Genomic DNA, 72,089 nt, shown 5'->3' with positions numbered 1-72,089 from the left:
TCACAATTCAGGCTAAATATAAACATATGTTTTTTCTCCACTTCAAAATTAGTATTATTCATAAGTTCGTTGGAAGGTCACTCAATTTGTGATGATTTGCACTGGCTTATAATTAAACATTATTGGTTTTGTTTAATTAGTGGCTCAACATTAGTGTATCAGTGTCTACGCTGTCGTTGTTGAGGACGTGGATCAAAAGAAGTTTGATATGAAGAAAAGAAAATGCTATCAATGTTAGGTGAAACCTCGATGATATAATCATATCACTGAACGGTTTACGTTAGATCTTCGTACGTGAGTTTTACAGCGGTAGATAATGCTCTATTACAAAATAAGTTAAAAGCCAAAAACTTTGTTTGCAATCGAAATTAAACACCCTTATCAGCATTCTTCCAAGCTTATGTTTTAAAGATGACAAAGAAATCAAATAACAAATTGGGATGAATATTCAAGGTTTCGCTGATAATTTTTCTCATAAAGATGTGTGTTTTTTATGGTTTAACCACACACATTGATCGCTTAATAAATCATACCACACAGATAGATTACCTGTGTCACTTAGACAGTTTTTCAAACAGTCAATTACAATATTAATTTGTGTGGTGATTTTGGACAGAAGGGAATCAAGCAGAGTTCATCATGGTAACTCTGATATAAGATCACAGACATGGGAGGTGTATATGTAACTAAACGTGACGTCACATAACATACACTAGAGAATAGAACTATACTTTTGCAGTTCATTACTGCACAAAATGAAACTGGAATGTCAATCATAGAAGCAAAGTAGATAACATGAAGTAATGATTATTAGCTCAATATCAATATGAACCACCCAAGTTGATGGACAGACTTTTGTCTCGTTTGACGAAAGTCACTTATGTGCCTCGTCATAAACAAATTATTATTTTTATCAAATTAATAGGTTGATGAGCTACCATACCGTAGGTTACTGACCATGGCACCTAATCAGAGGAATTGACTTATGCAGACATCTAAATGGTCATTTCTGCCCTAAAGCAGTTGTCGCAAATTTAACCATCGGAAGCGTGTCTATTATTGTTGCATTAAAATTTTATGGCTTAACCACATTAAAAAAATAATTTTGCATGATAAATCTAATTTTAAAACATGTAATTATATTGTAGGAATTAAGGCAACTGTTGGCATGATTCAAAATTCAATTCATAAAAAAATATAACAATCACAACAAAACCCATACCAACATCAACAACAATAAAATACACCAATAATAATAAATATTTATCACATAATAAGGATTTTCACAGACAAAAGTTAACGTAATGATAAAAAGTCAGCTTAAAGTTTGTAAAAGTTGTAACCCTAAATTTACTGAGAATATTTTAAGCTTTGGCATTAATTGTATTTTCTTTATAATATTCAACAAAAATGATCTCAATATTTTGATTCACACATATTTCAAAGTGGTATTATTTATTTTAAATAACGTGTGTTTTTTTAGTTTTTTTTTTTTTTTAAATCAAACGCATTGTTCGAAAGGCACATTATTCGCTTGTTTGGATATGAATATAGATGCCTGTACCAAGTCAGGAATATGACAGTTCTTGTTCATTCGTTTTTGATGTGTTTTGTCATGTGATTATGGACTTTCCGATTAGATTTTCCTCTGAGTTCAGTATTTTTGTGATTTTACATTTTGGTACATGCTTGTGTTTGTGAGATAGATATAATCAAGATCTGTGAAATTGTAACTCATTCTATATATTTGAATGATTAAAATTTTAATTGAAACTTATAAAAAAATAAATTCGAGGGACATTTATTTATCTTATAATAACTAAAAAGTAATTGATTTTTAAGTAAATTTTTATTGTAAAAAGAAGTATACTAAAATGCAGAATTTTCGAATATATCTTTTAATTTCTTATATGAAGATTGTCTGTTCATTTTAGAATTAAAAATTTACAATTTGAAGCAACACATTTTCTACATTAAACTTTCTGAATGTATTACTTATTAAAAAGAGCAGTTTAAATGCTTTCGGGCTCATAACTCTTTTTTGAAATAAAAATCTTTATATAAAATAATGGTACATCGCAGTTTCAAATAAAAATGTCTCAGAAAGATATACGAATATGATATCAAGGTACAAACCAACATGATACAAATTTTATTTCATTTTATTTTTTGGTTATGCTTAATGGAATGTTTTCCATACATCTGCTGTGCTTATTTCATGTTTAAATTATTTTATGTTTAATCTAAATGTAAGCCACTTTTCATAGTAAGTTTACAATCATATTTATTCTTCAGGAAAGTAAATGCTTAACAAGAGATTCAGTATCTTCAAAAAAGTTCCTATATAACAAATCTTCTTTTATTAAAAGTTTTGCTTATAGACTATTTAACAGTTAAAAGACGTTTAACATACATTCAGTTAAAATTCCTTGATTATACATCGGATTATCATATTATTGTTTCCATTTTATGAAGGAAAGTTTTTGGTCTCAGTTTGCAACAAGAAAAATGAGAATTATGCCAAATTTTAACTTAATATTCCAATACATGGTAAAGCTATAAATGAAGGCTTTTACGGCGTAAGGAAGACATTTCACCCTTTAAAGATGTTTTGCAATAATTTAATACCAATATTACAATTAAGTTATATTGATTAACTGTTTTAAAAATAATTGCATATTGAGATTATTATAAAGATACATCATATATAATCTACATTGATAATAACCGTACTAAATGTTAACAGTATGGGTACCACCTCAAAAACAATAATTTTATATCACCATTATGTTTCAAATGTACTAATGTGGATAGCAAATTTCAGTAACCTATATCCTTTGTTCATACAATCCAACACTAATATTCAAATTGTAATAACATATGGAGTCGGAGGTTTGATATGGAGTGTTCATGTCCCAGTTGATTTGATATGCCTGTATTTGCAGTGGCGTCTCAGATTTTATTGAAAACTATATGCTTATAACAAAATCTTTTTGAAACATAGATAAAGATAGCACACATCTTAATGTGTTTTATCACAATAACAAGGACATGTTGTAAAGCATTACTTCAATTACAGGAATTGAGTGAGTTATGTTTTACACCCAGTACATTTAGGTGACATTATTCATAAAGCTAACAAGTATAATAGTTGTCCTTGAACTCCTTTTTTGAATAATTTATTTTGGACTTATACTGATGTTATGAAATGATGCCGTCTATATTGTACCGATTAGTTCGTTTATTTGCATTTCAAACACGCCTAAAATCATCTTCCGTTTTTTTCCTTTCTGTGGGGATATTCTGAATAAAAATTTGCCTAGGTCTTTTTACATATATAAACACATAATAGATCCCAGGATTAAATTTTATAAATTCGCCAAACGCGCGTTTCGTCTACAAAAGGCTCGTCGAATCAAAAAAAGTTAAAAGGCCAAATAATTGTGTTATTTTGTAGTTATCACATTTTAACATGTTGCTGTATAATAGGTAAATGTGATACTATAAATAAGGCTAACATGTATGATATGTGTCCTTCAAATCAGTTTTTTTTTTTGTTTTACTAATAATTTTTTAATGTCATACCGATGTTTTGAAACTATACCTATTTTTGGAAGATAACATTGATTTGCTGATTTACAGTTCTAAAACAATGTTCCCTTTTTTCTGTGGTGAAATTCAGAATAAAAGTTTTCTATTTTACAAAAATGTGTTATTTTGCACTCAACATATGTTGATGTGTTGCTGTAAAATACTAACGAATATAGCGGTAATTGACCATGCGTTTTGAATTGGGCAACAGAGAAAATACGTTTAGCTTGACGCAGTCAATTTAGTGTGCTTTTAGTTTGTACCTGTAACATTTGTTCTATGCTCTTTTCAGAACTGATGTTCATGGTATTATTTTCTTTATACCATTTAATATTTGTCTGTTGGTCTTTTTCATTTTTACCTACTGTGTTGTCAGTTTCTTTTCACCTTTTTAGTTTGAATGTTCCTTTGATATCTTTCACCTCTTTGTTTTTATGATGTAAAAATTATAATTATTAAGACATGTTTGAAGACAGGTTAGTTTATAACTACTTTTATTACAACACATTGAACATTAATGCAAGAAGTGTTATCAGTTGGACTTTGTAAACACACTGTTCCAAATTTCAATTTAATGATGGTTGCATCAATGCATTTCGCTAGATCGGGGTCTACAATGGCTATTTTCAAGAAAATTTACAGATCTATCATTACGAATCATGATCATATATAGTTTACGAAATTGAGTATTGAGCTCACTTTTAAATAAAACGAACCATAAAAAAATCATAATCGGCGTATAGCATGCCCAAAAATAAAATAATGGACCTTTTTTTTTTAATTCTGTGATGAATAATTATATGTCCTTATAGATGCAGTTGACGTTTAAAGGACCCAAATAATGACTGAAGTGATCTCGTTTGAATTACCTCGGGTTTCAACCTTAAATAGATCGGCATATTTGTATCCCCTCGAATATACAAGTGACCAACAAAATATTTTTTGTTTGTTTTTTGTTTTAAATATTTACAAAAAAATTCTTTCAAAGTACAATGTTTTGTAGATTGATTTATACAAATAAAATGATAATAATGATTAATTATCATTATAGTACTATACATAGAAGGAGATAGATTGTATCAAAATAAAATTAAACAAAACGCAACATTGTATAAACTTATTTTTGTTTTGCTGCATGGATAACTTATAATTCCATAGAAAATATTCAAACTGTTGAGTATCGGAATAGAATGATAATTGAAATTGAGAAAATAATGATAAACACATGTTTGGTCACAAGCATACCCGTTGAAGATTACGCATCATTTCAAGATCAACGGAAATCAGATATCTTTCATTTTTATCTCATTTTGATGTATCTTTGGTGGGTTTTAACTGCCGTTATGACGAATGTGGTGTAACTTCAATCGATACAAGCCTTAGGGAACGGCAAAAAATCCCTTTGTGTGCTGGCGGATTGAATAAAAAAGGGGAAAAAATACCGAACTCAAATGGACACTAGAAAAGGAAACGTTCATTAAAACTGACAAAATCAAAAACTGAACTCTATCAAACAACGCATCGAATGTAGAAAAACGCCATTTGCCAGACTTTGAACAGGCATTTTCCGAAGGTGTGTTAGACCTGATGTTATTGCTAGCTAATCCTCCTACTTGTTTGACAGTTGTTTATAGTTCTGTTGTATTGACAACACTGAGTGAGCAGCCAAAACAGCCATAAAAGTGTAATGTGACAATAATTAGGATACAACAGCCATCACTATGTAAATATATATATATCACAGATATACAACACAATTACTAACTAAATATTCCAACTAACCAACGCCGAACAAAATTGTTTTAGTTCATATCAGTAGTTAACAGTTAATAGTTCACAGTTTTAACTATACATTTTTTGAAAAACTACAAATTAAGAAAAATATACATAAAGAGTAGTTTGCATGACTTAAATATTATATTCGGTCGGAACATGTCCAGTTCATACAACAGAGCTAAAAAGATGCACTTTCGGTTCTAAAGCAGTTGCATTCAGTGTTCATATTTAAAGCATATCTAAGCGTCGCTTATGAGTCTTATGTAGATGAAACGAGCATCTGGCATATCAAATTATCAGCTTGCTACATTTGATAACTATTATATCTAATAATTCATATTCTATTCAATTTACCTGATAAATAACTACGTAGAATTTTCAAAACGGAGTGAAGATTGACGCATGTGACATCGTTTAAACCCGCTGCATTTGTATGCACCTGGCTTAGTCAAAGGCCTGTTGTTCAGTGGTAATGATTTGTTGGTGTGGTTTATAAGTGTTTTTCGTTCCTCATTTTTTATATAGATTAAACAGTTGGGTTTCCTGTTTGGATTCTTTTTCACTAGAATAATTGGTGTCCTTTGTAGTTTGCTGTGTTTTTTTAAATGTGGAACTCTGGTCAGAAGAGCTCGAAATATTTTTAAAAAGGTCAAGTAAATAACGAAATCGAAGAGCATTGAGGACCCACATATCGAAAATTAGTGATAATGTTTTAAACATAAATATAGAAAAGAAAAATAATACACTTAGAGTCTTGATCAGAAGTTTCATTACAGACTACACTTACTATGCTCTGAAAATAAGGTCATCCCTTGACTTCGTTCATCTGGTCGTAAAACCAATACTACAGAGGTTGTCAATTTTGCAGTTTGAAGAATGCTAATAGTTATCAAAGGTACCAGGATTATACTTTAATACGCCAGACGCGCGTTTCGTCTACATAAGACTCATCAGTGACGCTCAATTCAAATATTTATAAAGCCAAACAAGTACAAAGTTGAAGAGCATTGAAGATCCTAAATTCCAAAAAGTTGTGCCAAATACGGCTAAGGTAATCTATGCCTGGGATAAGAAAATCCTTTGTTTTTCGAAAATTCAAAGTTTTGTATACAGAAAATTTATAAAAATGACTACATTATTGATATTCATGTCAACACAGAAGTGTTGACTACAGGGCTGGTGATACCCTCGGGGACGAAACGTCCATCAGCAGTGGCATCGACCCAGTGGTGTAAATAGTTATCACAGGTACCAGGATTATAATTTAGTACGCCAGACGCGCTAAGCTCACTGTTTGTTTATAAACCATTCAGCAAATTTATAAGGGGTCCAAAGGTGGTATCTTTTTAAGCATATATTCAAACACATTTCATGCAATTTCGTTTGCAAATCTATAAAAAGAAAAAAGTGGCATTCTCAGTTCAGTCTTAGATTACAATATTTCTCGCCTACTCTTCGATGTTGACATGACTATAAATAATGTGGCCATTTAACAAATTTCCTGTTTACAAAACTTTGAATTTTTCGAAAAACTAAGGATTTTCTTATCCCAGGCATAGATTACCTTAGCCGTATTTGACACAACTTTTTGGAATTTTGGATCCTCAATGCTCTTCAACCTTTTACTTGTTTGGCTTAATAAGTATTTGATATGAGCGTCACTGATGAGTCTAATGTAGACGAAACGCGCGTCTGGCGTACTAAATTATAATCCTGACCCTTTGATAACTAATTATAAATAATTTTGGAAAAGAACCCACACGGTTTGAAAATAGAATGAAGCATATTTTTTAATATTAAATAAGGAATAAGATAACGTTTTGATATAGCTAGTATTTTTGAGCAAATAGCACGTATTTTATTTGAAAAAAGTGAGGTTTAATGAACATTTATTTGTGAGAGGTTAAAATTCATTTCATAAGTATTTAGTTTCCTATATTTGTGAAGAATGAGAAAAAAGTAAATTCATTTTCTCAAGATTATCCGCAACTTTCAAATAACAACTTTGATTCTTTTGTTTTAATTCTTCATTCGTTTTATGACAATAATTCAATTTAATTATGACTTAAATCTTTATTCAATAGCCAGTTTAGAATAATGCGTTAAAATTTTAGTAAAACTTTTACTTATTCTCTTGATAATGCCCGTACGTTTTGTTCAAATGCATATACATATATGATAGAAAAGTTTTGTTCCAATACTCCATTGTCTAAAGAAAAACAAAAAAATAATCCTTGTATTTAACATCCTGACTTATTGTCAAACTTGCAAAAATAACACTTAAAAAATCCGCGTGTTTTTTTTTCATTTTGAATGACAACTCCAATAGGCGTTGCTTGCAACAATAATAGACAATAAAAATCTTGTCAGTAATTACAGATTAATTTAGACCTCCAATGCAGACTTAGGCGAAGCAATGCGATTTATCATTTGAACACACATGTACATTCTAATAATGTTAAATTTAATATGTGATCGAATTTCCGCGAACTGATGATTAAAGATCATATCTGTCAATCTTCCGGCTTCCGTTAGAAGAAATAATTACGCCGTCATCTGTGCGTTTTTTTACTCTTGGCGTTGTAACGTATTTTTGTATAATTGACATTGAAACAGAAGAACCGTTGTTTCGTTATTAAAACTGAAAATTGTCGGTTTTCTGGAAACAAGATCCGGAGCAATTTAAAAACCACAAGAAAGCAGAGGAAACTTTATACCATTGACAATAATTAAATTTTTGAGATATATGACGTGTATTGCTAAATCATGAGAGGTATTAATATAAAGACATGGCATATCGATATTGTGTAATTGTCAGTTTTTAATAGAAAGCCAAATTTGAAACGAGCACGAAACAAATTGATTTGTTGTGATTTATTATCTCTGTAAAGATCTATATGGTATTGTAACTATAATATTCTTAAAGAAAAGTACATAGATATATTTTATAATGTAACTAGACTATTCTTACAGTAAAGCACATAGAAAATGCAACATAGCATATACAATTGGTTTTTTTTGTTAATTTTAAGTTTTATTTAAACATATTTTTTCGCATCCCATTGCCGGTAAACAAAAGAAACTAATATAAATGATCGCTGAATATAAATATCAAATCAGCTATAAATTTCTATCTATGAACATGAAAGTTATAAGATAATATGAAAAAATATTGTATAATTGCATGATGTTTAAAATCTAAGGATTTGTAAGCATCGTCATTTTGGAAGCATAAAAAATTATAACACGATCTAAATTAAATTCAATCATATCTATAGACCAGAATGAGTAAAAGACAATTAGGAAGTGTTTTTTCATAACTGCAATGTTTTCTAAAATAAGAATATACATTCATTCAATTAATTGCTTTGTTTTAATTGTTTATTGTGCTTTTAATATATGTTGTCACTGATTTTTTATTCATCGATCATTTTCGAAGTAATATTATGATCATTTTTATTTAATAAGCCGATGAAAGAAAACAAAAGGTAAACAAAACAAAACATGTAATAAATAAAACACAATGTGATTCAAACAATATAATTCCTTATTTTAATTCAACTTCTCAAAATAAATAAGTTGAACTTTTATAAACAATCATATGTATTTAAAAAGCACATTTGGTAAATTATTGGTACTTGACGGGTAGTATTACCGAACTATTACAAGTTTGTGATTTTATCTATTTTTGTCAATTTTGCCTACAATACGTATGCACATAACAGAACGGGTATTACTTTAAACACGCATCGGTCATTCACAAACTACAGAAATCGTTGACGGTTATAACCGCTACATTAAATGCAACAATAATAAAAGATATATATTTTGCGTGACGGTATTTATTTCTTGTATATTTTAGTTGGACAATCGGATGCATTTCCTGTTTGGTACTCAATACCGGAAGTTAATCAAAGCTTGTTTGTATGTCGCGGCGCCATCTTAAACCTCTACGCTTTACAGTTGTAACTTGTAGAAAGCGTATTCATCATCATTCTTCTGTCTTAGACTTCCTTTATAGTTATGAATTTATACAATCAATGCCATATAATTACAGACTGCACCTGGTACCTTATACGTGTTGCAGTAATAACAAATGATAGTTATCACAAAACCATTTCCGATTTCAATGTATCATTCCGACTTAATCAAACATGGCGTCCATAAATTTGTTATTTTTTTTCTGGAGCAGACTATTTGCAGTTTATTTGTAACCGATACTGCTACATTTTTCATTAGGTCTTTAATTTAAGAAATGCTTTTATTCTGGAAAAAATAGATTGAAGTCTTGTATGTTAAATTTAGAAGAAAATGAAAAAAATAAAACCACTTTATATAAATTAGATGCATCTGACGCGCTTTTCTTAATTCATCAGCATTAGGAAACGCAAACAAAAAAGTAAGGCCAAGACTGAATTGTGAGGTATATAACCAAAAGGAACATGAAAAGAATAGCCAAAATCAATCTAAGGTCAACTTCCCCTAAGTCATCTGATAAATCTTTTCAGCACATAAGCCCTGATTACCGGGCTGATAAAAATTGCCATTTCACGATGAACGAACAATTAAAAATATCTTGCACGTTTATCTTTTTTCCGATTTCACGAAACACGGTGAATAACGAACCTTTTTCACGACTGCACGTGAAATAAAAATGGCTAAACACGTTGCACGAATATAACCCTTTATCACCCTCAACAGTAGATAATGCAAACAACATTTTTAAGATTTAGTGCGTATACCCAAAGAAGAAATATACAATATCCTCAGTTAACAGTTTATTATTTCGAATTATGTAACCTCAAATATTTTTAGACTCGATATTTTCAACTCATGTGTAAAAATAACTGCTCCATTTTGGCATCACCAATTTGCTTTGTGATGTCAAAATCAATGGCATATATTCAATGATTTCATGTATAGAAAGGTAGATAAGAATAGCGAATAGCGAATCCTTTCTATCTCACATGTGTCAATTACATTAAGAAAAATAACGTTTTGACTTACCCTTCATCAATTTTTATAAGCGTATGAGATAAGACCAAAAGTATTCACAACAAAAACAACTTCAATGTTAATTTAGAAAGGGGAAGTCCATAAAACCTGACAAACCCGACGTTCAACTATACCAACTATACCAACTACTGTAACGAATGAAAAACTACTGTTAATTGATAACTTGGTATGGAAATTTTCCCTCAGCAAATGGTGTGTTAACCTGTTTTATATCTAGCTAAACTTCTCACTTGTATTACAGTTGTTTCTTGCTTCGTCATATTCGCAAACCTTGGTGAGCAACCAAACAGATAGTATTGGTAAAATAGTTATCAAAGGTACCAGGATTATAATTTAATACGCCAGACGCGCGTTTCGTCTACATAAGACTCATCAGTGACGCTCATATCAAAACAATTGAAAATCCAAACAAGTACAAAGTTGAAGAGCATTGAGGACTCAAAATTCCAAAAAAGTTGTGCCAAATACGGCTAAGGTAATCTACTCCTGGGAAAAGAACATCCTTAGTTTTTCAAAAATTCAAAGTTTTGTAAACAGGAAATTTATAAAATGACCATATTATTTATATTGATGTCAACACCGGAGTGCTGACTACTGGGCTGGTAAACGTGACAATAGTTTGTATCCAAATGTGTAAATACAACTGACTTAAAAATTGAAACAAACATACAAATGAATCTTACAAAGACACTAACAGAGTTTGTGTAGTTGATGGTGTATACAGTACACTTAACAAAATAGCATATGCATATACGTCTCCAATTAATTACAAATTCAATAAATATACATAAAAGGGAATACAAAAAGAAAACAATTAAAAACCGCATGCATCCGAATAGCACCTCTGGACCAACCGTTGCACAGAACGCGTGCATACACACCAAAACGTAAAGTGTACAAATACCATTCCATTTTAAAAGTCATACGACCAACATGAGCATAATAGTACAAAGAAAAATAAAGTGAAAAAAATTTATTAGAATAATACATGATATATAATACATAACATATTACTGTAAATACCATCTTGTTTTATATTTTTACAGTAAGAGGGTAATCTAATAACAGGTGAACACTCACTACAGCAAAATATAGAAGGCAGTTTGACATAAACCCCTGCTGTTTGTTTGTTTGTTGGTGTCCTGTTCCTTTTAGCCCTGGTGTTGTCAGTTTATTTTCGACTATGAGTTTGAATGTCTCTTTTGTATCCTTCGACTCTCGTCAGCAAATTAAATATATGGCAGTCGATTGTCTCGTTGTTCTCAAATGTTGAGTAAATGAAATCAATTTAACAAGTGTATTTAACCACCATCATAGATGATGCTTAAGATTTTATTTGAAAATGTGATATATCATCCAGTTGGTCCTTGTGGTCAGTTGTCGGTGAGAAAGTGTCACCTGTTGTTAAAAGGACAAGGTTTATTTGTCTTTGTCATTTCATGTGGTTGTACATATGTATGACAAAAGTTAAATCAAAACCAAAAAGGAATCAAAAGCATAGCGAAAATCTGGCAAGGAATCGGAGATTTGCATGAGGCAAATATATTCCTCAAATAAAAATAATTTCAAAAATGTTGTTCTAGCAAATTTTAACAAACACAATAACCGTACCCAGAGGTATTAATAGAATTAATGCCAAATAAATTGTATTACACATACCGATGTCACTATGACTTTAAAGCATCCTGAAAATCAAGTGTCAGTAGGGTACATATTTGATATTCTCGTCAGTAACATTCAAGACGTTATAAACACTGGTGGGGAGATTCAAGATTGAAAGACTCTATTTTCACTAAGCATTTTATTTTTGTTATAAAAATATAATAATAATATCCCAGCTAAATTCAAAAGGTGAAGTAGTCGATTGAAACAAACAATATCAAGAATTATCAAGCAATGGAACGAGTGAAAAACAATTTTCTTATTTCTGACTAGGAAAAGGCATTTAGGAAGATTCTAATTTTTGAGGACCTTATGTACCCAAATGTTCACCAATATAGATCTTGCATTCAGACTTTCAGGTTTCTTTTTTTATGTCTGCTAATAATAATGACTCGCTCCAATACTGAGTTTCTTGTCTGTCTTTATGTAGATAATCTTATCATAGATACCAGGATTGAAATTTTGTATTTGTGACAGACGCGCGTTTAGTCTATTAAAGACTCATCAGTGACGCTCGAATAAAAAAAATGAAAATGCCAAATAAAGTACAAAGTTGAAAGCATATAGGACCATAAATTCCTAAAATGTTTGCCAAGTAAAACTAAGGTAATCTATTCCTGTGGTAGATAAAACCTTTATATTCCAAAAATTCAAAGTTTTGTAAACAGTTAATTTATACTATATAAACTCCGCCAACGGTGACATCGACCCAGTGGTTGTAAATAAACTCATCATGGATACCACGATTGAACTTTTTTAGTTGATGTCATAAATAAATGTGTAAATTTGTGTTATTCATTAAGTTAAGGCTTCAACCTTCTTATGTTAAGTCGAAAACATTTAAATAAAATGCCAAATTAGCCTCATTTTGATGTTTTGTCATTAATATTAAGGTATGAACAACAGCCTCACCTAAAGGTATTTTGGTACAGAATGGTTTTTTTTTTACAAAATATGTTAATATGTGTGGAATATATGTTTGGGACCAAAGGCTTTTACTCATGTATATTTTGACAAATTACTATGTGTTAAAATACCATTTAATGTTACCATCATAAGTTTTCAATTCATATCAACTGGTTAATTTATCGATACAACTAACAGAATTTTGAAAACACTTGGATAAAGTTTACTGATTTCAATACCAGGGGTCAAATAAGAATTCTTATCATACCTCCTCCATTTCTTTCAATATTTTGGTTGACCTTTGTTTTTCAACACGATATAAGAATAAGGTTTTCAGATTTTCATGCAGATGAGAATTGACATGTCAATCTATACCTCACCTCGAATCTAGACAAGATGTGAGTAGATTAAACTGAGGCTGAATAAAACCAGCGTTCAACAGCAAAAATTCGAAAAACCTACAAAGACCTGTCATCATCGCTGAACTATTCAAAGAAAAACAAGCCTTGAGATACCAGAAGATAGGGAACCAAATACAAAAGATAATCAACACCAAAAATAATAAGTTATATAGTGAAGCTTTGTAGAGTGTGTATACGAAGATGAAAAATTAACCGAAATTTTAAATGCCTGATATTGAAATATATGTATAATTTTTGCACTCAACTTGTCTGGCGTATTAAATTATAATCCTGGTACCTTTGATAACTACTATTAACTTTCTGACCATATGATAAATTGTATTTTAAACAAATTTTGGTATGCTGTCATGACCTTTAAAGACTTATCCGTTCACTTCACATGTACATAAATTATTTTTGATGATTTAACAATAAATGACAGTCAACTTCTCACACCAATAATTATTTTATTGTTTGCAATTGCGGTTCTTAGTTGTTTCAGACTTGATCTTTCAAAAATATGAAGAAAAAAATACATTTGATGCTAGTTCAAAAAATGTGTTCGCCTAGCTACGCTCTGTGCTATATGGTCTAGCTATAATAGAGAATTACGCCATCTTTCAAAGATTCTTAATCCGTACCTATAAAGAGGACTATAAAAATGTTTGGTGTCATTTGTGATCAGGTAGGATTTTTCAAGACATTCTAGTATTTTTATTCTCTCTTTTAAGGTAAATAAAACAATGATCTCTTAAATATAGAGTTCATTTTTATTTTACTATTTTATCAGAACAGTCGTTGACTTTTATTCAGATAAATTTAATGTTTTCAAAAGTTTCTTTAAACTAGTATATTCATATAATAAATTACCAGTATTAACCATTTTTATGACCATTACCTACATGATATATAATTTTCAGTTTTAAGAAATTAGAAGTATTATATTTCCAAATAAAGTCTAAGTAATAACAATACCCTAACACTACAATACACCAGAAATGAAATCTACATTTATAATCCTGATAAAGCAGTTAGGAATTCCCCAAACGGGAAGATAGGATGTATTTTTGTTATTAAAATGTCATTCTCACGATTCGTGCTGTAACTTGAACACCCCTCAATTGCTATAGATTACAAAATTGACGGTAAAGTAAGATGATACGTAATTGAAATATTTATTATAAGGATTCCGTGTCAGTGTCGACATTGAATTTCCCTGAACAAATTATAGTGTAGCGTTGACGATCAATTACACCAGAGCATTTCATGTGTAACCCAACACCACTTTATAGACACTTGATAAATAAACATTATGAGACATGTCGTATTGATTATCATCTTTTTTAATTAATTGAGTTTTTTAATTCACATCTGAGATGGCTTGAGCCAAAAGGCTGGTTTTAAACGAGTTTATGTCAAGTGTAAAAAGTGTTACAAGAACTTAAAGTAAGAAAGTAGAATATAACATAAAGCATTTTTACGTTAGATTTGTTGTTATCTATTGTCAAATAGCAAAATCTGTCTAACGTATCCCCTTTTAAAGCATGCTTTGTTTATGGATATACATAAATTCGTTTTATAATAATTTCGCACGCACGAAAATTAGAACCAGACAATTTAATATATAGATTACAATGAACGGTCAAATATTTCGAGAAGTACATGTATAACAGTGTTCCATCAAATTGTTACAACTTAGTTTTGATTGGTCAAAAAATGCAGCAATGTGTGTATACTGTAGTAGTATGTTCTGATTCGCTTTCGTACTAAAAGTTTCAAATAACTGATTATTATTCTGGTTGTTAAGCACTAAATGCACTCCTGATGACATTAGGCAAATGTCGTTTATTTGATTTAAACCGTGATATTATCGTAAATGCAAAAAGAGGTTTTTAAATCAGTGTATTTCGAGAGTAAGACATTATTTGAGGATATTGCATGATAAATGCAGGATGGCATTTAATAATCTAAGGGAATAGATGTGCATATCAGAATAAGTCCAATATGCTGCTGGAATGCTTCCGCGGAAAAATATAAAGTTTACAATAGGAAAATTGAGATCATATTTTTTATCATAAGGTTAGTTATACACCAGAACACGCTGTGAAATTAAAGATCTAAGTCAAAATAAGAAGCAGACTTAACTTTATCTCCGGTATTATTATTCAGATTCAATGGGATAAAATAAGAGGCATCCGTAGTTTTGCCGATATTCAAATCTTGCCAATCTATAAGGAAGGTAAAAACTGACGGAATTGCACGAACTCCACAAAGAGCGAGACGTGGATAGAAAAAACGAACAGTCAATTGGGTCAACAGCATTTGTTTTATTTTAGCTCGTTTAGACATCGAATTAATCACTCGGAGGAATCTGAGAAACAAGAAAAATCTTCATGATCTGATTATATTTATATTTTCAAAAATATCAGGATTAAAATTATGTATGCCAGACGATTGGTTTTCAAAAGACTTATTAGTGACGCTAGAATAAAAAAGTTGAAAATGTAAAACAAGCACGAAGTTTGAGAGCATAGAAAACATTTTTTTTTTCTTTCATATGCATCAAAGAGAATCACTTCCTGTCGTAACATTGAGTTTATTATCAAAGATTACTTTGTTATTCCATATTTTATGATTTTTTTTTATCATTTATGAAAACTATAAAAAGGACTCAGAAGGATTAGGACTTTTTAAAATCCCCGTAATATCAGTGTGGTCCCTTTGAGTTGATTGTGGCTATGGTGTTGTTGATGTCATTTCATGACAGAGATGTGAAAAGATATACCTTTAGTGGTTTAGTCTATCATCTTCGACATTTGCAAACAATGTCAATAACTGCACTTTTGTCAGCAAAACAAAATGGCGTGAGTAGAACATAAATAAATGACAACAGTAGTTTAATGATGATCAAATATTAAAAAAAAAAGCATTTGATTGCATAAATTTATATTTATGACTGAAAAATACTGCAGAGTTTCAACTTCTCTTCTTTGTTTAAGAAGGTAACCCTTGTACCAAACTTGCTGCATTTGTGTGCGGTTTTGATTTCTTATTGTGGGCTCCATTGTAAATTAATGTCATGTACTCATTCATTAGAAAGTTTATGCGAAGCCATGGTGAAAAGAATTAATAGGTCAGTATCTCCTATACATTCCAATACATATACGCCAATGGGATATTCAAATCAAACTCAAAAGTCGAAAACCAACTGACAATACCATGGGGAAAAAACAAATAAAATACTAATAAAGAGTATAGAATATAAATATACACTCACACATATATATATATAGAGAAAACTAAACTATAAGTAGCACGACCAAACGAAAACATGATTGACTTCATGTGCTCCGGAAGTGTAAATATATCCTGCTCCACATTTGGTACATGTCGTGCGCTCAATTAAGGTCAAACCCGATGATAAATCTTATTCTGTAGGTCTCATTCCAGGAAAAAAGGACGATGTGTGGTAAGGACAATTGCAACAAATCAGTCGTCATCTATGAAACAGATATGCCATAACAGTCAACCAATTCAGGGTGGCGTTTCTAAAGACTTCGAAGCGAAGATATCAACGCATATTATTTACATATATATTTCTCTGTCCTGGATGTTCTTGCATTTATTTGTACTGTATTCCTGATACGTAATGTTGTCATTTTAAAGGTATTTTTAACATTGTCATATAAGCTGGATGTTTGGCTAGCTATAAAACCAGGTTCAACCCACCATATTTTCTTAAAATGTCCTGTACCAAGTCAGAAATAGGGCAATTGTTATCAAATATTCCGTTTCTATGTATTTTGGTGTCTGTTTCGTCTGGCGTATAAAATTATAATCCTGGTACTTTTGATAACTATTGTTGCAGTTCAGTGTTTCTGTTATTCCATGGTTTTCCTCTTAAAGTTGATGAGTTATCCTCGTTTTTGATTTGTGACCCGTATTTGCTATTGTTTTATCAATTTCTAACTATTGAACAGCGGTATACTTCCGTTGCCTTTGTTTTTGGAACTTAGTTTAAAGGTGTCCTTGAAAGAACGTGTCCATTAAAAACAAATTTGCTGCATAGCTATTTTTCAAAATTGTTATTTGCTGTCAAGTATACGGTGAGCAAAATACAAAGCTTTGTCTTGAGATGTTTTACGGTTAAAGAATAAAAATTGAGAACACTAGAAATAAAAAAAGACCATAGGTGTTTGGATCACCAAACAAAGACTACCACTCCCAAGTGAGAGGTTAAGATAGCTATAAAAGCAGGTTCACTGTACAATTTTCTACATAAGAAAATACCCAACTCAAATAAGTAATATGACAGTTGCTATCCATTCGTTTGATGTGCTTGAGCTTTTGATTTTGCCATTTGATTAGGGACTTTCCGTTTCGAATTTGTCGCGGAGTATAGTATTTTGTGATTTTAATTTCCCAAAGGTTATGATGATATATATTCTGTAAGGTTCCCTTCGGTACTGATGCTCAGAAATTTTCATTAAGTATTTTGCAGTCAAAACTTTTGTTTTCGAGCGTTGAGACTTACTCCATGAGGAGTCTGGTGTTGTTGCTTTTGTTTGTTGTACTGCATGCGTGGTATTTAGGGCGATTCCTGGTATACGATTTTGCATATTGTCCAGCAACACGTGTCGTAGTCATTTGATGTTATTATTAGCACACATATATGATATAATGCTACTGCACATGGGATTTATATTACATATATAGCTTTTCCATTACCTTATCAACAGTATATTGGTTTTTAGCTATTCTGACAATATTATCTATATATTGACAACATTGATTAAGAAAAGTTCAATTGCGTATATTGAAGAGGGTCTGGATGGGGGTTCTTCAATTATGTATTCTTTAATTTTTACATATTACTTTTCTTTGTTTTTAATCCATTTTTATCTAGTCTTAATATTTCCTACAAGAACTATAAATTAAAGAAACAACATTTACGGCTTCCCCCAGTCTCATTATCCATTCGTTTGATGTGTTTGAGCTTTTGGTTTTGCCATATGACTACAGACTTTCCGTTTTGAATTTCTCTTGAGTTCGGTATTTTTGTTATTTTACTTTCTAGCACCCGCCATTCTCTAGTCTTTATTTTATTACTTTGGTCCATTTTTCTGTATTCTTCATATTGTTACCATAACTTTCTATTCTGTTAACATCCAGTCAAACCCTCATTGAAATTACAAAGGAAAATGATTACTGTCGTATACAAAGTTGTTGACGTTTGAGTTAACTATTTGTGAATTTAATTAAAAGAACCTAGTTAGAGTCTAGCTGATATGATAGTTTACTCTAAATGGTTAATCAACAGATCAGCCATTGGATTTGACGGCCGTGTTTTATATCTTCAAAGACATTCGGTTATCAGATAAAGTATTAAAATTAATATCCGTGAACAGTTTCAAATTGGCGACAACCGGGAGAAATCAATAAATACCTCACCAATTACGGGCTCCATTCTGTGTAACATCTTGACATCTTCATAAAAATGATACTTTATGCTGGTGTCTATTCGTTAACGACATTAAGTGCATTTACATGTAGTATACGCAAGTCACGTGATTTGGAACTCAAATCACCAATTATTGTTTAAATTATTGAATGGGTATTTATGATTTATGGAGGATGCTTTTATTTATTTAAATGGAATCAAGCATAACAACTCATTAAAAAACAGGGTTATAATTTGGTTCAAAAGACACTCGTTTAGTTTACATAAGACTCATTATTGGCGCTCGAATCAAAACAATCGAAAGCTAAAGTGAATAACAAAGTTGCTGGGTAATGAAAAAAACCAGAATTTTCAAAAAGTTCTGCTTCAAGGCGATGCTTTTGATGTTGGAATGGTATAGGACAAAATTAATATTGTTCATATTGTGTTCTCATATCGGTTAATTTATAGAGTCTTGTTTTGATTTATTGTATGTATAGTTCTATATATGTACTTTTTCGACGTTTACTTATGAATCGAAAGTCAAAGAGGTGAGTTGAGATCACAAAACTTAGTTTAAGTGAGTAATTGTCGTTTGTCTTCAGGTTATCGAAAAAATATATTTGAAGAATTGTGAGATATATGATAGTTTCTGTTGCATTTCACTTCGGAAGGTATATGGCTTTACATGTTGTCTTTGTTTGCAGTTACATTGACGTATACCCCAACGAGTCATTCTATTCATAACGGAAAAGATACATTAAATTATTCTAAAAAAAAAAAAACACACACACAAAAAACCATAATACATCTAAAACATACTTGTATATTCTATAAAATAATCCGGCAATTTTTTTGTTGTTGCTTTCTTTACTTTTGCAATTTTTTTGTGTACCTTGTTATCTTATCTCACATCTAAATGGTATTTATTAGGTCCTTTTCGGAACACCTATTTGTTCGTTTGTACTGGACATTCGTGTGTACTGGACATTGTTCTGGCTATCCCTCGAAAATGTAGTGAAAAGTAAAATCACAAAAAAACTGAACTTAGAGGAAAATCTAATCGGAAAGTCCATAATCACATGGCAAAATCAAATAACAAAACACATTAAAAACGAATGGACAAGAACTGTCATAGTCATGACTTGGTACAGGCATTTTCAAATGTAGAAAGTGGTGGATTAAACCTGGTTTTATAGCGCTAACCCTCTAACTTTGATGACAGTCTCATCAAATTCCGTTATATTTACAATGATGCGTGAAAGAATTTTGACAATACAAATAAAAACAACAAATTAATAAAGAAAAGAACTATATGCACATATTACCATGTGCATTTTTCAAGGAAAAAATATTCTAGTAGTGGTATCGACCCACTACAAGTAAATGACATTAAGAGTACTTTTAAAATTATTTCTTCCTTGTTCTGATTTTTATCGAATGTTTTTAAAATTTAAGTAATAAAAAACCCGTTTATCTCCTTGGCCAAATACTAACCTTATGGTTCTACCTCTCTTAAGAAGAATCATAATTTTATCATAATTATCAACCTCTGATATTTATAGACATTTTTTGTTGGGGACGATTTATGATACATGTATATATATTCTTATTGTAAAAATTGTTTTGATATTGATTGAAGTCTATAACGTTACTGCAAGCATTTAACTTCTTGTAATAATGGAAAGATTGTTTTATCTGATGACTGAGACATTATAAAAGTACGTTTACATTATAATTTTTATACAACTATGCAATGCAGCATAACACATACAAATTTACAAATCTCAGATTAAAAAACAGTAGAAGAAAGGCACTTTTCCAGAATCAGTTGGAAAATAATGATAGATTTAGCTGAAGATAAATTGAGTAGGTCTGATAATAGACTTCATTATTCTCACTATACAAAACATTACGTGGGAAAGAGAAAACAAAGCCCTGATTATGTATATGCCACAGCAGTATTTCCCAATAGCGTGTCCATCTTGTAGGATCTAATTTCCGTTAGTCAATCTTTTTGACTTGTCTGTAATTTTAGATAACATTCGATCCATGCCCCCTTTGTACGAGGTGACAATCCATGAAGTCTGTAATCAGTGTGTGTGTGAGGTCCTCTGATCTCCTTCTGATATTTTGTCAATCCTGAGCTAGTAGCCCACGGTTTTTTGCTGCTAATTCTGACATTTCTGCTGATACGTATTTTTGATTTCAAGCTCGTATTGCAAAAACATTTAAGGTTCATTACTATTTTCTTTACGATATACTGTGATATTTATCATCACAAGGGTACTGACACGTATGTAAGTTTTTAAAAAGAATATATAGGTATAATATTGACTTAGCCGAGATAATTCTGTGTTTGATTTCATGTCACAAATATACGATATCTTGCCATAAAATAATCCAACCATATCTCGGTTTATCAAGTCGGGTATAAGAATCACAACCTTATGCTAAATGTAATAGAAGGAAACACAGTCTGAAACATAAATACATTAAACTATTTTGAAATCAGGAACTTGTTTTAAACATTATTAAAAGTTGAGTTAAGACCAATAGTTTTATTTTCATTAAAGTTTAGACTATTAACACAAAAAAGTGAATTATGTCCCCGCATTTCTACGGCATTTCTTACGAATTAAGAAAACATTTTCTACATGGCTTAACAAAAAGAAGAAACATTCATTGCAACATGTATTTTTAATGTTATCAGGTTGGTTGAGCGAGTTTCCATCCTAAGCGAAGTGACAATAGACTGAGGTAAACGGAGACATGATTCCTAAACATCATTCGGCCGCCCAAGTCCCTCTAAAAAATACGAAATCGTGTATGACCTCTTCAAAACCAGTTGAATATCCGGAACAAAAAACTAATCTCCTGTCTTATTTATATGTTTATTATTTTCTTTTTAGCAATAAATAAAAGGAGTTTTGGGCATAAACATCAATCAATCTTTAACCAGATAAAACACACAGAATCAAACCATAAACATGCAACTGTTTGTACCAAATGTCAAGCTGAAATCGACAAAGTTCGGACAGGCTAATAATGTTACTGTAAAATCAAAAAAGATATACTATTGAGGACATACATCCCTTATACTAGTAGTACATAACAAAATATTCTGCTATTACTGAAGACAACTGACGAGGGACAGGCGCGTCAACATCACGAGTTTTAATGGTTTTGATTTTTAAAATTGCTTTTAAGATATATACATTTTAAGATGTATTTATGTAAATTGTAAGTAAAAGTTGAACTTTATTGTTTTAAAACCAACATAAATTCATAAAGAGTCACACATTTTACAACAGACAAAAGTCAGCAAATTTGAAAAGAGTCTGTCAGAAGATAGATTGCACTGACTTAAGATTGTTTTATTTACTTCCGCTTAACATCGACACAATCTACTCCTAAAGCAGCAATAATTACCCGTGCATAATGAAAACGTCCCCCAAATACCTGGATTCATGTTTAATGTCAGAAATATTATCCCCATTCACTGGACCAAATGCTTTTTAAATGATATGTTTCTTCACTTTGATTGACAAGAAAAAATAAAGTTGTCATTCTATCTCATTTGAAATGAATTCATTGCAAGTAAATTTGGACTGTGTTAAGACTATGTCTACATACAAGTGTTATTAGCGACTTAACTGTTGTCTCGAGGTGACAGCGTCTTGATGGGAAAAGACTTTCTCATACTCCGTAAAAACTTAGATCAATCCTTTTTATGAGTCTGTTTTTCTCAGCCACAACACGCAAGGCTATGATTGTCGAATAAAAAGAATGCACAATAAAAAAATCTAGCATTTATTAAGTACATGGATGTTTCGGATTATATTCATTTCTGTGGTTTTAAAAACCCCAAAATATTAGGTTCCTGAAATGAATATCAAAGAAGAAATGAGATATATTTAGCTTTATATCTATTTCAAGTTGAAACCCTGCACAATTATTGTTTGTTTTGTGATATTTTTTAAATTGAAGATCATTAATATCTGCAGAAATGTGACTCGTAATTGTGTCAAATTGCTTTTGAAATTGACCATATACGTATAGAGTTGTGTAGAAGGATATCATTTCAAAACCATATCAAAGACGGGTTCACAGATAAAATCATTTAATCAAGATATTTTTTTACAAAAACTGGCGTTTAAAAAATATCATAATGTAATATATGGTTTTAACAAACATTAAATTATAAAATAACTTGTTATTCGGATATGTTATTTATAGAGATGTTTATTTCATTCATTTACGTTTCTTCATTTATTTGTTGGCCCTTTCAATGATTTCGTGGCCGTTTTTCATTTATTTTGTCACAAATTTAATTAAGGGTTTTAGTAAAATACATTCAACAACACATGCTGTGACACATTCCCATATCCCCTTCCGAATCCAGCATCCAATATCTTTAATAAGATAGATTTTATTGATAATACATGTATGCGTTGGTGGTAACATTGTAATTTTATTCCTTTTTAAATATTATAAAACTAAGTTTTATATGCAATGTGATATATTTTTTTTCTATTATTTGATTTATATTATTTAAGGATGCTTGCAAATCAAACGCATTAAAACTAATATTCTGTTACTGATTCAAATAATTGTGAAACGAGTAAATAATAGATATATTGCAAAAAAACAAAATATGTCTTATATATGCAAAAAGGGGAAATATGGTATTATTATTATACATAATTCTTATATGCATAGAGACCTGATATATAATAGCGTATGGATAAATTACCATTTATCGATGATGGTGTCTGTCTATTGGCAGTTTGTTGGTAATATCGATCTAAGAACAAACGTTTGCGTCGCACTGCTGCTCAGAATAGTCAAAACTACATTCATCTCATTTATATGTCGATATAAAACGGAAAGGTCATAAAAGGAATCTAAAAATGGTAACTAAAAAATATAAATATTACTGATTTTGTAGATTTAATATTAAAATGAATTTAATTTCTTTTTTATGTTTTACTTTTGTTTCTTTTTCAGCTATTTGAATAAAATGAAAGAGGAATTATTTTTTTGTAAAAAAATATTTTGTTTAATCGAACAAGATGTTTTAAACATATAGATAATATTTCTACGGTTTTTAATTTTTCCAATATTTTTACCCCAAACCTGCCATATAGAAACGATATCATTTTTCAGGAAAATGTTAAATTTATATTTCCTCTTTGCAAATGATATTCAATAAATCATTGTTGCCTAAGATTACTTCTCACCTTTTCAAATCATTATTTTTTCTTATTTCCACAATATCAAAATCACATGTATTCACTCCTTCTTAGCCCACTCTTAATCACCTGCAATAAGGAGAAAGAATATTTTGAAAGGCTTGTTGATAGTTTCTGACTTTTATTGTTGGCCCAAATGAAAATTGTTCCATCTACAGTTCCACCAATTATTACACAGCATCACAGAAGTTTCCGAAACGCCAAGTGTTGCACAATTCCAAAGAAAGCGATGACGTCTTTATAATATATTGACTATCACCTAAAGTCTCATTACAGGCATGATGACTTGTTGATTAGTTAACGTCAAATGTCAAATCTTCGTGCATATTTAGGACGGGAACAAATTACTGACAAAAAATCCATTCAGTCTGTCTTAATGCAGACATACCACTGAACATTATGTGAAGAAAGAAACATTCAGAATTCTGAAAAAAAATCAGTTGACAAACAGATTTTGTGGTTTTTATCAAAAAATATATAAGATTATCCTCTTGATACAAAGTCTCCTTAAAAAGCGCGATTTTTGGCGTCATGATTTGTTTCAAGTTATTCATCGCACAATTTCGTCGCATTTTTATTTTATCTTTTACAGGGACCGCAAGGTAAAGCCCTGTAGTCCGAAATGGGATTAATTGATGATATATATTTTGAATTAAATGATATTGATTAAAACTTTTAATGATAATTTATAATGAATCTTGCAAAGAATATTTTTCCCTCCGACTTTTAGAAGATTGTTTTTGTTTTAAATAATTCTGCTTTATATGAAAACAATAACAAGTATCGCAAAGAGAAGCTTCTTTTTTTATCAAATTTAATACCAGTTGTCCATTAGAGTATCCATCATTCAACCTCTATATACAATCAACCTCTCTATATGTCAATCAAACTGTCCATTCTTATATGAGACTCTTATTTAGTTGTAAACAAAACCATGTTCTAATCACAATGGACTATTTTCATATTACAGACTTATGACTCTAAATTATAAAATTTTTTCTACAGTTTACATTTTCTGTGGTAGGACATTCTATTTCCAAGTCAAGTAAGAGCAAGATAAAGAAGTAAAATCAAGCTTTCAATCGGTAATCAAAGTAATACAAATGATCTGCTTTACATTTTCTTTACACGACAAAAGCATAGGAAAGCAGTAAACTTTCCCTTCAAGTTATACCAATTATACGTTTGAGTTTATTTATTTAATTTGGTTGCTTTTAATTGAGTACCAGGATTTCCTTACCATATAAAAGGTATAATCAGTCGAAAAATATAATACGGACTCAAAAGTCGGTAATATGAAAACAGTTTATAAAACATGGTATGTACAAGCGTATTTCATCGTCAGCTGTGTTTTGAACAGAGACAGAACATCAAATTGCATATTTTGGTTCGCGTTGCTCGCTAGAAAATTGAATGCTATCATTCTACATATATATTTGTACACTTTTTTTTTTTTTATCGTGAACGGTTTGCCTTTGTGTACTTCAAGAAATCAAAATAGTTGAGTTAAGCCCTTTTCAACTCATTTTTATAGTTCGTGCTTTTGTTGTACACCACTGTTCCGGGTTAGGGGGAGGGTCGGGATCCCGCTACAAGTTTAACCTCGCCACATTCTGTGTGTATGTGCCTGTCCCAAGTCAGGGGCCTGTAATTCAGAGGTTGTCATTTGTTGATGTGTTACATATTTGTTTTTCTTTCTTTTTTGCACATACATAAATTAGGCCGTTAGTTTTCTCGTTTGAATTGTTTTACATTTGTCATTACTGGGTCTTTTATAGCTGACTATGCGGTATGGGCTTTGCTCATTGTCGAAGGCCGTACGCTATCCCATAGTTGGTAATTTCTGTGTCACTTGGTCAATTGTGGAGAGTTGTCTCATTGGCAATCATACCACATCTTCTTTTTTTTATATGCACAGAGAATGCCACAAAAGAATCATTTATCAAGCATTATGACATTTATTACTACAGTGTATATGTTGATATTAGTCATAGTGATTTCATCGAAGAAAGATTTTTTTCAACCTAGAATAAAAATAATATAAACTATATCTTATTAATATCATGACTGACTTGAAGTTTTATTTAAAATAAAATAAATTTAAAGCATACATTAAAATATTGCTTTAATCTGTATCCAATGTTTTGCGAGTTTAAAAAAGCAACGTGCTCGCCAAAACATCAAAGCGCATTTGGAGCTAGTCCCTTATCTCGTGTGCTCACCCTTCCCGATCATCTGTGTACTCACTTTTTACCTATCTCCTTCAATGTCTTTTTTCTTTCGGTCCTGTCACTGTTTGTGCTTCATATGCTTGAGATTGACCGCTTGACATTATGATGTCCTTTCATAAATCATTTAAATTTAAATTGCGTTAATATATCATAGCCACTGATAACTTATCATTGTTGACAGAAAAAGCACTTCTCATTCTTAGTGAAAGACCACTGGAGTAGGTTCATTTTTTTTGCCTCCTCGATGTTTTTCGTCAAAATTAATAGTAGTACCATTTTCCTTATACATTCATTTGTCAGACCAATGATTTACTTTACTGTTGAAGTTATTCTAATCCTTGACTTATCTAAGTTATCACTTGAAATTACTATATTTGGCCTTGTTTATAGATGTGCAAAGTGTAAATTTTGAGAGCTTCTTAAAGTCTATCTTTCCTACGGAATGGTATGCAAAATTTTATGACCCAAGTAGTGAAACTTAAAACAATATATAATTTCCTTCAAATTTGAGGAAAATCTCACGCTCAAACATGAAAAATAATTGCAACTTCGAAACAATTAAAATTTAAAATAAATAAAATAGAGAAAAATAAGAAGATGCCATGAATATGCTTGCTACCGCCTAAACATTTTATCTAGGTTATTGCAACAACAAAAATCAGCATAGTGCTAAAAACACTAAGATTACATTAACTTGTTGATACAACTGCAATATTTTCTTTTTAATTTGTAGAAATATACAATGAAGTGTTTGTATCATGAACGTCCACCCAATATCATTTCGTTTCAAAAAATGATAAACAATTTGTCAATAAACTGTCTTATAGCCGAGTGAAGTCAAACAATACCACAACTAAAGATACAAGCAACGGTCGATCATTCTCAATTTTCTGTTAAACTTAGTTATACATGCTTAACTGGCAAATCTTTAACCAATTTCAGTAGATAAGCTGTGACAAAGAATCAAATTAAAGAATTAGAAGACGTCTGCTAATGGTTGATCTGCCATTTTATGTGTAAATGTTAGCAAATACCTGTGAATTTAATTGTAGCGTTGGAAATTGATTTGAGAATTCCACATGGAACATCTATAATTATATGTACAATTAATCAATGGAATTACACGTGCATTGGGAAACTCAAATGTCAATTACAAATATTAGAACTGACAGTACCAAGTTTCCATCGTTGATGTCGTCTGTTCGTAATAGCAGATATTCCCGCCCGTCTTTCAGAAAAGATATTATCAGGCATATTCGAAGAAATGATGAGTAAAATACCGGTCACAAAACAGCATGATAATGCCAAACCAAACTGATGTTTAGTACTTTGGACTTATCCAAACCAAACTGAAGATAACTCTTTGGATTCATCCATACAAACACTTTAGCAGACTGAACAAATATCCTAAATTGCGCGCCAACTTTTTATTTAAAAAGAGTCATAAGTAAAATTACTGCATGCTTTTATAAAACTTGTTTTTTTTAATTGGAAGCAACACGTTTACAGGCTAGAAAATATGAAAATTTGCTGATTCGCTTGGTTCTCTTCGTCACCTTTTGACTCCAAATAATAACGGGGGAAAACGAAGCACAGGCAGGGTGACAAATCGCCAAAAAATCAAAAATCAAATTCATCAGCTTGACACTTAACAACAGTGTTAGTCCGAATTATTTGTTTATTTTTGTGTCTTGTTGTTTAGTACAAAACGCTTCGTTACTGCGGAAGAGTAACAACCTCTTTACAAAGAAATTCAAACCTGATAATAAAGTCGCCTGTGACAAAATAAGAAATAGACTATACAATTGCACTGGACACAGACATGATAGTAGCGGACATAGAGAATTTACAATATTACAGTAGCGTGTATGATTTGGCAGTGAAGACAGATGGGATGTAATTATATCATGTTTCCTTGCGTTGTAACAAACTGTCAGATTTTACATACCATAACATACTTGTATTGCAATTAAGATAAGCGATCTTCGCTGGTGAAACCTGACGCCTAGCTGTAATTATGATGGTGGCCAACTATTTTCTTGTTTGTAACAATAAATAAACCAAGTGTTCATAATAAATGGGAAAACTGCAATCAGTTTCTGGCAATTTTTATTAAAAAGGTCTATAGTTTACTAGTTTGAGTTATTATTTGTCTGACAAACTTTATCACATATATACGTGTCATAATTCGTCTATCCTTGATTAAATCAAGATTTTACGCCGACCACCATCTTGTTTCTTCAACGATATCGTGTTTCCCTTGTCAAACATTCACGTGTGTACAGTAGAATATTTTGAAATAGTAAACCTATGTAAACGTTTAACAGCTTGTCGAGCGGCTTTGAACGAGAATATCCGGTTTATTCATCTATTTTTATTGTTTACATTGGATTAGTAAAATGTGCGAATCGTTAACAAGATAGAATGGTATCAAAAAAAGAAAAACCTTTGGCAAAACAAAAAAAAAACACTTTAAAATTTTAATTTTAAACATTTAAACCATATATAAAATTGTAACTCTGTTTGCGAATACATCGATTATTGGAAATGAAAATTTAACATTAACGTCCATAAAAGATAATTATTTAAGATTGTGTTACAATTCCATTTTCAGCACTTTTAATTTCAAATTGTAAAATACTATAAAATACGTCTGAGGCGCCACCAACGAAGAAATCTATATACTATAAAACGGGATATAATTTATTCTGAAATTAGAATTTTATCTCTGATTCAATCTTCACTCTCTAAAAGCATATGACATGTTAATTGTACTATAAATAAAATCACTTCATCAGTATAGTAAAAGATTAGGAGAAATTTCATATCCCTAATAACAAAATGACGGCTAAATATAAAACCAACCAAAGATCAAATTATGGGATTTAATTGTAAAGAGTGAAATTGAATACTTTTTGAAAATAAAAACTACCTTAGACCTATTAGGATAAAAGGGAGACGGAACAGGCGCGGATCCAGAAGGGGGTTCCGGGGTTGGAACCCCCCTTTTTTTGGACGATCAATGCATTTGAATGAGGACATGTAGTTGGAACCCCCCCCTCTTTGTCAGGGGTACGGACCCCCCCTTTTTAAAATGGTTGGATCCGCCCCTGAGACGGAAGATACCTATGGGATACAAATTGACAAAACCATGGCAAAAATACGAGAGACGACGAATAGACAAATTACAATCTGAAAATAGGAACATAAAAAACAAAAGACTGAGCAACTAACTCGAATGATTCAGCGCCCTTTATCGGTCAGTGTCCTCTATTCGGGTTACATCACCAAATACAGGGGGAAATCTCATTGACTCCGGAAGGGAAATCAGATCCCGTTCCAAGTGTACCAACTGACCTCTTGTTTTGTTACTACAAATTTGTTTATGAATCTGTCACATTCGAGGGAAGCGGACGAAACTTTCGGTACGTTAAATGGAACATATCTGATGGCTTGTGTGAAACAGAAAATGGTCAACCATTTCGTGATTGCGTTCATAATTGTTTTTATAAAGGAAGGAGGATTTTAACTCTATCACTTGGAACCATTGGTTTGATAGTTTCATTGTACATGTTGTTGTAAGCTAAGACAATAATACATGAAAATACCAGGAATGAGTTCACATATGGAACAGTACTATAGATCTCACACAAACTACAACAATTGACTCTCCTACAAAAATTAGACGTTTACAATCAAACAACAACGAACAAATTTACAATGCATGGTCTTAATAGCCTCACTTGACCAACAGGTCACACCAACTACAAAACACTGGCCTCTCTAAAAACATAAACGTTCATTATTAAACAACAAAGGACAGTGTATGGTCAAAATAGCTTCACCTGATCAACAGGTCACAACAACTACCAACACTTGTCCTCTAAAAACATAAACGTTCATTATCAAACAACAAAAACCAATGTATGGTCAAAATAGCTTGGTACAAGACTATGATATAACCACTGTTACCTACGTTTGTTACGTTACTGAACAATTTAGTGTTCAGAAATTCAGAACCGTGTCAACATTTGTCTCCGATATGATTTATGACCTTTCTTGAATAAATGCTTTTTAATTCAGATTTTCAATTTCCAATGGATCTGGTTTGTGAAGCACAACGTATATTATCAAAGTAAAAGTTTTTGGTCGAGAAATAGTGAATCAATACTGCGCAAAACACAAATGAACAGTCGATACACAGCTGTTTCTTTGATGTCCACTTTATACCAATGGTTGACTTGGATATAAAAATAAGGTCACCTGGACCTATCATACCCGGCAGTTAAACAACAAGGGGCTTCCGGATGTGTAAATACGTAGCCCCGGCTGGTCAAATTGGGGACCTGAAACTGATGTATCGGATAGAGAGTGCCAAACTCTTTTCATAGAACAGACACCTCGCAACAACTCGTAGGTTATATATCCAGCATACCTATTAATGATTAAATTGTTCTCATCCTAAATGTGAATGTCATATTTGCGACTGGACGTTGAGCAAACGAACTATTTCAGCATACAGGGAAACAATCACAGTATTATATGCATTCTTGATTACAAACAACAGATTCATAAACAATGTTTTATTTTTATTTATTATCGGTCAACATATAAATAATATTTATATCTAGTAAATAAATGAAGCTGGACAAATGTTTTGCATAGTCACCAAAATAGTTAAGTAGAGTTTTTAAGTTATTTCTAATTACAAAGAATAATTCGGAACGTGTCGAGAGTTACCGTACATCATTGTCTTAGAACAGAACCCACAGACAAATGTGAATATGTATTCAGTTTAGCACTAAATTGAAAGTAGTAATGAAGAAAAAGACTATCTGGTGTCAAAAAATAAGTTGCAGTGTAGCATTAATTAGTAAATATAGCATGTTCCACACTAAATAATTGTGTTACCGTATCATATCATACTATATTTACATCGTTCTTATTAAACTCTGCAATACAATGTGATGAGACACCAGAAAAACGTTTTTCGGTTAATACTTTTCACAACTATGACATTTTTTTTTAAAGATTTTATCAGCTTTTCATTCACTGAATCTCAAAATGTAAGTGTAAACAAAACATTTGAGTATAAATAAGGAACAATTTCTTAGTGTCTTATCAAGGACGATCGGAATTTAGGTTAAAAAATGTGAATTTTAGAGATTATTTTGATGATTGATGGGGTCTTACAATATAGGTATAATGAATGGTATTCTTGTCATACTAACAAACAGGATATGTGTATGTCATGAAGAATGTACGAGAGAAACGGGGAAAGTACACATTTGTGCAAAACATTCACAACAGTCATAGCAGATACACGTACGACAGAATAGTTGATAATTACAAAACGTTTAAAAATATCATTGAGAGTCCATTATCTGATATATGATCTTCACAAAAAAGATTGTTTCATTTGAGGACTACTGTCTGTAGTAATATTAAACAACTTTTATAATTTTGTTTCTAGGCTGAGTATCTGATTATGATATGTTCCATTTGAAATGTAACATGATAGCAATATAAGGGTAAAAGGAAATCGTTCTAGCAGTTTTTGAAGAAGAGTCATGAAAAATGTATCGAAGCATTTGATCTTTTATCAAATAATTAGCTTTCAATGGTAAATTTAGATGCAGTGTAATTGACCTGAAGTTCTAATATTATGCAAAATACAAATCATAAAATGCACCAAAATATGGAATATCATTGCAGTTTTTATATAAACGTCATGTATGGCAAGCAGTCGGCACCATGATTGCCTGAATATATTTGTCACTTGCACCGAACTCCAGGATGTCTTTTGTCTTTGGTCAATAGCTTTACAACAAAACACAAGGTTTAAGGTCACAAAGTTTGAAAATCTTGATACATATTGCTAACATGATCGTTCGACAGTCGATTTTGATTCCCCGCCATTAACATGGGATTGTCAGGCAATGATTTCTGTAGATTGGTATATATAGAGCCTTGGTTGTGTTCGTCTGGCGGTTCTATTTTTGTTTGTGCAGTAAATGCATCATCACTGCTAATATCACCGTCTTTATTATCACTCTGAGGAGATCCCATATTTGAATCCTGACTGCTTTGCGAACAATGTGGATCCCTGAAAAAAAAGAAAACAACTTAAAGTTTAACCCATGTCTATATGGTGACCATGACTGTATTATAGACAACAGACTCAAAGCGAAAACTGCAACAATATTTGGCTTCAATTTAGAACACATGTGTGTACTTTCGCATATTCTATGTATTTCATATAATTGTGTTTCAGTCAATTTGTAGCATTATGGGAAAATGAGACAGTGACCTTGGCATTTTTTTAATGCTTTCAATTGTTTTATAAGTATCGAGCTATTTGATAGTAGAAGTTCCATATTAGCTCAAAGATAAAAACTCTATGCCATAAGCAACCAGACTAGACAATAGGTATACAGCTACACGTACCATTCATTGGTACATAATTACCATACATGTATGTATCGCAAATAAAACTCAATTTGATTCAAATGTAGATACTGTGCCCTCGCTTACAATTCAATTCAAATCTTTATTGCCATAAAACTACATATTTATAGTATGTGACACAACATAACAAAATGAAAATATCTGGCAATGCTTCTTTCTTCTACTTTCGGTTTTAAATATCTGTCGTACTCATACACGCATTGAAAAAAATGTAGGTACCAGAACAGAAAGTAGAACAGATTGTTGTCAGATCATTGCAAGCAGAACGTTGACACATGATCTGCATTTAAATAAGATTGAAAAGTAAACATGTATTTGAATTTATCACAGGATTTCCTAGTTACATCAATTTTGATTTTCATCAGACAGTGCACTTTATGGTATTATTTATTAAGATAACATGTCATCAAGTAGGTTTTTTTTTTTTTTTTTTTACTTTTTTTTTTTTTTTTTTTTTTTTTAACTTTTTGCTTCTTTTGTCAGTGGATTGCTGTCTCATTGACGTAAGCCTGATAAGTATAAAGAGTCTTTTTACCCCACACCTCCCTTTATTCACAAGTAAACTCATTGTCCTTCAATTTACCCGTAATGACATAACTAAAATGATTGTAATTTTATTGTTGCATTTACACGCGATCGCGTTTCTGAATTTTCCTACATGTATGATACATTTATGCACGAGGAAATATAGATGCCAATTGGGTATATAAATATAATTATGATAATAGCTGTGATTTCAGAAGATTTTAAATTTGTAGCTGACTGTTAGCATTTCCTGAATTGTGCTTCGCTGTATCCTTTATATCTATATAACAGAGTGATTGACTTTAAAATTTGTTTTCAATGAACCCTTTTGGTATTGCAGTAATTTAGATAAAATAGGGGGGGTGCACTTAACAACAGATTCTTCACAACGGAGGGGAGTGATACGAATTTAGTTGCGGGTTAGAGATGATAGAATTATTCCAAATGGAACCGGAAGTTTTTTTGAATCTATTTGTATACAGTTTTTAGTGACAGTTTTCAAAAGATAAACAATGAACAATATTTTAAATATATATATGTGCACATGTTTGTTTCGGGAGAAATGGATAATGAGAAAATTGAAATACAAAAACAAAACAAAACAGGATAAATATTTTTGATTGATGTTTAAAAGAATAAAATGTGAGATGAAAACAGTACTGGAATTATCCTCACACCCTACTTGATGATACAAAGAGTTACATAATGTGATTAAGAAAGTCTTAAAGTACTTTGTAGCTTAAAAGTGCAGAGGAATGAGCGTGAGTCTTATGTAACAGTATTTACATCTCGTACAGACATTCAACGAGATTATACGCATATTTATCTTATTTACCTATCTAAAACCGATGACATTTTAGCTAATGTAACTTCATAATTATACCTTCATTATATATGTATTCTATTTGAAAATAATTATTTTCAATTCCAATTATTCTATTTCAATAATTTAGTTAAATAAAATAAATAGATGTGGTGACCCTTACCAAAATGAATAAAAGATTAATATTTCTCTTTATATTTATTCAACTTTTTCGCTTCCCTTAAATGATTTCAAATTTTAATTCAAAATCATATTTTTCTTTACAAATTCTTTTTATGTAATTGGTAGTTATTAAAACAATTCAGTTATATAATTCAAGTTTTTTATTTAGAGCCTATTTTATCATGTTTATTATGTTTAAAGCCTTTTTCTAATAATTTTAAAACGATATTTGTACTTTCCAAATTTCTTTCTCTATATTCTTAAATATCAAAATGCAAAGATCAATTATATAATATTAAATCAGCAAGTGCATGTTTTGATGAAATGAAGAAAAAAAATATTAATTAAAAAAATATCGCAACAAGTTATATTTAAACTGTTAAATCGTTTCAAATCTGCTTTAGGAAAAGAAACATGTGCATGTACATGTATTATATAAAAATAATTATAGTATTAAAGTCAAAATATCATGAATATCTTTCATGTTTGTTATTATTTAATATTTGAAAAAAAGTTTTTGTCTGTAAACAATTGTGTGTCTAAAAAGTGAGATTTTTCACGGATATTTGTAGTACAATACACTGAACTAAACTATAATTAAAGGTGATCTCGGAGGCAGGTGACCGCCAGACGATTGTTCGAAGCACTGTATCAAATTTCACTTACAAAATTAAATGTTTGTTTAATTTTAACTTGACAATGGGTTGACACTATATATTATTTCAAACCAGTCATTATATAGAAAATACGGTGAAGTCGATACAAAACTTGAAAAATATTTTATTTCAATGAAGTGTTCTCAAATACAACTAACACATGATTATGTAAAATTTAATTGGCGTGTATCATCTCATTATAGCGTAAATAAAGAATTCTGTGTTTCTGCCAACAAAAACAAGCCGGTATCGCTAGAACGTTAATGTAATCTGACACCGCCTCCCTCTCGTATCAATTTACATCAACAAAACAGGCGATAACCTAGACTCCATCTTGGAACTTGAGACAAAGAATATGAAACTATATCTCTGTAATATTACCCTGTTAATATATGAAAGTTATAAACTTACCGATCGCCTCTGTCTTTAGTTTCTGATGCCCTATCCCTCTGTCGTCGGTTTTTGAACCAGTTACTAACTTGTGTTGTTGTTAATCCCGTCCCCTCGGCCAATTCTCTCTTCTCACGAGGTGACGGGTATGGGTTATGAGCATACCATTCCCTAAGAACAGTTCTAGATTTTTCTTTGAAACAATAACTCGTTTCTTCCCCGTCCCATATTGTTCTAGGAAGTGGGAATTTCCTTCTCACACGGTATTTTCCCACAGCGCCCAGAGGTCGACCTCTTAACTTTTCCGCTTCAATATAATGTGCTTTAAGCCATAGTGCCTGTAACTTTGGGTGATTATGAGGTGAAAAATTGTTACTTTCCATTATTTTATAAAGTTCTTTGAAGTTTCCTCTGTGGAAGGCCACCACTGCCTTTGCTTTAAGCACACTTTCATTTTTATGTAAATGTTCACAAGCAGGGAGTGACCATAAAAACCTAGCTAATCTGTCAATGTTTCCACCTTGTTGCAAAACTTCACACACGCACGCAACTTGTTCCTGTGTAAATCCAAAAGACGGAATCATTGCCCCGGGGGTCGGGGATCCGACTGATGACGTTGGTGGTTGGTCGTGTAACATTGAGAGATCTGGATGGAAGGCAGGAACTCCGGAACTATTCCCAGGTGAGCGGTAGTGCACTAAAAAGACACAAATTATAAAGGTGTTTTGATATTGTATACTTCAGCCTAATACACTTCATTACAGTATTATTTTTAAAGAGTGCGTTAATGGTTCATTGCCTATCGCTCATTGGTTACTAGTCTCGACCTCGTGAATATATCGTTATTCATACGGTGGCCCGATTAAATTAGTCACTATAGCAACTACGTCAATCAGGAAACCTGATATCAGGGTAGGCGTATTCCAAACAGAACTACAGCATAGAAATTTTGCTACAGGTTTTTGCACAAATATAAATAAGACGAATAACCTCAGTTAAAATAAGTGAACGATTTATGTTTACTTTGAATTGTTCTACTGGAAATGTTCAATAGAACACTGTCCCTGTTTATAGTGTACCCGTGACCGTGAAATTAAACCTATAATCAAGATTAGACGAGGTCATGTATATTCACCATCACGTATAGTTTTGTAAATGAACTAATGTTTGAATACGTATTGTTAAATAAATGAAGAAGTTGTCCTTAAATTCATAATCAGACTTTCAATATTTGCTAAAATCTGTTTACTTACGGAAGTGAAGAAACATAGAAAAGGTGAAATTGTTTACATTTAAAATTTTCTATCATATTTTCAATTGTTAAATAAATTTATTTTGGCGAACTAGGCTTTTTAAATCTTTAAATTTTTGATTTTGAAGTATTTTTAATTACTCTTTGTTATAAATAAATACCTGAATCAAAAATATCTAAAGAAGAGTCACTATATAAAGAATCCGTATCTAAATCACAGTCATCCGAGGCCGTGAGGCCGAAATCAAACATATCCAAATCCATATTTTTACCATCAACTGATGAATGATGTTCCACATCATATCATATATGTAGATAATGTTTACTAACGGATGCAGGAAGCTTTGACCCCCGGGGTATAAAGACACATCCCAGATTGATACCAGCAGGACTCCCAGTGTCAAGACCAGTGACACTTTATTTGTATTGACATTAAACAATTCTTTACACAGAGGGATGTATTTTTTCTTACCGAGTTGAATTTGAAAAATGAGAGTTAAAATAAACTTTACTATTTAGGGGTACAATGATTTATATAATAAAATCGTTCATGCTTGTATCAAATAATAAATTGTTTCAAATTTTATTTTCATTTTATAACCTAGAAATCATTTATATCTAAAATACGAAAAAAAGATGAAATGGAAAACCAGAGACATAATTATACACTTGTATGTATGGCTTTAGAAAAAATGCATTTTTATAGAATGTAGGTCTATAAATATAACTTATAAAAAAAAACTACAATTATAATTATTTTCGGTTTAGAAATATAACACTTCCCTATTTTTATCATTTAAAACAAGTATAACATTTTTTAAACGGAAGTAATATAAATTCTTGTTTAAAACAAAATGTTTTTGGATTATAATTTATACAAACGCGCAGGGGTATGATATAAGTACAAAGTACACAACACATCAGTGTGAAATAAACGCATTACTGTTCACAAGAAATGTGCAATTAGTATCAGATGTTAGCAGCATATGTTTCAGCTAATAAAAAGAAACACGACACCAATGTAACACGATATACACTCAGCTGGCAATTCTATGTCCACTGCAATATTAATTTAGATAAACAATCCCGCACAAATTATTCATCATTCAATACACATTTGTTTTCCTGATAAAAGTTCATGACACATTTTAGAAATCAAGGATAATTTTTTCTATTCAGTTATTTTTTTCTAAAGAATTATTTTTGAAAATTAGAAAATAAAAAAAAAAAAAAAATAGTGAAATATATTTTATAACAATTTGTAAGGCTTGAAACAAAAGAAGAAATTTAGAAAAATAGAATTTCAACAGTTAAATGTCAATCCAATTTTAAATATAATTTTATACAGCACCCCTAGGTATATTGAAAGTGTAATTATAATTTTCTGGATGAGTATGATCTGGTTATGATTAACTTGAAACTTTTGTCCGACAAATGGTTACATTAACAAAACCAACAGGAAGCCGTCACGGATCACTGCGCACACACAAATATCAACAAATTTATAGCAGTTTATCCTCAAATAAATTAAATGGCATGAAAAGGCACGAATGTTTAAATTTAAATAATATCCTTGCTCTAACAATAGTTTAATTTGATATGGTGTACCGTTTTTGTTTCTTTAACGACTCTTTCAGTTAAATCAGAAATTCTATCTGACCCTCCTATACTTTTATGACATAAACTAACAAGACACCCGAGACATATTAAAAAAATAATAAAACTTTTTTTGGCTGGAATAAAAAAAATTATCATATATTAAATTTTCTCATATTTTATTTTCAAAGTAATTATTTTCATGTAATATGCAAATACTACAAGTATTATTTTATTTTCTGTAACTTGAAAACATCTATAAAATGACATTAAGTCAAATTTGATCCAAAGCAATAAAAGAAATTAACCGATATGAAATGAAAAGATGATTTGTGTTTTTTTGGTGTGGATGACAAAATGTCATTAAATATTTCTAAAAGCACCACAGAGTAAATTATATTGTTATTAGGAAAGATAGAGTTCTCAGTTGTAAGCTGATAGTCGTTTATTGTGTAAAATGCATTACATTGCCGCTATTGTTTCCCGAAAGCTGATATGGGCTGGTAAAACAACATATTGACTTAGGACCTAGGTATTATTGCCTTTTAAAAGACTAAAGTATTAATATGTAATTTGATATCTATAGAAATCAATAGTTGCTTATTTCCGAATTAAAGATAATGATACAATCATCAATAATCAACCAGAAAAACATCATCAAATTTTAATAACACTACTGAATTGTTTTATATAGAAATGTCGACGAAATAGCCTGATATAATAGAAAAATGGTGACGGAATAGCCTGATAGAAAAGAGAGCAGGCTAGCTTGGGTCATCTGGTAGATTGTATTTCATCCTGCTATCTGACTGATTTCTAATTATGACCATGCTTTCGGATGCTTCAATTTTAGACTCAATTTCTCCTGTAAATTATTACACTAGGCCCGATAAGAAGCTGTAAAATTAAGTAGTTTCTAGACAGATATAAATTTAATAAAATCTCTTGACTGTAATCAGATAGTCTTGATAAAATAGTGTCTATTGCAGCATTTGGCCATTATTTTCAGTTATCCGTCATGCCAAAAACTAACTTAAAAGTCTCGAGGTAAATAATGCATCGGATATTTTTTGGTTCTTATCTATATTGAATCTAGTCTACGACATCAATGCGGGTTAATTTCAGTGAAATATCAATATTTGTTCTTCCTTGGTACCGAGGAAAGTTGAAAAAGAGCAATTAATTTCCTGAAGGGATACATTAACTATCTTTTTTACAAAAAAAGTTCCTATCATGATTAAAGAAAGGAGCTCATCTCACCAACTGTCTTATCTAAATGATATGATACGTCAAATTACGAAAAACGAAACTTTAAAAAGATTTGTAGCACAAACAAATCAGCTAACACCGCTTATCTCCCTTGCGCTGCTTGAATATTGCCAGCATGTATTTTGTTCTAATCAGGAACATATTCAAATTAACAGTTAATCAAATTCTATGAAAAAATAATAATTAGAAAATAAAATTGAAATTAAAAAAATAAATAAATAACATTTTTTTTCTTCAAAGGACGTTCAAACAAAATATTAAAAATAATCAAATACATGAGGGCCAATGACAGCACAGGGGGTTTGTTATAATTGACAGTTCCCTTAGGCAAATAAAGACTGAATGGTAAAATTCTAAATAACACATTAACGGCAGAATGTATTACAAGAGGAGCTGACAATCTTGTCCGTGATCATGTGACCTCACGATAATCTGTCAAAGTCAAACCAGTGTGATTTGAGAAACCTCAATTATCGCTGTAATATATGACACTTTATTTCAACTAATATGGAACACAAAAATCGGAAGAATAAATTAATGAAATTCGATAGCGTTTTAACTTAAATAATGTTTAATTTAAACCACTTCAATTATAGGGAAAATTTTACAGAAGCGTTTGATTTTATTTACATAGAAAATTGACGCTATTTCTTAAGTCTTTAAATATGACTAGCGAAGGAAATAGTCTAAATATTGTAGAAATTGATACATGGAGAAAGACGGCGAAAATTATACGGTTCCATTTAAATGAAGTCTTGTGTGGAGATGTATAATTAAAGTAATATCAGACGACGGAAGCCGTCATCAGAACCTAGTGCTAGCACTGTTTACAATTCATCCTTCCAGGTTTTCACACTTCCACAGTGTTGATGAGAATGCGTGTTTTCTTTCAAACAGATCATAAGGATAGAATGTACCGAACGCTTACTTTCATCTTTTAATGAATGGATAATTTTTCTCACAGTTCATCATTTTACATAGAAATTGAAGAGAAATATAAACAAATCGGATCTGTGTTCATAGCAGCGAATCTTTTTCTGATAGATAAAAAGAGGGGGTTCGGTATACATTAAGAAGTATGTGTGGCCTGAATAATACCGAGAAGTAATCAAAATCTGTTTTGTAAATACGTATATTATTTTTGCATATCTACTCAACAATTCCCCGTAATAAATGTACTAGCCGAACTTTTTCCGCTAATGACGTTCTTACATCTGTAAAACCAATCTGATTAACGCCTCCGTTGGTTCAGTGGAAACGCTTACGATTTTTTTCTTCCCTCTTTTTCATCCCTTACTATATGGGAAGGTCAATATGTTTTGACCAACATAGTATTATTTAATGTACGTACTTTTAATGAGTTGAATATATTTTTCTTCGTTCTAGCACTTAATCTAAAAGCACTTGTAAATTATGTACGCATTTTATGACATGTTGGCGAAACATTCATGTTTGCTTCATAATATTGTTGAAAAAAACGAGGAAACACACAACAAACAAAAAAAGAATCAAATGCAATCAAAGTGCATTTTCCTTAATATAAGCCAAGGGTGACTGGGGAATAGAAATATGGTCACTTGGTCTTCTTCCGACTGGCAGTAAAACGCTTGCCGAAGTGGGGCGTCCGTTTGACTGTGCGGGGTGTATTAAGTTCGCAGTCACGTCCGGTCAGAATGGGGACGTTAAATCTGATGTCTCGTGTAAAGAGATTGCCACGCTCTATGCACGTTAAGAACCCTTGCAACAACCCTTTGAGGGACCATAGGTGGCCTGTTGCAAGGCCAAATTTTTGTCCCTATCCAATATACCCTCATTTTCCAGTGGCGTTCCGAATTCCCCGACCATCCCAAATGGCCTCTAAATTATGAAAAGACCTACCTATCGTATTTTTGTGGTCTTGTTCTCGTCCATAATATAAATGAAATATTTGCCACTGGACGTTTTAGCAATCAACAATCAATCAATCGTCAATATAAGCGAGACAACTATTCACCAGAGTTAAGACTTTTAGATTTTTTGTGAGGTTTCAATATCAAAGAAGTCACTATACAAAACTTTTTCGTATTTTTCACGCCTTTCGAAAATAGGAAAGCGCATTCCTTGTACCCCCAGAAATAAATCTATAATAGAAAAAAAGTTTTGGGAAACAATTGAAAATAAAGACCCAAATTGGCAATTCCCGTTATATGGATTCTGGTACATTGTCGTCTCATTTTTTATCATATCTCAGCTTTCTATTTCTATAAAAATGACGAATAACAGGAAATATATCTGAAACATCAATGAGACAACAATGTGACATATGTTTATAAGACTAATACTTTTATTTCATTTTCATCCGATTCTATATCAAAAATATACTACCAAGAACCAAGATTTACATAAATATAAGTTTTAAATGTGTTTCTAAACATTTCTAAATTTACGTAAGTTGTCCTAATAGCGACAAAAATTTACAACCAAAAACAAACATTAACTCATACGAGTTTTTTTTTTTATTGTAATCTTAAAATGTTTCGTGTTCTTGTAAATAAACATTGCCTTTTCTTAAATCAAAGTCAATTATAATTAAATATATTCATAAGGATCTGGCTTTGATATTGTTTTCTCCGCTCTTCCCGCTTTTTCCGGTTAATGCAAATATATTAATTCTTTCGAAATAATGGTTTCATTGATAGATTTGAAATAAAAAAAATATGCTCTGAAAATCTATAAGGTAATATACAAGCCCCTAGCCTGCATTCAACAGTTTATGATCATGCGCCTTTTCTCACCATGCCGGATATTTTTATCGCCCTTGTTATAAGTTTTCATTTGAAAAGCTAAACGCAACTTTTTTGCATGATTTTGAAATCGTAAAGAACAAGGAAAACGTGACAAAAATATAATAAAAGGACACATTGTATATGCTTGTTGCAACTTATTATTCATTTCCCTCAATCCATCCATGTTTTATATTCCCCTTTTAGAAATAAACGATTGAAACCAACTTTGTGGTTGACTTTGTTAATTTTAAAAGATATGACTTTACTCTTTTGTTTATATGTTTGTCCTTTTAAATAAAAAACATAATTATCAATATTCGATGTCAAAGAGAGTTAATTTTCCTGTTTCAACCACAGAACAACAAAAAAGTAAACAAATAAAAAATAATTTTGATAATCATTGACAAAGCAGGGACAGTATAGTTTTCAACCGTGGGCTTTTTATTTCTTATCCTTGGTCCGGTAGTTGAAGCTTTGACACTTTTCCCGTTTCCATTCTCATTTTATTTATGTCCTATATATAAGACATATCTATGTCCTAAGTGGTGTGTTTGAAAGTGTTTCGATTCAGAAGATTATAGGTTAGGACTTAACATACACGTCTTTTAAAATATCTTAAATTATCTTGATAATTAAACAAGGAGAGTTGTGGTAAGATTGCCATTGACGCAACTATTTCCACCTGCCCATTAAAGCGAAAGAAATTTCCCCATGTGAAGAGAATTCGCAAATATTTTAAGATCTATTCCTATTGAAACACGAATAAGGTTTCCTTAGTTAACTCTAAATTGTTTTCACAAAAAGCCTCGATATTTTTTTTATTCGTAACTTTTCCTAATGGAATAAAGCAACAACAGGAAACTTCAAATTCCGTATTATATAACAAATATCCGACCACTCAAGTTTAATTAAACTAATAAACACAAAACGGATAAATAAGTTTTGTATCTTTTTCTTGCATTATTGTACCGTCGTTTATCATTATATGTGCATTCTATTATCATTCTTACAATAATGAAAATGTATTATATGTGGAAAAAGAATTGGATAATTAGGTTGTTTTCTGCTCTTTGAAACATCATTCCCCATTTCCATTCTCAATTTTATATAATACATGCACGTCCCTATATATAACCGTGGAAGTATTATAGTCAATATGGTACTTCCATGATATAACATATAACTGACGACAGGCCGAATACAATCCAAATAAGCTATTTGAAACAGCTTTCGCTTACATGCAGTCTAAAACGTATTCTTGGTTAGTCTTCAGGGGCCGTGTCAATGAAAGTATCATAGGATATGTCCTAAGATAGATCTTAGGAAATTATTAAGGATGGTCTTTGGACGTGTCTGAGACATGTCTTAGGATGTAAAACAAAGCTATCTTGGGACAGTCCTAACTACGATGGTACCATCCTAACACATTTATATAATTGAAAAAAATATTATTGTATTTCACTATATGTGTAAAGGAAGATAGGATGACTCTTTTGTGGAAAAACATGTATACAAAGTAAAAGTTTTAACGTAATACTAGTAGATACCTTATTATACACGACAAAAAATATAAATGAATTGCATACGACAACAAAACTAAATAGTCACACAACTTTGTTAAATGAGATATTCGTGCTAGAATTTAATGTTAGTATATATTTTTTTGTCTTTGGGTCAACTCGATTTCATTGCATGTATTGAATAAGTATTAAGTAAAAGGAAGTCATTTTTTTCCCACATTTAAATTAACATTGCACTGTTTGGTTAGGTGCAAAAAAATGTTACTCATGATGATAGTATTTTTTATGCAAAATGGACAGCCGACTTTATTCTATATAAATGTATGAGCGTAACGATATGACATCGTCAAGCATACTTTTTGGAGATTTACTATTGATGTCCATTTCATATAGATTTGTGAACAGAATAGCAATTTTAGTTTATAGTGAAGCATTTCACCAAATGACTAGTGTGCAATATCTCAATTTAAGTTCTAGCACACCCACACAAATGTCTAACTTGTAATATGCTTATTATTTCAAAAACTCAAAACTAAATACTATGAACGCTTTTTTTAAAATTTTTTCTGGAAGTATTTTAAATATCAAATGTGTCTACAAATTGAAAATAATGTAACACAGTTGAATCTTTAACAAATATCGAAAAAAAAAAAGTTTAATTAGTTTATTTTTTATAACATTATACTTGTTTAGTATTGTATTCGTACTTTTATTAATGAATTTATGACATATTTGTTGTTTTTATTTCGTTTTAGGACATCTTAACCTTTAGGACTATCCTAAGACAACTATTTATATATCATAACTTTAGGACCAAATTTAGGACATATCTTATTTTAGGACACCTTCGTTAACCTGACTTAGGAGTAAGACGTGTCCTATGACCATCCTAAGACATGTCCTAGTCCTAGGACACCTTCGTTAACCTGACTTAGGAGTAAGACGTGTCCTACGACCATCCTAAGACATGTCCTGGTCCTAGGACAGCTTCGTTGACAGATATATATCTATAGTAATTAAGACTGCATGGTATTAGGTGGCATATCTATATGAACATGATTAACGATCAGACCTCAGAATTTTTATATTTAGAAAATTTACCATTTCAAAATCAAACTGAGTTTTGCTTTTTTGGGTTTAATTTTCAATATACTAATATAATAATAAATTCATGAAAATCAAGACTGTCCTCAGACTGTCCCTTTGATCAATATGTTGTCTCATGCACATATCACAAGATGGCATATATATGAACATGCATGTTGTTTTACGAAAACTCCAGATTTTTAATATTCAAATAATTGATTGTTTCAAAATCAAACTCAGTTGCACTATTGGGTTCAATTGTCAAAAGACTAATAACAAATATATGAAATCCAGACTGTCCTCAGACTGTCCAGTCGATCAATATGTTGTCTCATGTACAGATACCTATCTGCATACATGTGTTAAGCGGTAATTTGTTTTTAATATCTTATTAACGATAATTGATTTCATATTTTTTTAAAGGTATTTGAGTGCATAAACAAAATAGTAAATATATATAACGATGGCAACAGCAATAGTTTTAAATGCTTCTGTATGATTTTTTTTCTTCACTTGAAATAGGGGTTTCAGAAAAAAATAAAAAAAATGCCCAAACTTGCTACAGCTTTGTAGAAATCTTCAAAGGTTACAACAGCCCAAATAAATGAATTTGCGCATTTCGTAGGCCAAAATGTACTATATAAAGTTTGGTTAGATGATTAGTTGTGGGTTGCTTGAAGTCCAAACAGCACACAAATGCCATATCGCCAAATTTCTTGTCAAGTTAAGGCTGTACCACCACTTATTCAAAACAGTTCGTTTCTATGTATGTTGCATTTGCGTTTGTTTTTGTAGCTCTTCTGTTTTCTGTTCTTCTGCAGTCTTCCTCTTCATATCGTTGCATGATGTGTTTCCCTCGGTTTTAGTTTGCAACCAGAAATTGTTTTCTGCAATCGATTTATGACTTTTAAATAGTTGTATACTACTGTTGCCTTACCTGAAAATTCTCTTTTAAATATACATGTATAAGGAAATGCACACGGAAATATACATGATCGTTAATATGCAGATGTTACCATATTTGAAAAAAAGACGTTAATATCGAACTTTTCATTTATATTCATTTTGCAATGTAAAATATCCTTCCCTATCATATTACAAATTATTGAGAAATCAATTTTAAGTGTGAAAAAATATATAATGTTATGGTAAGAAAGGTTTTATGTTGGAGAAAACAAATATATTCCCGCCATGCATAAACCAGTTGGAATTATAAACGGCACGTTTACTATTAGTCATAAATGTAAATGCTGAATTACTGCCATATTTCAAATTATCATCAATATTTGCAAATATGAAAATAATGATATCAATTTTAAAAAATAACCAAAAAAGTCGCTTTAATTTTCACAGCTATTTGCAACATAGATCTGCTTCAATCAATACTTTTATACACCAAAGGTCAACAGGAAACAGTTTTAAAAAATATCCCAAACCCGTATATTCTGGACAGTATAAAGATGGACGAATGAAGTTATCAAAACTTTTGAAATTATGTTTTTGGAACAAACCAGTGAACACCGAATTGACCGAAAAATCAAATGAGAAACTTAAAATATGCAATCTTGAATGACATATTTTTAAACAATCACCGCCGATTATGACTTATATCAATAACATTATCTCTTTAACATATATTGAATTGAAATATTTAATGGGATGATTGCCGTGTCTGTTTAGATTTTTATCAAATAATATAGGGTTGAATAAGGTTATATTTGTATTATGCATACTACATGTAAGTTGGCTTATCTGGGTGTATTATATGTTTTAACCATCACAAAAAAAAACTGCATTGAAATACCCTTGCAATGTCAGGTGAGAAAAACCACAGGGGATAAGTTATTCTCATCCTGGCAAGCCTTTTCATCTCGACACGTGAAATACTATGCACTTTTAAATGCAATGTAAGCATAATTGGAAGAAAGACATACAATTTTGCCTTTAAAATTGTGTTAATCTTTGGGTCCCTCCCCTCCAGAATTCTTAAAAAAACTGCAAACATGACAAATAAGCTGTAATATATTGGAAGAATATTCCGATATCGGAAATCTTATTATATATATATATTGGATACTAAAACAAAAATCACATATAGTGTTTTTGTAACTTGACATTTTACTTTACTTAATGATAATAAAAAAGACTGCAAACGTATACGTCATATCCAATCGGGACCGATTTTATTTTCGAACAAACAAAAATTCAATAATGCAAAACTAAAATTAAAGAAATATGTATACTGAGATCTTTCAAATATCTGATTGAATTCAAGTATAAAACCTGTTTCATTTGCCTAAAAAAAACCGCAATTATAAGGTGCATTGAATAGACATTCTTTAATCATTTTCAATTATCCCAAACTAAACTTTAAATTATTAAATTCATAATCAGTACTTGCAATCGATGCTATTCTCTTTTAGTTAGATTAACAATAGAGTCAGATTCATTAAAGAAGAAATTCCAAGAATATACCTCTTATTTTGTCATAAAAATACAGCCTACAGACCAATATACCGAGCAAAAATATTGTAATGTATAAACATATATTTAATAGATTTCCTAATTCAACAATTTATTTATCTCAAAATTTAGGAATGATTAAAAATTTCTCCTATACAAATTCGCATTGAGCTTAATGTTTTTTTTTATTTAGGGAACAAAGTAATATTAACATAACCTCTTATATATAATATTTAAGCTCAGGATGAAGATATTTTTGTTTGGGGAAAAAAGGGGGAGGGCCTCGGTGGCCGAGTGGTCTAAGTAGTCGAACTGCTGTATCACTAGCCTGTCAACACTGAGGTTGTGATTTCAAATCCTGCACATGGCAGGTGCGCTCGACTCAAATCTTAATTGACTCCTATTTATAGAAAAACAAACTTTTTTTTTTTTGCAAAACCTGCTCGAACTCTCATGGATCTTTTTTAAGGTCATCTGTAGGAACCAACAACTCAAGTTTTTTAATATAATAGTAAGTGAATAATTATGATCATGTTTCGACATGGTCTAAACAGGAAAGCTGCATGTACGGACAATAACCTGGCAAAGATTAAATAAAATCTTTAAACAAAAGAGTTCGATATGAACGTCACATGCCATGCACTCTTTTTGCTTTCTTAAAAAACTGTAATCTCGTAATATTCCTATTTCATCACAAAAAAAAAAACTAGGATATGATCTGAAAACCATATCCGAACATTTCATGTTACTGTTTGAATGCAGTAATCCAAATTTAATCTGTCACGCAAATTATGTTAAAAATGAGAAAACGTGCAACAGTCATTTAAAATTGCAGAAAAAATAAATAATCTGATACGAGGATACAAAGTAGCCCTCCTATCGAAAAGTTGGTATATTGAATCGTCCTTTCCTAAGACAAATCATAGAGTTAAACTATATATTGTCGAAATTATGTCTGTCGCGTGACAGTCAAAAGTTAAAGATATAATTTCTAAAAGACAAAATGGAAATAAACATGATTAGTGTCAATTTTCGTGATATCACCAGCTAAATATTTCGATTGCATACATTTTTTGATTGGACGATAATTTTTTTACCTTCGCTAGACAATATATAGGTACTAATTTTGATGCTATCAAAAGACCACCCCGTAATTCTAATCAAAAGTACATAATTACATAATGACAACAAAACTATAAATAGAAGTTCATCTGAAGAGTTAAAAATCTCTTACTTTTTGATAAAATTTAACATTTTTTCCTTAAAACAGTTCTAATTTACTGTTTACAACATTTTTAAAATAGCTATCGTCGTAAATACAGGAAAAAAATGTCGCTGAATTAAAAGTTGCCAAAATTTTCGGACTATCCTACAATGCTAGGATTTTTTTTTTTGAAATAGAATATTTAAAAATATTTGAACAACAAAAAAAAAACTGATCAATGTTGAACTCTCAATGTTTTGTTTTATATTTTTGGCTGCATTTTATTTGACTTCAAACACGGTTTTTGGCAATGGACTTTATTATCTGGACAATTTTTCGATTAAAAACATTCTACTTTGGGAGTAAAATGAATATTATACTTCCATGATGCTACCAACCCCATATTCCCTAATAGACAGTGACTAAGGTATTCCTGTACTCAATAAAATTAAATGTGCATTTTACGATACTTTATTTTGTTTTATGTCTTTTGGTCGGATTGTTGTCTCTTTGACACATTCCCAATTCCATTCTCAATGTTATAGTATACCACGAAAAGCAATGGAAAGATCCGTACCGTTTATGAAATCAAACGCATGGTTGCCAAGGAAATTTGGAACCATCTATCAAAATTAGAAGAATAAAAAAAAAAATCCTTTACTGTGGACATTTTACTGAAAACTTTGAAATTTCATGTCATTATAAATTAATTTATATATGTATGTTTATGACTTTTTATATATTTCTGTAAATACAAGAAAAGGAAAAACGGCCGATAAATATTTATCAGAAAAAACATGTACACAATATATTTTTGGATATTTCTATTTTGTAATTTTTGTCGTTATTCGGCTTTATATTCAGATGTTGTCTCAATCAAACCTGATTTAAGTTAGCCATGAACACGCGTTGAGCACATGCAAGAAATTTGGTATCAGGCGTTTATAGCATCATTTTTATTTCACGTCATAGAAGAAATGTGTGAGTTGCACCACAACTATTTTGAAAATCGAAAGTTTCGAACTGCACCACATATAAAAATTAACGGTTCCGAACGGAGCCTTACTACCTGGCTGGTAGTAATATATAATGAAAAGAAGACGTTTCCTTAAAATATCAAGTATTCAGATGCTCGATGATTGATCTCGATCTAACCAGACATTTTCATCAATTGATATAAATATTTTATATTCTTCTTTATCAATGGTCTCGTACACGGACGATAAAGATAAAGGAAACACGTGCACTTTCCCGAAGAGAACAACCAGTTCAGGTTTCTTACTAATACCGCATTTCAACTTCTCAGTAAACCCCTAAGTAACTTCAAATTGCGCATAACATTTTTGTTCTTGTGAAATAGTGTTGCCTGAAACACACACAGCATCTCAAAGGCATATGATTAATCACCGAAAGTCATAAAATAAGCACATACAAGTTATGATAACCTTCATTGTTTTAAGATTTGAGTTACTTTAATCATTATAAATCAGACATGGCATATTGAATTTTAGATAATTGAACTTAAATAAAAGTAAAATTATAAAAACAAATGCAGTGCAAGATTAAACGTAAAATTCTACAGCTTTATTTAAGAATGTGCCGCACTAAAATTTGATGTTTGGTAGATTCGTTAAAACTTATGCAGAACTCGCCCCAACTTGAGCCATTTAGAGCTTGACACGTGTTTCTTGATGAAGTTATTGTGAACCTCTTTTACGTATTGTTTTATATGATTGTATTTTCTATGTGTATTGTCTTGTTATGGACTCTTTTTGTCTTCACATATAGACAGTAAATTGATATATACTTCAAATCCACTACTGCATATAAAATGTAGACAAAACAGCATTTGTAACATTGACCCCTTAAAAAATAATTTCAATAATTGTTTTTTTTTATGATTTCATATTTTTATTCTTATTTTTAGACGCGTTTATGTCCAATGTACTGTCTTCAACTTTTATTCGAACCAAGGTTTGAATAGTACAGATTCTCCGATAAAAGCACACATAATGATACCAATTCCCTTGCAAAGCCAATTATTTAATAAGGGCAACCTCCCACAAAATTGAATTATATAGAATAAAATATGATGTGAATGATCATGGCATTAATGTGATAAAGATTCTGTGAAAGTTTCATGTAATTTTGATAAGGGGCATATAAGTAGTAGACGGGGATATGAATATGTGTACTGTAATGTGCAAACATGTCCATGTCAGGTCAAAGTAACTCAAAAAGTCTTTGGTTTGGTACCTAACGCTACAGGGAGATAACTCTGTAAAGTCAGCTAAACGTTTGAATTACGTTATGTTGTAAAAGGAATATTAAGCTTCTCAATGATCAAAATTGGTGGCTGTCAAATTGCTATATAACCAGTGTAATATTTCTGACAAAACAGTTGGTTCAAAAATTCTTAAATTTTTATATTTTTGTTAAAGTGTCAAAGTAAATACTTTGACAAACTTTTATGAAAATTAAACGAGCCAAATTAATTTTAGTGAAAGTGTTGGGTACCACATAAAATGAACGGTGACGATCAAGTATACATAATGGGATTCAGATTGAGATTCTAGAAATTTTGACAAAGATTTGTCAAGCGGTTCATGAGCAGCTTCAGACTTTGAAACAGATAGACAATAACTATATATATATACCACTTGCTTCAAAATTTGTGGTGCAAACGTAGCATTGGCAGAAGTAAGATGTGACGTCAAAGGACGCATTTTTGCGATGATTTTACTTAAGATATTTCCAATTTAACTGGGTTTACGAAAGACATAAAAAACAAGAATGTGTCCCAAGTACACGGATGCCCCACTTGCACTATCATTTACTATGTTTAGTTGACCATGAAATTGGGATAAAAACTTTATTTGGCATTAAAATTAGAAAGATCATATCACAAGGAACATGAGTAATAAGTTTCAAGTTGATTGGACTTCATCAAACATTACCTTGACCAAAAACTTTAACATGAAGCGGGACAGACGGACGGACGAACGAACGGACAAACGAACAGACACACAGATCAGAAAACATAATGCCATAATATCGTAGGTGGGGCATAAAAATATTTACATAAAAATATAACTTTACAACAAACGATTGGTCACTAACAAACCATGACTAGAAAAACTATTTCATTTTTCTGATATTCATCAGTAAATAAAATCAATTGAATGTAATAAAAAAAAAGTTTTAAGATAAAACAGGAGGAATTTGAACTTGTATACAAAGAACGGATTAAATATCACACAAGCACACAGTAGCTAACAATTGCTTGTTGTTTGATACAGCTTGTTTTTTTTGTTCATGTTTTACATTTCTGCATCATTTTCAGTTTATGAAAAGAAATTGATATTCTAAATAAGCTCCAGAATGTTTTTGTAAGGTTTTTCATCTTACGTAATGCGTTTTTATGCCGACTAATTTATCACGCATGATTTCTGAGTTGATGGTATTGGTTTCTTTCTGGTAATATAGTCTTTAGATTAGTATATACCATCTGAAACAAGAGCTGCGTGAAGCAATGGCGCACTGAAAAATAGTTAGTCACGCTTTTTCTACTTTGTTCGGGTTGATAATTGACACTCTGTTGTGAGAAAGAAACACATTATATATTTTCACATTGGCTTCCAATTGAAAGATGGAAATCATATTATTCCGGAGAAGAAATTTGATTCCTTTAGGCTTTTGGGAAAATGAATTAATGTGTATTTATGAAACTCTATACCCTACAGACGAACACTAATGAAGTAACATTTTTATTGAAACAATAATTAAAACATCTGAAGTTGTGTGACTAAAGCTATATAATATTGGGTTATATTACCCGACAGGGAAGACACGAGTTTGAAACATTACACTGTAATTATAATGTGCAGGTGTAGCAACGCTTTGCCTCAGTTTGCTGGACAAAGCAATTCAAACGTACATGGAATTACACATAAGTAAATATCTAGTTGTGTGGTCCTAATCGAAGAAAGTCAAACATCATATCGATTGAAACTCAGATAAGTCAATAATGATTTCTAAGCCTGGTAAAAAACTTAATAAACTTTAAACCCAAATCTTGCGTGCATTTATTTGCAGATCAATATTTGTAGTACAAAGTATTAGGTTTTCTGATATGGACGTTTTTTCATTATTGAGTTTCGAAGATATACCAGGCGGAAAAGAGATACGAAAATGAATACAATTATTTTTATTGAAGATATATTGATTGATAGGTAGACGTCAATAGTACGTACCGTCACTGCGACATAATTGACAGTCATTTACATATTTCTATTCTATATCCTAACCTGTCATTTAGTGGTAATTTGGTGAAAAGCTTGATTTGAATAATGACTCATAAACCGGGTATTATAAATTTAATTGCTGGTTATCATTTTTGACAAACTACACACCATCTTTGCTATAAAACGTGGGGAGTCTGTTATGCAGCACAGTAAGGTGTGAAAATATAAAAAAAAATTTATTGTTGAACATTTGAACCTGGATTTATAAGATACATGTATATTGTCTGTCTTTTCTTTAAAAGCACGTTTATTCCAGAAGGAAAATAGATGACCTTTGCATTACTTGCGCAACTAGGTAAATTGAATTAGTAATGATGTATATGAGACCGGATTCCAGAAAGTTACCGAAGGACATAAAAAAAACCTCACAAACAAACAGAAATGCCAAGCTCTTAATTTCTCAAGTCTAGAAAGGTCGGTAATAAATAAATTTAACGGACTATAAAAATTAACACCAAATTTTTCAAATGACTAAAATATCGTTTAAGACAAAAGTTGTAATATGAAAACAACAGTAGCTTGAAATATATATTTTATCCCAGACCAAGGCAAAGCACATTTGAAATTAAACAAAATTATCATTCATATATCACTTGTTAACAAAATATTAATTGTTAATGAATAAAGGAAAAAATCATGACTTCCCTTTGGCTCTCCATAAAAAGGTATATAAAAGTTGATAGCATTAATAAAATACTTCCAATATGTTATTTGTTAAAATCGAACTGCTTTATTATGATTTATTTAAAAATCAAACTGTTATGTATATAAAACAAAAACACTTTACTTCTATCAGAAAAAAATATTTTGATAGTTTTGGAAGTCATAGTCTCTTATTTTCATCACTTGTCATATAAGATCTTTTTCTTCGAGTAATCTTTTTATAAGGAATGATTGAGGTATTTACAAATCATATGATGTCAATGGATTCAAATATTCGCCCATGTTGGATAGCACATTTAAAGCACATTCTGTGCAGGTAAAATCACCCCACCTTTTATATTTTTGGAGCTTATGATGCTCATGCAGGCTTTTTTATATGTTGTGTTGTTTAGACTGTTGTTTGTCTGTTTGACGTTTTTTTGTTTTTTTCGGTGGCCTTGTCTTGGACATACGAGTTGGAATATCCCTTCGGTATCGCATACCGATCTACTTCGAGACTGTTAATTTCTTCTTTTTGACAATCGAGGGGACATTCTTAAGCTCGCCATACAGTGACAGTTTATGTTAGTTTTTGAATACAACCAATTGGGGAGTGCATTTTGTTTTGCCTTATATTTTTGAGATTTGTTTTTTTTTCAGATGTTTTAATTTTAAACGACCATAATTGTATCAAAACGACAATACATGAAAAAGAGCATCAGTGAATGGAACCAAAGTTTTCAAAACTTAAAAACCAGGTTAGAAAAATCGTGACTGTGTGTGTTACATTTTAATGTTGTGTCGTTGTTCTCTTATATTTAATGCGTTTCCCTCAGTTTTAGTTTAATACCCCGATTTTGTTTTTTGTCCATAGATTTACGATTTTTGAACAGCGGTATACTACTGTTGCCTTTATATATACAAACTACACGGGACACATAATTTTGTTTCTTTAAACACACAGCAAGTATACTTCAATATTGCCATTATTACCCTTATATTAAACAAAAGTGTTATAGGGTATATATCCTGCACCCATACAACGCTTATCAAAGAAACATTAATAAACACGTTTACATTGAAAGCTTTTACTTTTGTAAATCCTGTTTAATAAAATATATTTTGTCTAGTTACATTTTGATAAATACATATCAATTTCATAGTGTCGACCAAGTACGGAAAATAATACAAACCACACACATATATATTAGTGTTTCACTGTATACTTTTCTTTAGATGGATACATCGCGTTTAAAAACACCATTGTGAATAAGGTTGTTTAATAATGACAATTGAATTTATATTACGTAGAAAACCATTTCATGGATTTGTTTTGTGCATACATGTAGTGTTTATTGACGACTAGATTTGTTGACTTTTTAATGAGCTAATGAGTTTTCAATGCTATTCTTAAGTTTGGTACATAATAAAAATTAAAAAAGAATATTTATTAGGTGTACTCTTACACTGCCATATATAACCCAAAAGTGGTCATGATCGAAATGAAATAAAGATGGACGACTGATACTTTTTTCACAAGTTCTAAAATGTAATTCCTATGAGAAAATTACTGAAATAAAATCATTTATCAATATCTTGAAAATCTGTAAATAATATGTGTGTTTAAAAAGAAAAGAAAGTAACTTTGGTTTTCCTTTTTAAGAAACAATGCTATGTATTTAGAATTGAAATGATATATATATATATATATGTACATTAGGGTATGAATTGATTATCTTTTTTTTCACCTATTTATATCTTTAAAATTAATTGTTCATATTAATACTTGAGATTTGGTCTGCACTAAGGCAACCCCTGTTGCAAAAGCAGTAAAAAACACCGAGAGATCTCGAACTTGTAGACAAATAAAACCATGGATAAAAGAAAAAGATGGAGAGACAACTAGCATTATCCAAAACGCCAATGATGCTTTAGAAAGTAAAAGAAAAGATAATAGGGGGTTTCCTGATTATGTTTGGACTGTGTTTTCATGTATTGTTGAAAGGAACAATTTGCTTGAGATATTGAAATTAATTTTAGATGTGGAATATATATTTTATTCGAACACTTTTTTATGAGAAATTTTAGATGTAAATGTGTATTACTATAAGATTAACTATATCAAAACACTGATGCTGAAAGCAACACTCCATAAAATATGCAAGAATAAATAGAAAAATGACGTATTTAAATTTAGGAGAAAAGAAAAAAAAATTATACCAAAGAGGAAAACACGTTAACCGGACGCAAGACATCGAAATTGCACAGGGGATTAAACTGAACTAATTAACTCTCAGACTTCAGCTTAAAAAAATCAAATTCAAATATCTTTAATTTCGTTTTTTTCCCTTATAAATGTAAAATGGAAATACTGTAGCATGTTTTGTTTGTGTAACATTGATTCCAGTCGTCATGTTGTTTATGCAAAAAGTCTGCTTAACTGTATGGCCTTTCGAAAACGAATGTTACCAAAAATAGTATAGAATTCCGATAAGTCTTGGGGGAATATTGTAACAAAAATTGAACAACCATGCAAATTAAAGCAACAGTGTTCTCTATTTTTAACACGACTATTCTGTATCATAGATTAGGAGACAAACTTTCCGCTTCATCCTTTTTAGGTTGTCTGTTATATTTATCATGTTATTAGCTATACATCTAAATTTTTCTAAAATTTTCTTGTTGGCGCCTGTATAGTTAGCCGATAATACCTTTTCGAAAGCTCTCTTCCTTTATCGAAGATCAAATGACAATCGAACATATCGTTTTCAATAGACATCTGTTTCGACGTTAATGACGACTAGTTAAATGTGCATCTGCTGCTTTTTGCATTGTTAAAATTTATTTTATTTGTTTCCTTTAATGAAACAAATCAGCCTTTATGGCAGATATGCAATGTATCAAATTTCCAATCGAACGGAGAAATATGACAAATTTTATTTTTATGGCATTTAATCTTTCTTATTAGATTTGCACGGAAGCTGTAATATATCTCTAGAAGTAAATTATGTTGTGCATCACATGAAAAAGTATATTTAAAAAAAATCAATGTTGTTTATATGTGCATATTTATTAAATTATAATTTATATAACTGCACACTGTCGTCATCCAACCTATGATTAAATAACTATAAAAACCTACTTCAGAAAACCAGTTTTGGTGTAAATATTATCCTAGTACAGAAAGATACTTACACAAAATTAGATATACAAATAAATAAAATAAGATCCCATGTACATATATATTGAAATGAGCAGCTGGTAGAAGTTCTTCAGCAATGCCTCTCGACAAATGCTTTTATACAATATTCGAATTCATTTATATACATCATGGACCCTAACAGTTGTCATGCAGTTATTAACATGGCAATTTCTGATTCGTATCCATTTATTAGAATGTGTTTTGACAAAACAACTTTTATTTCTCCTCCAGGAAAAGCTCGAGTGAGGCATACTGTTTTGAAATCTGTTATCCCTATTTTGACAATTTTACCTAATATGGCTGTTTTGTTCACACATCGTTATACATATAATGGAATTTGATGCGACTGTCATACAAGTGAGAGGTTTAGCGCTATAATACCATGTTCAATCCAACATTTTCTGCATTTGAGACTGATTGTACCAAGTCAGGAATATGACAGTTGTTGTTCATTCGTTTGATGTCTTTTATCGTTTGATTTTGCCATTTGATTAGAGACTTTCCGTTGTGAATTTTCCTCGGAGTTCGGTATTTTTGTTATTTTACTTTTTGAATGTTTTGTTTTGGTTAATTAGTAATGAATGTCCTATGCGTTTGTTAATGTTTACAAATAAAACAAAATTTGCAAATGGAAATATGTTTTTGATAACCACTGCAGGCGCATTTTTATTTTTTGCATAACGATATAAAAATTAGCTGATCAAAATTAAAATAATATATATATATATATATATATATATATATGCTTGTTTTATCAATCCATGGAATTTTCTTTCTGGTTTCTTCGACACTGTTGTAATACGCGATAAGACGTGTCACGGTACTTGTCTATCCCAAATTCATGTATTTGGTTTTGATGTTATATATATATGTTATATTTGTTATTCTCGTGGGATTTTGTCTATATGTGTTACATTTTAGTGTTATGTCGTTGTTCTCCTCTTATATTTAATGCGTTTCCCTCGGTTTTAGTTTGTTATCCCGATTTTGTTTTTTGTCCATGGATTTATGAGTTTTGAACAGCGGTATACTACTGTTGCCTTTATTTGTACATTTGAGCAAATTGACACGATAGTAATGTTCAATTGATTTAACGAATCAACAGACAGAATCGGAAAATTAACTTCAGTGAATGAAATGAAATTCAACGTGTAAGTTATTATTTTTGGTGAGGTTCGCGATGCCCAGTCTTTAGTTTACTATGTATTGTTTTAAAATCTTGGGTTTTATTTCTGCGTCGTTTTTTGCCAAGGCATTGTCAGTTTTTCTTCGCCTTTTGAGGTTTAAACGTCTTTTTTGTATTTTCTCCTATCTGTTTAATAATTATTGAAACCGATTCTAGGGATTTCTACATGTGTTTGATGACTCCATCTCACTGGTACACCCTATACCATGGGGTAAATTTTTATAAAGAATGAAAACATTTTGAAACAGGCTCTGCATGTCATGAAATATTTACAAGGTAAATTGGTACCTTCCCCTTTCATATTTAAACAAAGTAAAATGATTATACAAGTTTTTATAATTATTATTAAGTCTGAAGTAGAAGAGAAAGATTGTTGTTCATCCATGTTTATGACACGGAATCCCTATGCACACTGAACGAAATTCAAGGCACAACTAATGCGTCTTTATTGCTGTTCTACCGTCACAGCATTCTAAATACTCGGGTATTCATGATATTTTAATAGATTGTGGAAAGAGTTAATGTCAAAGGAGCAATGCATTTATTTCTGTCCTTCACCTGTGCAATTGTTAGAAGTTCTGCATTAAATGGTGAACTATAAGAAATGTCATTCTTTTTTTAACTTTCTTAAAAACAATATTATTTGGCTCCATACTTTCTACAACTTACATTATTCAAAATAAACAGACGTTAGAACTAGTATACGCGAAATTAAATATTTAATTATTTCTTTTATCTCCTACTTACAAACATTAAACGAGAAAATAAATTAAAGCAATTGTTTATGATATTCTTCTCATAAAAACGTAAAGCTTTATCATATATACTCTCATCAACATCCTTATTCTGTACAAATAGACATATTCAATAAAATATATGACTTTCTAAGTATCAATATATCGTGTCCAAAGCATAAATATAACACATCTATATCAAACGTGTGTAAAAAATCAATTGAAAGTCTATTGTTAAAACCATCTAGATTCACGATATGAATTTATATATAATATTTAAATAAAAAATAAATAAATCATAAGAAAACGATGTACTCGACATATCCCCACCTCCAACGACGCTGATTACGACGACTTAATGAGAAAAAACATTAAAACATAAGTAGAGAATTACTGAAGTTTAGTTACTGTATCATACGCTTCATCAATGTTTGCTGTTCACGCTGCGATTCCAAATGTATTCCAGTTAAATATGTAACTGAAGTCCCTGAGACGCCGAGTTGTTCTTTTAGATACATTACCAACATGGGTGGCCTGACTTATCAAAACTATATGGCTTTAGTGAAAGGGTCATAATAATGTTATAGAATGATAAAAAATTAAACATTTCCTAAACCTTCCTAAATAATGAATATTCAGGGATAATTACCTTGATTTTACCGATAAAAAGACTGACTGATCTTTGAAGTCAAACAGCACGCGCCGAGTCCTGCATTCGATACGTATAGCGATATCAATATTGGTTTGAAAAATCGCGGATGGATGGGGTGAAATTCAATTATGATTTACTAGATAAATGTCTACAATTTAAAAGGTTTTACCTATATATTGACAGTCTGTCGAATGATCAGAAAAAGGTCGTTTCTTGTGTAAATTTAACTGTTTTAAATCACCTACCTATTGGGTAAATATTGAATAAATAATCTATGTGAATTAAACAGAAATAGAAAAAAAAAGAGAAATATTATAAGACTATAAGGTTTCAATAGGCACTTAAATATCTGATGTTTATTTTGTGTATTTTCATTGTCAACAAGCGGCTCCCGACGTGAAGGTGTTCTTGTGACTGTTTGTAAAACATGAATTGATAGTAACAATATACGGTATAAATTAGTGACAGAAACCCTTTGATACTAACCTTATCGATAATTATTATTTTGTCAACAACCTGATTTGATAAATGACTAAAGCTATTAGAACCGTCAATAGCTTAAAAAATCAACAAAACTAGGACCAAGAAAAAAGCGAATGAATCGCCTTATCATACAAAATCTGTCAAAGTGTTGTATTATCTACAACATTTTATCCCATAATTATTTTGTCCTCAATTTTCCTAACATCAAGAAAAGAAACATTGAAAAAGGCAATGTATGGTTAGTTTTTGGAACCTAATCCTTTTTGCTGTCAATCAAAGACGAGACCGGATCGTTTGGGCTTTGATCTAAAGACCACAGTCATTCATCATACGTTACAGTTTAATTTTTCTATTTAAGAAAATGAAATTATAGATATCTTTACGTCTTATTAAGATAAATAAGTATTTCTCAGCTGTTAAATTATTTACCCGGTGAATATAATATAGAACTAGCACACATGTCATTTTCAACCATTGGGTTTTAGTGAAAAACTAATTCACTTTTAAAAACGACTTTTAATAAAATTGAGAATGGAAATGGGGAATGTGCCAAAGAGACAACAACCCGACCATAGAAAAAAAAAACAACAGCAGAAGGTCACCAACAGGTCTTCAATGTAGCGAGAAATTCCCGCACCCGGAGGCGTCCTTCAACTGGCCCCTAAATGAATTTATAATTCAAGATTTTTGCAGTTTGTTGTTTTTTAAGAATACATTCGAAACCGTTCAAGAATTAAGTTAGTTGGAAATAAAAATAAAAATATAATTTTGAATTTAAGGAAGATCATAAGTATATATTTCTTGAGATAGAATTTTCTTATACTTTGCCAAAATGGAGATTTTACTATGCTTTTTTCAAAGATATAATAAACAGTATGGATCACCGTGCTATGTTCTAAGCTATGAGTCGTTGAAAATGACCTAAAATTGGTTAGATTGTTCATGAAAAAACACATTTGATTGCATAGAAAAAATCTATGAGATAGAATTTTGAAATAAAAGGTAGGTGTTATAATATGTTTTAAGAAAATAAAAATAAAAAATAGTGTCACCGAACTTGCTTTCTTGCTACAAGTAAAAATTATAAATTTCCCTATCAGTCCAGTATATATTTTTAACTCAAATAGTTATCTCCCCTTAAATGGTTTATTTGAAAAATGATTTTAAAAACACAAAATTTGATACTTGGTTAATTTTAATAAGAACACAAATCACCAAGTTTTCTTTCTATAAATAACAGTCTAACCATTAAATTGCAAATCTGTTTCCAAATTTGCAGATTTGGGCAAATAACTAGACCGATTTTGTACTGCGATTGTACAATCCAAGATGGCAGTATACCATGAATCTACCTTAAACATAAAAAAGACTTCGAACACCACAAACTCAGAAAATCACACGAAATATCGCCCACGGGTTCTTTTTCGTTTACATTTGCAAAATAATTAAAGTTAATATTATAATGCATTTCACCAATCTCGGTTAAAGGTAACAATTAAATGGAAATAGCTTTTATGACACAATTATTATCCCAGACTAGTATTAAACGAACGATACAAAAAGGTTCAAATACAAATTTATTTTGATAACACATACTTGATACCAAAAAAATAAAATGAAAATGAATAGGACTTAAGATATATTCTTTCAGATGTTTAAATCATAAATTAAACATTTCCCCCTTGAAAGGAAATCTTTACCAAATATAGTGTGAAAAAATATGCAGCCAATTTAAATAGTCACTACAAAACAGAATATTTGAAGAGATATATAATAAAGAAATTAAAAACTAAAACCTTAATCAATATAAATCACAAATTTGTACATCTGTCTACTCAGTTTCTTCATTTTAAACATTCTGATTGTCCTTATAATATCTAATCTAATAATCAGCTTTTGTTTCCATGAAATCGACAAGAAAATGCATTTATTTTTGTTTCTTCAAATGTTTGGAAAAAAATAAAAGAAAGAAAAGCACATGTTACTCGCCAAGCTAAAATTTACGTTATTTGGTCACATCTTCTTTTGTCTTATCATATAGAATCTATAAAGCACATAGTTTTATCATGTTTCATTTAATCCCATAACTATTTGGTCAGCAATTTTTCAAACAGAGAAACTTTTAGATGTGTTAATCAAACTCCAATTCTCGTCAGGTTGTTTCGATAAAGGAGATACGTAATTATTGAATAAAAAGAAAAACTTCGAAGACAAGAAGGCGTTTTGAAACAACAGTTTCTTCTTGCGTTTAAATTGTCTAAACTTTAAAAATAGTATGAACCAAATGGCTTAGACACGCACCTTTCTTTATAGACTAGTACACAAATCTTATTTGAAATCTTCAGACCGAAATATTCGGATAGCTTGTAGGCATTATTAAACAAACTCTACAAAATAAGTAACTAAAAATTGGAACTTAAAATACAAACACACGCGGAATGGGTTTGTTCACAGAAAGAAACAAAGAATATAAAATGCTTTCAGAGCTAGCCATGAAGAACTATACTTTTGGTTATAGTTTTCTCGTTTTGTTGCCGTTTCAATGACGAATAAAGGCAACAGTAGTATAGCGGTGTTCAAAAGTCATACTCGACACCTTCTTTTGAACATACCAAAATGGTCCTAAAATTTAATTAATTTATAGAAGCATTCGTTAAACCGTGTATATGTTCCTCCATTCTCTCTTTATATACATTTTTTTCACCAATATTCATACTATATGGTCCACAAATTCAATATTTTATAAGAGTATTATTTTAACCTTACATGTCCCTGTCGACTCTCTGCATATAAATACTTTGTAACCAATAGATATTAGCTTTAGCAAGCATGATGTTAAAAATGCAAGATTGTCATGCAAAGCTAACTTGGTTCAGCGAAGACATTTTTTTTCAGTAACATTAGACACAAGATCAACACCTTTAACAAATTTACAGAGTAAATCAATTACCATTATTATAAATTTATACATTATTTTTTTTTAATGATTTTGTAATTTTCATATTAAATTTAATGTTCCACTTAAATCAATGAAGCAATATTGAACAGCAAATGAGCTAACGATTGATAGAATTAACATCTTTTTAAAATCTAAGTTAACATCATTTTTCTTGGAAATGGATTATTTGGATTATAGAATAATCCTTCAAAAATGTATAAAAGTTATAATTTTCCATTGAAATGTATAAAAGATCATATCAAAGTCCAGTTAACAATGAAAATAAATACTTTCATTCTGTCTGTTTCAGTAACTTCACAATTAACTAATGAAACAGTTTTTGTTATATGTTTATCAAAAGACAGTTTCACAAAACATCTTTAATGGAAAATAATGAATAATTCATTAAAACTAGCTATGAATTTAGAACTAGTTTACTTTTCAACGAGGTATAGTTCTATTTTTATTGATAGGAAACTAGTTCCTGTTTCTTTAAATACGAAAATCGTCAAAAGATTCCGAATAACTGTACCAAGTCAGGAATATGACAATTGTTATCCATTCGTTTGATGTGTTTTAGCTTTCCATTTTCCATTTGATTAGATACTTTTCGCTTTGAATCTTCCTTGGAGTTCAGTATTTTTCTTATTTAACTTTTTTTTTTAAAACAGAACAGTTTTGTATTGTTCTTCATGCCTTGTTTATATGCTTTTTGGTCACATAACCCCTAAATTTATGTGCATCATTGCTTTCAAATGTTTAGGTTTTAGCGTTCCCGATGACGCTGACTCCAAAAAATGCAATTAGGACACAATAAATTTATCAAATTTTTATTTGGATTAACATATTACCATCAAAGTTTTTGAAAAAAAATACATGTCAGGCTTTCAATTGTCATTTCCTTATCTGTCTATATATCACAAAAAGCGTAGTTTATATAATTTTAAAAATGTTGGCGAGATTTTCAAAATTCAACCTAAAACAATTGAAAAAGTGTGGGGTAAAGAATAGTACAACTTGATGTAAATATTTCCTGTTTGTAAAAATAATTGACAATATACAAGGAAATAAAACAATAAAACTACAATCAACTTCTGTATAACTAACTGGTCCATTTAAAACTGATTATGATATACAGCTATAGATATGAAACATAGCTGCAATTTATGAAAATTGAGACTTTTATTTGGTTTGATTTGAAAAATTGTAACGAACATAATGTATAATTTGTGGCCATTACCGTATGAATTATGAAGAGTTTTATTACATTATAACACAACAATTATACCCTGTTAAGCTGGCCTACGGTATAATTTTGCCAATCTTGTATAAAATTTGTCCAGTAGAATAATTTGATAGTGTGTTTTAATGGCAATACACAAAATCTATATCGTATCTGGTATTTATCTTTAAATGAAACATACATAAATTTTGCTATAATTTTACAAAACTGATAAACAATCTGTACATTTGAATACTCGAAAAATAATTAATCCTCCCCAAATTTGTAGGGTTAGTAGATAATAATCAGCTAGGTATCATGTATTTATTTGTCTCGTTAAATTGAGATTGATATCAAAATAAATAAAGCTAAATGCCAATTGATAAACGACAAAGAAAAATATACAATTGCACTAAGTCAATAAAACTGATCAGAGATAAAGAAGAAAAAAATAATTGTGTTTTAAAAGAGGTTTGTCGGTTTGGTTAGAATCAAATATGTTGAGTAATTGGGGTTAAGTCGTCCATTTCTGTGTCTTTTCGTTTAGGGGTTGTTAATTTCTTGTAAACATTTTTATAATTCGATTAACAGTTATGGTTTCGTGAGAATTTATTTTCAACACAATGAACAGACTGTATTTAACAGGAGAATAATTTTTCTTTACACGACTATTCTAAACAAATATTGTTTCTTGATAAATATTCAACAAAAATAATATGCTTTGCTATAATTAATAATTTCAGTCTAGATGTGCATCAAAGAGACTTCATGTAGATATTCAAAATATATTCAAACCGTATTTTATTTTTATTCTATTTCAATGATTTAACACTTAATTTGTATTTATTGTTTTTATCAAGATTTCACATTTTCACGGTGTTGTTTAGATTATTTCATATTATGCAAACATAAGATTTAAATTTAAAATAGTAAAAATATAGTAAAACAACTTGCTTAAATCGCATTACACTATTCAATTATTAAAAAACTAAATATTTCTTCAAAAACGAGCATATTATTTTTTAATGTTAAAAATCATTTTGATGACCATTTGTTATCTTGAAAGTTTTATTGCGTGTTTACTCTTTTTGTCATAGGACAATATTTTTCTTGGTTGGGGAATTTGCTGTAGAACACAACATTTTTTTAAATTTCATTTTATAACTTTTTCTATTTATACATTATAAAATCTACCAGTCTGTTTTGTTTTCTTAGATACTTACGAACTTATCTTATTAAATTTTATCAATCTAGTTTACAATTTCAAAAAGAACGATTGAGACAGAAATTGAAAAAGAGAAAAAAAATATATATTTCATTACACATTTAATAAAAAAAAAAGAATACGATATGAATATGAATAATTTTCTGACCTCCATGCTGTATTTCCACAATTTACAATAACAATATTTAAACTAAATGGTTGACAATTATACAAAATTTGCAGATCGGAACTGATCACTGTTATTATAGCGACATATTAATTACAACTGGCACTGCTCAGTTTGTAGACATTTATGACTCCGTTTGCTTCATTTATGTTGCATCCACTCAACATCATCAGAACAAAGACGTTTAAAATAAAATTACTTTTCGCGTTCTTTATTTTTTCCCATCTCTCTCTTTCTTTTTTTTTCTTAAACTTCTCTTAAATTATTCACCACTAAGCTTAAATTTTTATGAAGACACCTTACATTTTAAAACGTTTAGCACGCACACGATTTCCACACTAAAAGTCAATGTAAAAGCTAACATTTCACAAACATATGTCAAAAAGTGTAAACAAAGTTGGTAGCAATTACTATACAAATAATGGTGATAGTACTCACCTGAGTAATGATAAGGGTCCATGACTGCCTGAGAATGCATCCTGTCTGTACTACTGCAATCCGATAGTAGTAGAGTAGTCACTCAGGTAAACGCTTTTATGTTCTATGCTTAAAAATATTTATGTTTAGTTACAGTTCTGTATTTCTTATCTATTAACAAGCCCCACCCCCAAACTTTACCGCTTTGTTTTCATACACAAGTGTTACAGAAGTTATTGAGCCATAAAAAGAACTGCTGATCGAGAGGTGTTTAACCATTGGCAGCAACGATATAAACAACGGACCCGGTGACAATTAAATGGCCGGTCACTGATGAAGGATCTTACTCCGGACAGATTCCGATAGTCCTGAATTAAATGATTGACAGCGATACTCCTAGAGGGATGCAGACGTCGGTTGGTTCTTGGATAATTTGTTTGTGATGCTGTAACGTTAGAAAGACAGATCATATGACACCTCTAATTTCCTTTGGTTTCCGAGTAATTCCAAGTAGTTTATTAACTGGAACAGATCCCTCTATGGACCCGGATTCACTTCATATTGGAAATTTAAGAAGCATATATATTATACAGAATGAACATCAAATTATGAGATGCCACAGAACAAGAAACATGATGACTGCACAAACGAAATAAATAATTTAGTGTAATGGAAATTCTACAAGATACTAATAAACTTCGATTATTAGTTTTTAAAAATAAAAAGAAGAAAAATTAGAAGACAAATCAGGATAACGTGTTATTCTTACCTAAAAAATTATGAATAGTTCCTGTCAAAACTTCTCTCTCATCTGATAAGGCTATTTTAAGAAGGTAATGCATTATTATTATTTAACAGTTTAAAATGATGACCATCTGATAGTTTTTCTTGATTGTACAAGATAGTGTTAGGTTTCAACTATCAAACGATTTAAAAGTGGACCAGTATTTTAAGGTCAGGTGAAACCTCACGGAGTTCAAATTAAAACACTAGACCTATAACAATGGCAATCACTATAAAAAAAACTTTACCTTTAAATGAACCAACAATTAAACCCATCTATGTGGTTTGTTTGTTATTTGGTGGAAGCCATTTGACTAGTCAAATTTAAATTTAACCTAATCTATTTCAACTTAAATTTTACAATAGATTTAATAAGTGAAGCGTTAAAATGACATTTAATAATAATAAAAATAATAATATTGATAATAAAAAAACATGGCAATAAAATATACTATTCAGAGAGAGAGCGAAAGTACTCTGTTGTAAGTTCCTTCATGCAAGCATGAAAACGTATCCATTATTCCGATTTCCGTACGCCAAACACGTGTTGTTTTTTTTCGGAATGACTGTCATCAGATATTTACGAAAACCAACAGTTTGGAAAGCTAAAAATAGAAAAAAAGCGTAAGAGCAAACAAACGAAAACGGAAAAATCTTAGTTAAGAGCATACACATATTCTTGAAACAATTGTACACCACTTATATAATTTATGACAAAATTACAAATGATAAATAAAAAAATAGTAAACCATTTGTTCACATCTCAAAAGCCAAAGTATACAACATATAAACATGGAAGGGGAACACAATTGGAATAACAAAATGGAGTTAAACCATTTATCCGTATGCAGTTTTTTTTTTTATCAATCTTTGAAATTAATATTTATTCAAGAAAAAGAAAACAATGAGTGATTAATTTCATAAACAGTAAATTGCTTTGAAAAAAGATATGAATGCTATTAGCAATATCTTTGGTATTTTCTTCAAATAGATATCATAAACAAATTAAATGTTGCGGTCAATTTCTATGCAGTTTAATAAGTAATAAATTTGTTTAGAACTTTCAGTAAACGGGTTTACTATTATTCACATATTGAAGAAAAACATCCACAAGCACAATTTGCCAGAATAGTAAAAAAAAGTCATAAAGCATCACAAAACAGTAAGAAATAAAGAAATAATATCTGTTAGCTTCCGATCAAATACAAAAATGATTAAGATATTTTCATCATCAAAATCTATTAGATTTATCAGTAATTTTAATTTTATTGCCATCTTATCCAAATACATAATAACTTTCTTTTTTAAGGGATATTCATATGTCATGTTGTGTTACGATATCATCTATATTCATAAAGCGGAAAATAGAACATTTGAAAGATTTGAATGCGAGAGAACTAATGAGGCCTACAAATTATCGCATCAAGTTTCAGAATTATAGGAATACACGAAATATTTAACTTCGTCTCTATCATGTCTTTGACAAGTGGGGTATAGAATTTCAAAGCCAAGTTTAAATAATTTCATAGACTGAATGATTGGGAGAAAGTATTTACATGATTATCCTTGTCTGTTGTAGTAGTAACATCTGATTCATCTTGGATAATATAACTTTTTTATATTAGTTTTCTGAAGCCTTGTTGTCTGTCTGGCCACCTTTTGACACCAGTGATTACCTCCCTTTCAATGCCAATGAATGCAATGACCAATATAAGCATAGAACGCAAGGAAAAGGAAGAGAAAAATGAGTTAAGAAGTCCACACCAATAAGAGCTCTGGACGTAAGATATTTATTAAATGTTATTTCAAGTCTTTAACTCTGAATGATAACAATTCTTGAAACTGATTTCACTCCAGTTTTTTAGTGGAGTTCGTGTTGTTTCTTATTTATTATTTATAACTGTTGTTGTAAATGTCCTTTGGTTTTTTTAGTCTTTGTTTACTCCTTGGTTTTGATTATTATTGTCTTATATGACCCATGTCTTTTTCAAAAGACTAATCCCTGAAAAAAAGTTAGGATTTTATTCACACAAAATAAAATTATATCGAAAAAAATAAAATCACAAACAGAATGAACACCGAGGTAAACTCAAAACGTAAGACCTTAATCAAATGACAAAATCAAAAGCTCGAACACACCAAATGAATGAACAACTGTTTATATTCCCTGACTTGGAACAGGCAAAACCTTTGCGAAATTAGTGCTATGTGTAGTCTTATCCAAGGCATAGATTACCTTAGCCGTATTTGGCACAACTTTTTGGAATTTTGGATCCTAAATGCTCTTCAACTTTCTACTTGTTTGGCTTTATAAATATTTTGATATGAGCGTCACTGATGAGTCTTATGAAGACGAAACGCGCGTCTGGAGTACTAAATTATAAGCCTGGTACCTTTGATAACTATTTACACAACTGGGTCGATGCCACTGCTGGTTGACGTTTCGTCCCCGAGGGTATCACCAGCCCAGTCGTCAACACTTCTGTGTTGACATGAATATCAATAATGTGGTCATTTTGATGAATTTCCTGTTACAAAACTTTGAATTTTTCGAAAAACTAAGGATTTTCTTATCCCAGGCATAGATTACGTTAGCCGTATTTGGCACAACTTTTTGGAATTTTGGATCCTATAAATGCTCTTCAACTTTCTACTTGTTTGGCTTTATAAATATTTTGATATGAGCGTCAGTGATGAGTCTCATGAAGACGAAACGCGCGTCTGGCGTACTAAATTGTAAGCCTGGTACCTTTGATAACTATTTACGATACACATTAATTCAATATGATTAAATAATGACATCCTTTGCTGCAAAGTATCACAAAAATGTAAAATTTTTCTTCAACGTCAATAAAAGAACTCGATAACATTTTTATCTAAAGTGTTGAAACCTTTGAAGGATAAGCAATAATACATTATTAATTCCATACGTCCGAAGCACTTTTATGGATTCTATGAGGTTGTGGAAGCACTTTTATGGATTCCATGAGGTTGTGTTTGTTATCTGGATTTGTCTCTTTGTTCGATGATAAGAATTTGACATCGACACACTTCTGTTGCCTTAATGTACACTATCGGAAACGTTAAAAACCAAATATTTGAAAGCCAATGAAATAAAAGCTAGAACTTTTGGAAAACTTTGATATGACTAAAAGGTGCCTTATTAAAATAGAATCATCTTAGTTCCATTGAAACATATCATTGTTTGTCTAATAATCAAGAACATAAGATTTCGCCATTTTTTGGTTTTTGACCTTGTTGGTTTAATCGCATGGTAAACGACAATACCTCTTTATAACAGCTGAATCATAAGCACATTTTCAGTCACAGGCAACAGATAATATAAAAAAGACGATGTGGTATGATTGCCAATGAGACAACTCTCCACAAGATAAGTTGGTAATAAAAGTTTATTGAGCAAATGCACAAGAAACAAAGATCATTTCGCAAACAAGTTTCAAGTAAAATCACAAAAATACTGAAGTCCGAGGAAAATTTAAAAAGTAAAGGTTCTAATCAAAGGCAAAATTAAAAGCTCAAACATGTTAATCGAATGGATAGCAACTGCCATAGCATATGACTGTATTTCTTGGGCTTAAAACAACGATGTTGTGTAAAATTCTAATTTAGAAAAAGGTAAAATCACAAAAATACCGAACTCTGAGGAAAATTCAAAAAGGAAAGTCCCTAAGCAAATGGCATAATCAAAAGCTCGAACACATCAAACGAATAGATAACGATTGCCATATTCCTTACTTGATACAGGCAGAGAAAGGTTATTGCGTTTCCTCCAAAAGAAATGAAAAAAAAATAGAAAGGGACTTTTCATTTTGGAGATAATTATAAGAATATCTGCTTTTTACAACTAAAGAAATTATCTTAGCCCTGCCATTTGTCTACGTCATGTCAAAATTTTAGTCAGTGCATGATGATGTCATGTCATTTTTTTCTGTAGAGATTTTAGTGTCAGATATTTGCTCGTCTGCGGTTCAATGTACTTTTGAAAGTAACGGAAGGATTTTTTTAAAAAGCAGGATGATTTAATTAGTTATCAAAGGTACCAGGATTTTAATTAAGTGCACCAGACGCGCGTTTCGTCTACATAAGACTCATCAGTGACGATCAAATCAAAATATTTATCAGTGACGATCAAATCAAAATATTTATAAAGCCAAACAAGTAGAAAGTTGAAAAGCATTGAGGATTCAAAATTCCAAAAAGTTGTGCCAAATACGGCTAAGGTAATCCATACCTGGGATAAGAAAATCCTTAGTTTTTCGAAAATTTTAAGTTTTGTAAACAGGAAATTTATCAAAAATGACCACATTATTGATATTCATGTCAACACAGAAGTGTTGACTACTGGGCTGGTGATACCTTCGGGGACGAAACGTCCACTAGCAGTGGCATCGACCCAGTTGTGTAAATAGTAATCAAAGGTACCAGGATTTTAATTAAGTACGCCAGACGCGCGTTTTGTCTACATAAGACTCATCAGTGACGCTCAAATCAAAATATTTATAAAGCCAAACAAGTATAAAATTGAAGAGCATTGAGGATCCAAAATTCCAAAAAGTTGCGCCAAATATGGTTAAGGTAATCTTTACCTGGGATAAGAAAATCTTTAGTTTTTCGAAAATTTTTGAAAGTTTTGTAAACAGGAAATTTATCAAAAATGACCGCATGATTGATATTCATGTCAACACAGAAGTGTTGACTACTGGGCTGGTGATACCCTCGGGGACGAAACGTCCACCAACAGTGGCATCGACCAAGTGGTGTAAATAGTTATCAAAGGTACCAGGATTTTAATTAAGTACGCCAGACGCGTGTTTTGTCTACACAAGACTCATCAGTGACGCTCAAATCAAAATATTTATAAAGCCAAACAAGTATAAAGTTGAAGAGCATTGAGGATCCAAAATTCCAAAAAGTTGTGCCAAATATGGCTAAGGTAATCTTTACCTGGGATAAGAAAATCTTTAGTTTTTTCGAAAATTTTCGAAAGTTTTGTAAACAGGAAATTTATCAAAAATGACCACATGATTGATATTCATGTCAACACAGAAGTGTTGACTACTGGGGTGGTGATACCCTCGGGGACGAAACGTCCACCAGCAGTGGCATCTTAAGAGAGAGAAAAGATATCAATATGCAATGAAAAATCAGAAATCCATTAAAGACAAACAACAAAAGAGGCAAATTGAAAAGGACGTATGACAATTTAACAATATTTTATAAACATTACATAGAATACCACAGGTAAAGTAACTAGAACACTAACATCAAAGATGCAGTACCCAGTATAGGTAGCGAGTGTTTGCCCCCTCCCTCCCCAAAAAAACCGGAATCTATACTATCATAAAGTGATGAACGCCATGATAAAAGGACTGACAGACAAAGATGCATTTAGAAGTCGCATTCTAAAGGAGTAATCCATGAAATCTAAAAATATCAAACGCTACCATTCAACAGAACAAGCGTAAATCAACTGCATTATTTCTGAGTTGGTACAGTATCTTACTAGGAGTATTGAAAAGAAGCTGATACGAAACATATAAAAAAAGTAAAATCACAAAAATACTGAAAATCAATTCGGAAAGTCCATAATCACATGGCAAAATCAAATAACAAAACGCATCAAAAACGAATAGACAAGAACTGTCATATTCCTGACT

General features: G+C 30.8%; 1 protein-coding gene across 2 annotated transcripts; it reads right to left on the bottom strand.

The window, feature by feature from the left end:
* Positions 1–30,854: 30,854 nt before the first annotated feature.
* LOC143069612 (homeobox protein six1-like) lies at positions 30,855–65,838 on the bottom strand. Of its 2 annotated transcripts, none has more exons than XM_076244330.1 (3): positions 65,650–65,838; positions 35,324–35,999; positions 30,855–32,384 (listed from the first exon to the last, which is right to left on the bottom strand). In XM_076244330.1, the coding sequence occupies exons 1-3, from the start codon at positions 65,687–65,689 to the stop codon at positions 32,126–32,128; spliced, it is 975 nt and encodes a 324-aa protein (XP_076100445.1). In that variant the 5' UTR covers positions 65,690–65,838; the 3' UTR covers positions 30,855–32,125. The 2 variants fall into 2 exon arrangements, with proteins under 2 accessions (XP_076100445.1, XP_076100444.1); XM_076244329.1 differs by lacking the exon at positions 65,650–65,838 and adding an exon at positions 36,716–36,847.
* Positions 65,839–72,089: the final 6,251 nt, after the last annotated feature.

Source organism: Mytilus galloprovincialis, chromosome 3 (genome assembly GCF_965363235.1).
Source record: "Mytilus galloprovincialis chromosome 3, xbMytGall1.hap1.1, whole genome shotgun sequence".
NCBI lineage: Eukaryota > Metazoa > Mollusca > Bivalvia > Mytilida > Mytilidae > Mytilus > Mytilus galloprovincialis.
Note: the sequence above shows the minus strand (reverse complement) of the source record. Positions and strands in the feature narration are given on the sequence as shown.

Coding starts and splice junctions, on each gene's coding strand:
- LOC143069612 (XM_076244329.1), bottom strand. CDS start 36,818: ATGGATTTGGATATGTTTGATTTCGGCCTCACGGCCTCGGATGACTGT. Junction 36,000..36,715: donor TTTAGATATTTTTGATTCAG/GTATTTATTTAT, acceptor GTGTCTTTTTAG/TGCACTACCGCTCACCTGGG. Junction 32,385..35,323: donor ACTAAAGACAGAGGCGATCG/GTAAGTTTATAA, acceptor CTTTTTTTTCAG/GGATCCACATTGTTCGCAAA.